Genomic DNA, 69,738 nt, shown 5'->3' with positions numbered 1-69,738 from the left:
TTTTCCTTCTCTAATATGGCGATGAGGAATTGAGGATTAGCACCACTACACTTAGAACAGACTTCTTCTTGTTCTCAATAATTTTGCCTTGCATCCAACACTTATGTGTGTGTGGGGTGGGGTTCCGAAAATCCAGAGCACATATATAATCTTCAAAAAATTAGAAAAATATATGAAAATTTTAATTTACTACCTCCAAGTATAGTCTAAGTCTAAATAACCCCTAAAGACAAAAGATTTACTTAACCCCTGATTTCGCTAAATCGGTTCAAAATATACTTTTCATGCATAGGTAAAACCAGAGATGTTGACATGGGAAGCTAGCAGGCCAGTTTGGCTGATGAGGACCACGTCAGCGGCCCTACATGGCAAGTTTAATTAGCTTTTGATCGCCATCTCCCCTGCCGTGAGTCTGCCACTCTGCCCTTTGATTGCCCGTCGCTAGGTACACCTAGCGCCATTTCTGTCGCTATTCCTAGTTCTGCGCCGCCGGCCAGATCATCCAGGAGAACGATCGATCGAGTACCCACGTTCTGAGATTTTCTGCTATTTGCTTCGTATGCTGTACCTCCAGTCATTTTTACATGACTTCGACAACAAAAATAACCCGCTGGCATGCAAAACTAGCTGTCAGAATCATCGAGACACCGGAGTATTAGTTTACTACCATAATATATTCACATATTCCTTTCTTGAATGAATTATACTATCGAAATTAATAATCAAATCGAAAACTTGTGCTATCAGAAAATTGGAGGTGCGGGATAAATCTTGCTGGGCTAGTTAAACGAGCCAACTATTTACCCAAAGGAAAATTTTATCGAACACCTACCAAGCTTCAACGAATCAGACACATCAAATCTCCGCTCTCCTATGCACTGAGAGGTACTCCGGAGTGCAAAGAATGTGTTTATTCTAAGTCAAACTATCTTAAATTTGATTAAGGTTACAATAAAAAGTATCAATATTTATAATACTAAAATAGGTATGCTACAACAATACATTTTATAACTAATCTAATGAAACTTATTAGACATCAAAATCGTTAATATATTTTTATATAAATTTGGTTAACCATAAGATTATTTGACTTAAGATAAAATTAAAAGGACACTAATGGAGTATGTGTTCGACACTGAGGCCTTGTTTAGTTGCCCAACTTTGAAGATGCAAAATCACTGTTGCGGTAGCGTAGCACACTGTAGCGTTTCGTTTGTATTTGTGAATTATTGTCCAAATATTGACTAATTAGGCTTAAAGATTCGTCTCGCAAAGTACAACAAAATTGTGCAATTAGTTTTTAATTTCGTCTACATTTAGTACTCCATGCATGTACCACAAGTTTGATGTGATGGAGAATCTTCTTTTTGCATAGTGTCAAGCCCCGTTTTCTTCCACTGACTTATTTTTAGCACCCGTCACATCGAATGTTTAGATACTAATTAGTAGTATTAAACGTAGACTATTTACAAAACCCAATACATAAGACGAATCTATTAAGCCTAATTAGTTCATGATTTACACACAATCATGAACTAATTAGGCTTAATAGATTCGCCTCGCCGTTTAGATTCGTCTTATGTATTGGGTTTTGTAAATAGTCTACGTTTAATACTCCTAATTAATATCTAAATATTTGATGTGACACGAGCTAAAAATAAGTAAACGCACCTGGAAGTTTGGGGCTGAAGCGGCTCCTTGTCCACGCTCTGCAGCGAGGTACGGCCACCTGTCGCATGCCGCGTGGAGGTGCAGAGCCTATGCGCTAAGCAGCGAGCAGCGGCGGGACCAGCCAAGTGCCGCGTGAGGGGCCGGCTGCTGGGAGCACAAGGTCTGCGCGGTAGCGGCAGCAGGGCCAGATGCCGCTCATGGTGAGGGGCTACTGGGAGCACAGCAGCGTCCGACGGTCGGCAGCGCATTTGGGCACCGGTGAAGTCAGGAAGTGATGGTGAGGGCATGGGCGAACTTTTGGGGTGTTCTGGACCTGAACTATGTTATGCCACGTGGGCCTACTGACATGTCACGTCTACACAGCAAAACCAGCCTTCAAACCTGCCACGTCATCAAACCCGGCTTCATCCTTGGATATTGATATCTAGAAATCCGAATTATTCATATTGTATCCGCCTAAAATATTAATATGAATATCCGTATTCGTATTCGATTTTAATATGAATGTTAAATGGATATATCCAAATTCGATTTTAATATTTTTCTCTATCTGATTAAAGATTCGTATTCGACAAAAATATGAAATATCCGATGAAGTATCCACGAAGAGTAAAGTACCCCATAAAATCATCTAAAACTTATTTCTAAGACTAATTAGTAATGATAAATGATGTTAACTTTAATATTACTAATAAAGTAATTGTGCATTTCAAGTATTTAAAAGTTATCTATTTGATAATAACTAATTATGTTAGTCTAATATTACTAGTGATATATAGTGAATAATGATAATATTAATTAATTTTAATGTGGCTAATCATATTAATTTTAAATACATTATCCTATTTTATGTAATGAATAAATTATATTTATATGTATTCATGTACTTATTTTCTTATTAATTAATTTATATATTTATGGAATTATTTAAATGATATTCATTTGATATATATTTAATTATTGAAATATTTATTAATAAATATATTATTTTCAATAAGCTATCTATTGTGTGCTATCCTCATAATTTACTCAATGATTTTTTTATCTACTATAAATCCATTGATAAAGCAAATCTATACTCAATATAAAGCTATGTTCCAAATCTACACTCGATATAAAGCTATGTTCCAAGTCGAGTAAGTATCCGAATGTGAATCCGAATTCGAACTATTCATTTTGTATTCGTATCCGAATTCGAATTAAAATATGGTAAACGGTGCTATCTGAATTCGATTTCATGCGTATTCGATCCGAATCTATCCCTACGACTTCAATTGCGTTAAAAAGGTGCGTTTTGAACCGGTAGGATTAACAAAACTTTTTTGTTACTTTAGGGGTTATTTGGACTTAAGAAATATTTGGAGGTAGTAAATTTGACTTTTACATAATCGCCAAATGCCCCGGTCGATCCCAGCACGTAGAACGTGGTCTGTGGACTGTGGTGGATTCCTTTCTCCTGGTCTTCTTGCGCTCAGTCGAATTTTGCTGAATTTTTTTTATTTTTTATTTTAGCATTTTGAAAAATATATAGCCTAAAAAAAATTGCAAATCTATACGTATACCACTGTTCTAATTCAAATGAACTTGGATGGAGATAAACTTTATATGAAAATTGTATATCTCAACAAGTTCTACAACTTTGTAGTCAAACTTTTTCCATTTGGTACCATCTTGGTTGAGATCTATACCAAATGAAAAATGTTTGAACTACAAAGTTATAGATCTCGTCGAGATTTACAATTTTCATATAAAATTTATCTCCATTCGAGTTATATAAATTAGTTATTTTTTGAAAGTGTACTGCTCAGTAGAGGGAAGTTACCGCCGGTTTAACTAGCGATAGATTGCTACAGTGCACTTTCTGCCCTTTCAAACGGTAGTATAGGTATAGATTTGCAATTTTTTTATTAGACCATATATTTTTGCAAAATGTTAAAATAAAAAATATAAAACATCCAATTTTGCTGGACCATGTGTGTTTATGTTGTCTGGGCTTCTTGTTTTTCCTTCCATGGGCTTTATTTATCTTTTGGGCCAATTTATATTTTGTTTTTTCATGCGGACTGTTACTGGGTGGAGTGTGCATTGTGCTGAGTAACAGACCAATAATTAGTTATAGAGTACCAGCTTGTATTAGCGGATTAGCCCGGACGTGCCATTGGCATGTTTTTTTCTTCATTATTGTTTTTGTTTATTTTTCTTTGTTATTTTCACATAATTTTGTCCCTGAAAATTTCAGACTTTTCTCTGTGCCCAAAGACCGTTTTTGTTTGCACAGGAGTGACACAACGCCGCACTCACAGCCCACTTCTGTTCTTCCGCACGCATAAATCTCCCGGCAAACGTACATAACCTCGGACTACATTAACAAACATGATATATATCCTCCATCCTGCGCGGCTGCGCCTGCATAAATCTACCGAAAGTTTGCTCGCAACAACCTTCCACTAGGTTAACGAGACATATATCCCGCCAACAAATAAGCACGAGCTGAACGAGGGTTGAGTGCAACTGTCAAGGCGTCAACTGCAACACTAAATACTCACTACTGGGCGGCTACCTACTCAGCTGGGAGACTCTCTCTGACCCGGCCACTCGACCGACGATCGCCCGGCGGCCATTTCCTCGCAGCTGCAAGCCACGGTTGGTCGCCGCCGCCGATCGGCAGCTTCCACGGGACGTCGGGATCGGACCATACGCTCTACTCTAGGCCCCCTTTTCGCAACTTTTGTGCAGAAATATAATGGCGCACGCAACAGGGTTTTGGGCCTTTTGGGCACCTTCCGTTTTCTCAATCCTGCCGCTGTCAACGAACATACGCAAGCAGTCATCTCTCAAACGACACTCACCGTGTTCGCTTCTCCTCGTGCCACCACCGCAATCAAGCATGGAGCAACGTATGATGAAACAATATTTTAGCAGCGACAGCGACCGGCCGACCGCGTGCCCAACCGACCGAAGGTGCATGCACTGCTGGAAAGTGAATCTTTAATCTCGATTGGTAAGGGTCATATATTCCGAAAATCTAACCGAAATTAACTATTCGAGATAAAAGAGGTTCTTTAGTTCCGGATCATTCACTCGGGATGAAAGGTCCCCTTTAATCTCAGTTGGTGTTACTAACCGCGATTAAAAATTTTCAAAAAAATTAAAAAAAGCCACCCGTGCTGGCCGGCCGCCCGCACCGGAGCTTGGAAGAAAGGGAGAGGAGGAGGGAGAAGAGATAAGGTGGAGAGACCCTGCATGGGAGATAAGAAAGGGAAGGGAGGAGATAAGTGGAGAGAGAGAGGGAGGCGACGAGATTTTGTTCCGGTTGGAAATTCCAATCAGGACAGGTCTTTTGTCCCGGTTGGCAATTATCAACCGGGACAAAAGGTGTAGTGCCGGTTGGAATTTTCAACCAGGACAAGGGGGACGTCGATGTCAGATTTTTTTAGTAGTTACAACTGGAACTAGGGGGGCTTTAGTCCCGTTTGATCTTGGTTAAATCCATTATCCTATTTTATTTTAATGAATAAATTATATTTATATGTATTAATGTACTTATTTTCTTATTAAATAATTTATATATTTATGGAATTATATATTTAAATAATATTAATTTGATATATATTTAATTATTGAAATATTTATTAATAAAAATATTATTCTCAATAAGCTATCTATTGTGTGCTATCCTCATAATTTACTCCTACTTATAGCATGGTTTTTTTATCTACTACAAAACTATCGATAAAATAAAATTGATACTCGATATGACGCTACGTTCCAGGTCGAGTACGAATCCGAATGCAAATCCGAATTCGAACTATTCATTTTGTATTCGTATCCGATATGATTCGTATTCGTATCCGAATTCGAATTAAAATGTGGTAAATAGTGCTATCCGAACTCCATACCTATTCGATCCGAACCCGTTCCTATGTAAGCTCCTTTTGGCTACTTTTGTGCAGAAAAATGGCGCACGCCACAGGGTTCTTCCTTTTTGGTCACCTTTCGTTTTCCCAGTGGGCCAATCCTGCCGCTCGCAACGAACATACGCACGCAGTCATCACTCAACTTGGCCGCTTCTTCTGGAGCCGCCACCGCCATCATGCATGGATCGACGTCGAAACAATATTTTAGCAGCAAGCAACCGCGTGCCGACGAACGGAAGGTCAACATGCATGGATGACGCAGCAGCAGCAGCAGCAGGCCAGCAGCCACCCCCGGTGGCCCATGCTAACTACACTAAACCAATCAAATCGACTAGCTCCGGTCAAACAAAATGCACACACCCAACCCCGGCCCGTCCCAAAGAGAAGTCCGCGAGATTATCGGTCGAGGCAGGCTATAAATATGCGGCACCCAACCAGTCCTCTCTCATCCATCTCCAACGAGCGCCACTGCATAGCAAGTACAGTAGCCAGCATCTTCAGTGATCTCGTAGCAGCTCGGAGTCGTGCAAGGGCGCGCTCATGGCGGCTTCTTGCTTCCCGTTTCCTGGGTGGCTGCTCGCAGCGCACTGCACGCTCCTGCTCGCTTTGTTGTTGGCTGGAGGTGCCCGTGGCCACCCTCCGGCGCTGAGCTCCACGTTCTACGACGCGTCGTGCCCCAACGCCCAAAGCATCGTCCGCCGCGTCATCCAGGACGCGCGCGTCTCCGACCCGCGCATCCCGGCCAGCCTCATCCGCCTCCACTTCCACGACTGCTTCGTTCAGGGCTGCGACGCCTCGCTCCTGCTCGACGACGACCTCCCGGCCATCCAGACCGAGAAGACCGTGCCCGCCAACAACAACTCAGCGCGCGGCTTTCCCGTGGTCGACGACATCAAGCGCGCGCTGGAGCGCGCGTGCCCGGGTGTCGTATCCTGCGCCGACATCCTTGCCCTCGCTGCCGAGATCTCCGTCGAAATCGTAAGCGTCCGGACCAAGAAACTTGCATTGATCAATATGATCATCAGAGCTACCTACTCTAGCTTCTCACATCTCTCCTGACGCCCTGAACTGACGGATTCGTCCACGGAACTTGGCACAGTCTGGAGGACCACGCTGGCGGGTGCTTCTTGGCCGCCGAGACGGCACGACGACCAACGTCCAGAGCGCCAGAAACCTGCCGGGCCCTTTCGACTCCCTGGACAAGCTCCAGCAGAAGTTCAGAAACGTCAACCTCGACGACACTGACCTCGTGGCTCTGCAAGGTATCGTACAGGCTTTCAGCAATATAATTTGTACAATTCAAACCTGTAAAATTTTCATATGGCGTGCACACTGATTTCAAAAAAAAAAAAAAAAACCTACTTCAGGAGCGCACACATTTGGCAAAGTGCAGTGCCAGTTCACGCGGGAGAACTGCACGGCCGGGCAGCCTGTGGGTGCGCTAGAGGACTTGGACCGTGTTACACCCAACGTGTTCGACAACAAGTATTACGGCAACCTCGTGCGCGGCCAAGCTCAACTGCCGTCGGACCAGGTCATGCTGTCGGACCAAGCTGCGCCGGCGACCACCGCACCCATTGTTCACCGATTCGCGAGCAACCAAAAGGATTTCTTCAGGAACTTTGTGGAATCCATGATCAAGATGGGCAACATCAGCCCGTTGACAGGGAGGGATGGAGAGATCAGGAAGAACTGCCGGAGGGTCAATAGCAAAGGCTATTGATGACTCTCGTACAATTTGATCTGGCTTGTGTTAATCATTGTTGTTTTGTCGAAAATGTAAGATGTTACCGTTTCCCCTTCCGGGGAAGCAAATGTGAAAATGTTTTGCACCACTGGTACGTGCGTTTCTAGATTTCTACTCTCTGTTTTTTTTTTTTTGACAAATGTCATGCGTAACCGCAAGTCTCTCTCTCTCAAATTAATTGGTCTCTTCCATATTGTCTAGCTACTCCTACATTGGGTTCCCTTCTTACTGCCTAGTTGTGGAAAGGTTATCATCTTATTGATCGAGTTATACATAGAATCCAAGCATTCAACCATATCTATATATGTAAAATGACTCTCATACAATTTGATCTAGCTTGGGACCATCATTGTTTTTTCGAAAATGTAAGATGTTACAGTTCCCCCTTTCCGGAAAGCAAATGTGAAAAAATGTTTGCACCACTGGTATGTGCGTTTCTAGATTTCTACATTTTTTTTTTGACAAATGTCACGTGTAACCAACTCTCTCTCTCTCTCTCAAATTCATTGGTGTCTTCCATATTATTTACACTGGGTTTCCTGCATAGTTATGGAAAGGCTACTGTCTTATTGAGTTACAGTAGAATCCAAATATCCAAAAAAAGCTGCACACTCCCACACGCTTGACACATTTTCACCCGGCACGAACATCCAATTGCGTCTGATTTCCTGCCTTTCATCACGTGATAAACACAGGCCGTGAGAGTTTTCCCTTGCTGATCCACTAGTTCCACATTCTTTACTTTCCAACTTTTACAATCCATCACGTGAGAAGTCAAAATGTTCTTCCGACGGGCCCTATCCAGTGCCTATATGCCCAGTGCACAGAAAGACATGCGTCGGCGCCAGGGACGGGACCTAGGCTGCCAACGGGTCATGCCGCCCCCCCCCCCCCCCCCCCCCCCACACACACACACACACACAAATCTCAAAAGATTTGAACTACAAATACATAATTTGTGCTAAAAATTGTTAAAGCTTGTACTGTCTGGCCCCTGGTATATAAGTGATCTAACTTGCCATTGGGCGGCCATTGTTTTCGTCATTTTTCTAATTATAGCCTTTCTAATTCATAAAGAACAAAAATATGGACTAAACAATATGAATCCTTGATTCAAGTATGCAACAATAGAAAATGTAGGCTGTAATCTTTCTCAAAGATATTTTCACCGGTAGAGAAACGACCTTTGATCCTCAACAAAAATCTTGGAACCATTTGGACCCAGGACTAAAGAGGTTTTAGTTGCGGGTCTAAATTTCGTAGTCCGTGGAGACCTTTTAGTCCCGGTTTGTAACACCAAAGGGGTCTCCACGGATGACTACAAAACGATAGCATCTCCTACTTAGTTAGATGGGCTGTGTACGTGGGATGGTAAGGAATCTACGCGTGAGGTAAAGGTCGTGGGTTCGAATCCCATGCACCATGCATATTTCGCGTGAAAAATTGTGTGACCTGTGACTTTAATCCCGAGAATTTCTAATACTTTTTTTGCAAAACCCTTTCCCTTTCCGGAAAGCAATAGCAAAGGTTATTGATGACTCTCGTACAATTTGATCCGGCTTGTGTTAATCATTGTTGTGTTTGTCGAAAATGTAAGATGTTACCGTTTCCCTTTCCGGAAAGCAAATGTGAAACATGTTTTACACCGCTGGTGTGGTATGTGCATTTATAGATTTCTACATATCTTTTTTTTAAAAAAAAATTAGCTCGTTCGCTTGGCTGCCGCGTTCGGCTGGCTGGCTGCTGCGGTAGAGAGCTGCTGCGTGCTGCAGCTGCTGCGGCAGAGAGTCGAGCAGCAGCAGCCAGCTGCAAAGCAGCCAGCCGAACGAGCCCAATGTCAATTGTAACCAAATCTCTTTCAGCTCTGTGGGTCTCTTCCATAGCTCTGTGGGTCTCTTCCATATTGTCTACATTGGGTTTCCTGCCTAGTTGTCGTTATTGTCTTATTACGTTATAGTAGAATCCAATTATTCAACTATATCAATATATTTTAAGCTGGTGATATCTTCATAGGCGAAAAGCTACACCCTCCCACACACTTTGACACATTTTCACCCAGCAGAACCTCTTGCGCCCGATTTGCTGCCTTTCATCACATGATCAACACAGGTCGCCGTGAGAGTTTTCCCTTGCTGATCCTCTATTATTTTGTCCACCTTCTTCATTTCTCTCAACTTTTACAATCCATCACTTCAGTAGCCAAAATGTTCTACCGAGGGGCTGTATCCAGTGCGTAAGTGCCTATGTGACCCAGTGCGCAGAACGTGGGCGTCCAATACTAACTTTACAGTTGACCGGTTCTTCCCTTCCGCCCGGTCGATCCACTCGTCCACATGCCTGGTGCCAGTACCCATCCAGCCATTCCTCACCACGTGCCCCTCCCATTCCTCGTCTCCTTCGCCTCTTCCATTTTATTTTTCCTCAAAATCCTCTCCCCTCCTTCCAGATACAGCTGGAGCTGTGGCCAGCCATGGCGGGCGCGCGGGCTCCCATGGCGGGCGAGGGCGCATGTCGTGGCCTGGAGGAGCAGCGGTGCGCAGCCCGGTCCGGAGGGGTGGCGATCGGTCCCCGTGGTGGTGTGTTGCCCGTCCTTGGAGGAGGCGGTGGCCAGCCCCCGGCGAGCGGCTTGATTCCCCCTTCCCCCTTTTTTCTTTTTTTTCTTTTTTCTATTCTCTTTTGTTGATATGCTTCTTCCAAACTTTTTTCTTCTTCTGAATCTTTTATTTCAATTTTTTTTTGCAAATGTTTGTTCCCTATTTTTTTCCAAATTTTTGATGCAAAGTTTTCATAAATTTTTTATGTGTAACTTTTTTCAAATTTTTTGTTTCATAATTTTTCTTCAAAAGTTTTGAATCTTTTCTTTAAATTTTTGCTGAATCTTTTGGTCCACAAACTTTGTATAAAAAAGTTGTGCATTATTCTATCGTGTAAAAGTTTATTCAAAATATTTTTTCTTTTTTTTCTGTCGGTGGATGGATGGTTGGATGCCAGCATGGGTCGTTGCGTCACTACTGTCGGGATCTTCCGAATGGAAGTGTCCATCTGGGTGCCCGTAAATTAGACTGCCCGATGTGGGCGCCCGTTGTTTTTCTTGACATTTTTCCTTCACATTCCTTTGCCATTTTATTAATTATAGCTTTCCTAGTTCAAAAAGAAAAACATTCAACATGGAGTCATGGACTAAACAATATGAATAATTGGATATATATACTTGATGGCAGTATGCAGAAATAGCCAAGGTATACTGTAATAATCTTTCTAAAAGATATTTTGCAAGAGTATCTCGAGAGACATGCACCATTTTTTATAAAGCATCAATTATGGAAAACCTCAAAACCATAGTTTCACAATAACTATGCAACCTAATGCAACAATTTCGGGATGAATACAAAGAGAAGTATAATAATTGTTGCAGCATAACTTAAATATAATAATGATAAAAGCAAACTGGGATATCTTTGAAAGAGAAAAAAAAAATCCAAATTGGGCCATTCTTCAAGCCCACTTGCCACAAACATCCAGTAGTTATTTAAAGCAACTAATTCTGTCCATGGGCCATTTGGGCCGAATGTGCATGTTCAAACCCGACTAGCAGGATGGATTGTGTGGTTATTGGTTTCTTTTTTTTTAAACTAACTTTGATGTTGGTATACATGTGAAAACAATGTTCTGACACCTTTTTTATACCCATGTCAAATTTGCAACACCCCGCCCCCCTCCCCCCCAAGAAAAGGTGTAAATTTCCTCATTAACAGCAACAAAGCTGCTATATTTGTCAACCCATGGTTCTGAGAAAACAGAATACACATTTGGCATCTTTAACTCAAATTGTAGTTTCGATACTTCTATTTACCTTCCAAGGAAATGTATAAGAATATTATATTGCAAAAAATATCTCTAAATTTAGATCTTGTTGGGTGGGCAATGTATCTTTGCATTGGTTGGATTAGAAATGTCTATGACATTTTCCATATCTGTCTTGGATGTCCTCGGTTTTTTATAACTTTTTTCAAACGTCTACTTTTAGCATAATGGGGACACTTAAAAATCATAAACACATCCTAAAGTAGTAAACTCTGTCATTAGTTAGGGACGGAGCTAAAGGGTGGTTTGTGTGGGCCATAGACCATCATAAAAAATTCCAGCCCAAGGCTCATTACATCTTAGTTTCTACTATTTAGATCCACCCATCCTTCTCCTGTTTGCCATTCTAGTTGTCCCTTTCCTCCTCCCGAGTTCAATCTCCCAACCTAACCTTAACAGCGCGACCGCGAGTGTAACACCCAGTGCTAATGACAACTTAAGTATGACCTTAAGAAGCTAATGGTGAAGTTTGGATTAAAGGAAGGTAACTTGAGTCAAAGTCAAATTTGCGCCGAATCTAGCCAAAATTGCAATTTGGAGATTTAAATTCGGAAAAATTTATCAAAAATATGAAGTTGAGGCTTGAGGAAGTTTAGAACTTAAGGGAAGGAAATTGGACATTAAATCAAGTCCCAAACTCCTCAAGAAATGCAATTGAAAATCAAAATCAAGTAAGTACTATTCATTATCCGAAAACAGGAAAATTCAGAAAAACATGATGAGTATCCACTTTGGAAATTGAATTCTGCCCAATTTTTCAAGTAAGTGGACAAAGGCAACTGAACAACAGTGAAGTATGATCCTTGGACATGTTTAGTAGGGTGTTGTTGCTCAGGAATAGTGAAGGAATCAAATTCAAATTAAGGCTCAAAGTCAGCACTCTGACCATTTCAGCCTAATTATTGAACTGCACTTTTCCTAAGTTTGAAAACAGTAGCAAGTGGCTATGTTTGGAGCAAGATTCAGAGAAATGTAGTGCGAGAGGTATAGGTGTTTATGTGCAAAATGGAATCCTTGTTAGTTGTAGAGCACGAATGGTTAGTGGTTGGACTATATGAAATAAGTTTGGGCTATTGAAATTGAGTCCAAAGAAGGGTAAATGACCATACGTTATGACTGTCGAAACTGAATCATTGAAGTTCAGTTAACAGGAGGTTCTGGCAGAAACTTTGAGCTTCAAAATCTCGGTCTTAGATTGCTCATTTCGGTTGGAGGCCAATCTATCAAATGGAGTACTTGGACTACTCTACAAGTTTGCTTAAGGAATATTTGGATCTTTGGATTTGAAATTGACCGATTTTGAGATTTGAATTTTGGGGGCAAGGAAGAGGAAGAAGGAGGAAACGGGCGGAACAGAGGACAGAGCCGTGCCGCCGCCGGCACCTCTGCCCGCCGGCCAGCGCGACAACCCCATCCACGCCACGCACGCCCGTGAGTCGCCGAGGTGGCCTCCATGCACGCGGTGAATGCTTGAATATATACCGCTCCCGCGCTTATCGTTTCACCGGTTGCCGTTCTTTTGCCGCGCAAGCACAAGCTCGAGCGAGAACCACCACCGCCGGCCGAACCTACAGCTCCGCCGCTCTCCTCCGCAATTCCACCCGCCCGGAGCCCCGCCAGCACCTCGCCGACGCCCCACACCACTCCGTTTTCCTAGCTCCCTGTCGGCGAGCCCGAATCGCCGCCGTTCCTGTCCGCTCGACCGCTACCCCTGTCCCTCCGGTGAGCTCCTCTGTGCCACCTTTTCTCTTCGTTCGCGGGGTCTTTAGAGTGTAGCCAGGCCGTGTAGGGGCCGTAGGACGCCTTCGCCGGGTGCTTTGCGCCACCGCCGGACCTCGAGCCGACCAGCCTTCGGCTATGGCGCCGCCGCCCGTGGAGGGCCCGGCTCAGGCCGCCTCCGAGGGGGCCGCCGCCTCCCGCGGGTGCGCCAGGGCCTAGGGGTGCTCCTCGGCCTGGCCCCGTCGCCGGCGAGGCTGCCGCCGGTGAGCCGCCGACCTTGCCCGCCTCGACGCCCTGCTTTGGCGTCGGGCAGGGGAGGTCTGGCTAGTTGGCCCCACGTGCCAGTGAGGAGGGATAGGTTAGGGGCCGGTAGAAAAGGTTTTCCAGGGGAGGTTTCGGATAAGATATAGAGTTTTCAATTTTTAAAATAAATTTAAATAACTGCCAACCCATTTAATTCACTGTAAATGGTATAAGTACCCAAAAATAGTGAAATAAATTTTAATAGGATTGTTTTTATTTCCTTTACACATTAAAATTATTAAACCTTAATTATTTATAGAAACATTTTGGGTATTTATTTAGTGCCTTTAATCAAAGGTATTAAATAAATAATAATTCCAAAATACATAAAATATGAACTAATGCTTTCCTAATTACAAATTAACCATAATCTATAGTGATTAGGAGTTTAAGGTTAGAAAATATTTTTGATGCTTTTCAAAAATAAAATAAAAGGCTTGGTTTTAAAAAGATAAAGATTTAAGTATTTATTTAATACTTTTCCTTAAATATTTAAATAAATGCTTAAGCTTTATAAATAAATAAAATTCTGAATATTATTTTGATTAATTCCAAAAAAATGTTAATCTATAGTTTTGCATTTTCTTTTACATTAGAAATTATTTCAAATGCTTTTCAAAAATAAAAAGAAAAGTCTAAAATGGGTTTAAATAAGGGAGTTTTAAATCGCGAGTTAGACGTTATGGGTAGAGTTTTGTTGGCTTGCAACTTTATCATGAAGTTAAGTTATCTAAGTCACTGTTGGCTTGCAACTTTATCATGAAAGAAGTTCCAGAGTCCTATGCTTAAAAAGTTGCATCTCTGACTCATGCATACGCTTTATCGTAGATACTGAAGCTCCAGAAGCGGAATTTCTGGAAATTTCTGAAGAACCTCCGGAGTTTGAGGAAATTATTGAGTTGATCCCTTGTGAAGCCGGACCGTCGAGCAACGCTAACATTTTTACAGATCAAGGCAAGCCCCGGTGCATCTATGTCTATCTATTTTAGAGTTATTATTTCATGTGTCCAACTATTGGTTATTTATTTATGAATGCATTAAGTCTAGGAGTTGATTGAAACCTTACTTTTATGCACAATCCAACCTTGTTATTAAGGACATCTTTGCCACTTGTTCAATAATTAGTAAGTATCCCATGCTTAGCAAAGCATAGTTGCGCTACCTTTACCATTCCTGAGTACCTATGGTACTCAACAACCTAAAGTAACATTATCATACATATGTATATCAAAGAAATGACCTGTTTTGGAAGATAGTGGACGGAAGCTTGGATGGAATCAAGAAAGGAGTCTTGAGTTCCGTAGTTCCGTCTACTCGTTTAATTTGATTAAGGACCGATCGCTGTTTTAACCTTTGATCAAGTGATATTACCTGGTTGCTTACTGCTATATGGGAACCAGCAAGCCCGGTAGGTTAGTTGGCTCTCTGATCGGAAATATTTCGTACCCGTGCTTGGCGTGCAGTGGAAGGGCAGGGCGTAGCCTGAAACTCACAATGGAGATCGCCAGACGTGGGATTCCATGTGGGGGTGCGGCTCTGGGTTCGAGTAGTCATATTTTCGATTGTTGGGTACATCTAATCAAAAGGTCGTTATGTGCAACCCGATCAGCTGTGCGTAGTTGGTGGTCGGGTATCTCCTGCAGGATGTAAATCGGTCCGGATCGCCGCAATTCTCGGATATGAATGCACTTGATCATCGCTTAAGCATCGTAGTGTAACAAAGAGAAGGGAACTGGCACTTTTGAATAAAGATGTTGTATGACTTAGTTCCATCTGGTTGCTAAAATATTTTTCATCATCTAGACTGATCAGGTAACAAACTCAATCTGAAATAAAAGATAAAACTAAGGTTTCACTTATAGTAAGCTCTTTCTGCAAAAGGTGAGTCAGCCAGTACACCATAAACCTATCATACAGTGTGTCAAAAATATTTATATTGGTTAGACGGGTCAGACTTGCTGAGTACTTCGTACTCAGGGGATCCTTTGTTGTTGTTTTCAGAAACCCAGCAGGGACCCACCGAGGAGGAAGCACCGAAGAACTAGGGTATCTTATGAGTCTCATGATACCCTAGAATAGACTTAGATGTTTAATTACTTACCCCGGACTGTTTCATATTTTAAACTCTTAGCAATAGTTTAACTTGTACTGTTAAGTTTCTTCAATCTATGGTTTGTAATAAATCGTACCTCTGTTATGTATGTAAAAATGTAATGTTTGTTGATGCTATCCCATCGTGGAAGCGATCCTGATGCGTGGAGGTTTTTAAGGAGTTCTGTGAACAGAACCCTTGACGGACTACCGGACTTACAGTGTTTTAAGTGCGTTATGGATAATTGTTGTTCAGATAGCAATTAGGCGCACTTAAGCCAGTTTAAGTTGGACGGTTCCGCCACAGCGAGTCCCTAGCAAAGAGCCACTAACGATGGCGGGGGCGGAGGCCGGTGAGCACTATCAGCAACCGACGCCTATGGTTGGTATGTATCGTCTCCCTCTTTTGCCCCTTGCTAGCTCGCATCTACAGTCTCCTTACCGACTCTCTCCCGTCTCCCAGTTCTATAGGTATTCAAGTTGGCCGCTAGGGCTTGTCAGCCGCCATCCTAGTGGTACAACAGGGATGACTACGGAAGCCGTGATACTCCTGCAAGCCTTCACCCATCAGCCCTCGCACAACTGTAAAGGTATGAAAAATTGATGGTCCGATTTTTGAATTCAGATCAGCATTGAATTTTAGTTCTATTTGAAATTGCCTTTGAATTTGAATTTGATTTTAGGATTTCAGGTCGGTATTGAATTTTAGGATTTCAGTTTGATTTTAGGATTTTTTTTTTCATACGGAATTTTGATTTGATCATATTGTGTTTGATACATTATATACTTATATGATGGTATGTTACATGTATAGTGTTAGATAATTTTTTTGGTTAATTTTGACCACCCTGGCCTAAAACCGGTGCTATGCCGCTGACATTAGCCATTGCCATTCGATCACATCAGCATGTTGAACCGTCAGCCTTACGCCCTTATCTCGCGGCTTCATGGCTCATCCTTTGTGCCTGATCTGCGTCACGTCTTGGGCTCTCTCGGGTGCCATAGCCATAGCTAGTGCCATATAAGTGCATGCTGCATCGTCGTATCGATGATTGTTCGAATTCAACCGTATACTGTTGGATTCAAAAATTTCCCTGTTCATAGGGAGTAGATAATTTACCTTCAAGATGCCGCCCCCCACTTTGAACAATGAACCTCAAGTCTAGTCAAGTGATTCCACGTCTTTGTTCATTGCATCTGCTCTCTGACATGAGTAGTACATGTCATCCCCACCTCTCATGTGAGTTCTGACTGCACCCCTGCCTGGAGTCAAAGACACTATGAGCAGGAAATTATTGAAAACCTCTAGCACCATGTGATGGGCAACTACAAAATAGCGAGGATTGACGATCACTGTACGACGGCAGTAAAATAGAGCAAATCTGTTCGAGCTTCCAACAGACATCTCTGCGATCCACAAATTATAAACTGAGGGTAGAGCTCAATGCTCTCGTAGAATCCACCCGTAATTAACCCTCCTCCACCGTCCACTCATTGCCGCCATATTTAACCAACCCGATGAACCATCACAAAAACAAGCTCTGAATTCATTTATGATTTAACCATAGTACTTAACAAAAGTTACGCAACAAATCCATCACCAGGGGGTGTACTTGTATATATAAAAGTGCATAATTGTGAGCATTTTGCATCGACATCAGAGGCCACGAGCAGAATAAACATTTCTGGCCAAATCTTGGATGCTTCCACAGGGCTCTACCTACTCGATTGTCCATGGCCGTGTCCTGCATGCCGAGCACTTGAGGATCGCCACCGGCTCCACTCAAATCGCGAGCAACTCCCAAATTAGCCACTTCAGGCCTCCATAACCAGATCCGAGCAACAAGGAAGGAGAGAGGCATGGATGGCTACAGCAGCCTCGCGTCGTCCCTTCCGGTGGCGGTGGTGGCGGTGGACGGGCACCACGGGGCGAGGGGGGCGAGGCCATCGATGGAGCTGACCAACACCAAGGAGACCAAGGCGTGGGAGGGGCTGGCCATCGGCGCGGTGACGCTGGCCCGGACCTTCTCCACGGGCTCCCACCGGTTCTGCAGATCCGGCAGCGAGAGGAGGAGCCGGAGCCGGAGCGGCCTGCCGAGCGCGCTGAGGCGGGCCTTCTCCATGCGGCGCTTCCACCCCGCGGGCCCCGGCGGCTGCGGCGCCGGGGACGGGTACTGGAGGATCCACGACATGGACGGGGACAGCGACCGCGGCGATGACACGGTGGAGGAGCACGGCGAGAACGAAGCGGCGGCGGGCGAGGAGGCGGAGAACAAGAAGGCGGAGCAGCAGCGGGACGAAGATGCTGCGAACTCCGCAGTAGCGGAGAAGGAGGATGCCGAGGGGAGGACGACGACGACGACAAAGAAGAAGCGGGGTGGCATCTTGAAGGCGTGCAGGAAGCTCTTCCGGTTGTAAATAGCACCAGACAGTGATTCCCTTCCCTTTTTCGACCTGCTGCTGTGAGGGTACTGGATTCTGCAATGTCGAGCTGCTGCTGTAAGGGTACATGTGTGCCGATGGCCCCGCGAGGTAGCTGATCCTGATGACCTGATCTCGTGGTTGCTGGATATTGCCGTGTTTGTGATCGTTGTCGTTTTAGATCTTCTTGTTGTTGGTTTTGTAATCAGGAACAGAAAACCAAAATGATCATAGATCATACTGAAATCCTGTGAAAGCATGCTCGTGCGACTGCCTGCGTCTGTGTGCTCCATGGCGAGCGAGCAAGCAAGAAGCAGCTTAGACCTTGACGAGGTGGTCTAAGACGCCATCACGGGAGTCAAGCGTGCTAATGGAAGCTCGTGCGCAATCTCAGTGTCGGGCGGGCACCACGGACCCACTACTGTTGGGTTGTCGTTCGTTCGCCGCGAACCTTTTTGGTTTTGATTGGACCGAGACTCCGAGAGGTTCTTCCCTTCGGACTGGCAGCCCAAGTGCGATCTCCCTGAAGACGGGCCCGGATCTCCGTTGTTGGGCTATGCATAGGCGAGGCCGCCCAAAACGAAATTTTTTTTATCACGCCCGATGCGTTTAGCTTCTAAGCTGAATCCAGTTGGAAGGAACTCTGAATTTTTTTTTTCAGATATAAGCGATCGAAGTGATTCTCTGAAATTCTCTGAAATGAACTAGGGATTGGGAGCTGGAAAAAACTAACTTCTTCTGATTTACTTCTTGCATCGAAAATCTTTATCCCTAAAGTTTATCATAGAAAATAAAAAAGAATCACTTTCAGCCATAGAATCACTTCTCTCAGAAAATTAAAGGTGGAGCTCTATCAAATAGGCCTAGTACCAGGCTGCATAGCAATTCCAAAGTTCCAACTCCCGGCGAGCGCATATGATTCCCTTTATAGCGGTCTCCAACTCAGTTGCTAGCTTCCAAACGAAATGCACAGAGTACTTCCTCCATTTAGGGGGTGTTTGGATACGAGGTGTTAAACTTTAACAGTGTCACATCGGATGTTCGGATGCTAATTAGGAGAACTAAACATGAGCTAATTATAAAACTAATTGCAGAACCCTGTGCTAATTCGCGAGACGAATCTATTAAGCCTAATTAATCCATCATTAGCAATTGGTTACTGTAGCACCACATTGTCAAATCATGGACTAATTAGGCTTAATAGATTCGTCTCGTGAATTACACTCCATCTGTGCAATTAGTTTTGTAATTAGCCTATGTTTAATACTCCTAATTAGTATCCAAACATCCGATGTGACAGGTGTTAAACTTTAACACATGGTTGCCAAACAGGCCCTTATTTTTATAAGACGTGATATGACATGGCACGGTCTTCCAAATTACACTTTGACCTCTAATTTATTTTATGTTATTATTTATGGCTATAAACTCATAATCATTGAAGAATATATTTGATTACAAATCTAACCATTTCAAGTTTACATCATAAAAATAAAAAAATATTAGTTAAATTATTGGTCAAAGATAACAACTTTTGAATCTTGATATACGCATACGCCTTATACATATAAAAAGAGGGAGTATCTGCTAGTGAAATTTATCAGTATCTTTTTGTTTTTTGAATTTAGGATGCTGCTGGACATCTCAGATGCACTCGTTGTCGGATTTGGTGACCGGCATTCCACCATGGGGTTACCCAGGTGGTAGATTTATAGGCGGGGGAGATCGTAAGATAAGAATTTGAATAGTAACACATGAGCGCAAGGTTTAGACACGTTCGGTGTTGGTGTTTTAGACCGGCAACTCGCCTAGGGGGGTACCCTAGGTGGTCTTTTATGCGGTAAGGGTCGTCGAGAATCAAGGAATCAATGGTGACGCAAGGAACACGATTTAGACAGGTTCGGGCCGCTAGATCGTGTAATACCCTACATCCTGTGTGTCGGTTTGTATTTGATGAACTGGAGTTGTCCTCGTGTGTTGAGGTATGTCCTTCTGAGGGGGGTCCCTGCCCGCCCTTATATACACGGGAGGGCAGGGTTACAAGTTTGAGTCCTAGTCGGGTACTTTTACAGAGTTCTACTCGGTAATGGCCCGAGTAGTTTTCCATAAACATACTTGACTAGTCCGAGTAGGATACGCCCATCCTTGTTCTGATCTTGTCCGAGTACGTCCCTTGGTGGGCCGTCCAAGGCCTACTCGTGGACCTAGGGTGTATGCCCAACAAGCCCCCGAGTACTTTGTAGTCGTGCGCCACAGTCTTGGGCACTGCGGGCACTATCCGAGTAGCTAGTCATAGAGGTTGCAGACTGAAGTGCTCGAGTACTGTCGCGTGGCTGGAAGGTACTCTTTTTGCTCCTTCGAGTTGTTTCCGTCCCAAGTAATTTTATATGGTAGTGCGATGTCAATCGCACTCCATATGGAGTAGCCCCCGAGCCTTAGGTTGAGTCGAAGAGTCAGGCTTAGGGTCAAACCAGCTTTTGTCCATTTTACCCTTGGAGATCTTGGGAAAAAAGAAAAAACTGACCAACGGGTACAGTACCCGCAGCCCCCGAGCACTTGGGTGATCTCTGTCGTTGAAGTGGTCAGCAGTTCGTTGAAAAGAGTAGCCGTTGAGTGTTAAAGGTGATTAATCTGCAATTAATCTGTCCGTTGCGCAACTGACGCATGGAAACCGGAGTTGGCCGAGATAAAAGTGGAAGGTACCCTTTTGGTTGGTTTTACCCCCTGCAGTAATTAGATCTGTTTTTCTTCCTCCCCTGTGCCTCTGCTCCACGCTTGCACCGTCGCAATTGCCAAGTACTACCGCCGCCATTGCTCTCCTTTGAGAGAGATCCGGGAGTGAGTGCCTTTTGCTGAGGTTGAAATCGGCGGATGCGCACCAAGAAGATGGGCAAGAAACCCGAGAAGATCCAGGGCAAGGCTCCGGCGGCGGGCAAGGTGAAGTCCAAGAAGGGGAAAGAACTGGTGCTGCCGGCGCCGAAGGTGGGGCCGACAAATCAGACTGCGCCGCCGCCGCCTGGAGTGACGTGGCAACATTCGGTGATGAAGGAGGAGGCCGTGCAAGCACTAGTCGATGCCAAGCTTCTACAGCCGAAGTAAATACTCGAGTGGCGCCCAGCTTTTCCAAATGCGTGGCAATTTGAGGAACATCCAGGAGACACAGTGATGCTTGCACACTTTATGGAGAGGGGGTTGGCAGTGCCCACCTCCGATTTCTTCAGAGGTATCCTCGAGTACTATAAGCTTCAACTTGTTCATTTGAACCCCAATGGTGTACTGCATATGTCTATTTTCGAACACCTCTGCGAAGTTTATTTGGGAGTTTCTCCAAGCCTCGAGTTGTTTAGGATGTTGTTCCGCTGTAAGCCGCAGCCTAGTGTCCATAGGACAGAAGTCTTTGGAGGCATCGGGTTCCAACTCAGGAACTCGGGCACATATATTGAGTATAATCTGACTGACTCCCATGGGGAGTGGAAAAAAAGGTGGTTCTACATCGGGAACCATGAACCTCGCTTGCCTGTGGTGACTGGTCACGCGCCCAAGCATGCAGAATACTGGGTGAGCGAACCTGAAGATACTCCCGAGCTGGATCACTTGATGCAGCAAATCACCGAGTTGAAGGCACTCGGGCTAACTGGGATTAATGTGGCGGCCAGCTTTCTGAAGAGAAGAGTTCAGTCGCTTCAAAAACGTGCTTACTCGGGAAGTGAGTACACAGGTCTTAAAGATCCATCGCGTATGTCCGATGACGATATATCCGATGATGATGTAGAGGCGCTGCTGGCCAAGTTTTTAAGGAACTACCAGGGAGTACCAGTAATCCATGCGGCTCTGCGTCAGTATGACGCCTGGTATGAGCCAGAAGTGGTATGTCTTTTGCACCTGACTTGTTCTCTCTTTTGACTTATGTGATATTTGTTGATGATACCGACTTGTTGTTTGTAGTCTCGAGTTCTTGCCGGCTACTTGGCGCAGTCGGAAGAAGAGTTAGGAGCTGTTGCTGAGGAGTCGGAGGACGAGCCTTCTCCTCCTGTCAAGAGATGCAGAGTAGTCCGCAAGATGTCTGCGGCTAAGTCTGCTTCAACACCTGAGAAGTCTCGGGGTACCAAAGTATGTAGTCGTGAACGTATCTGTAGCTGATGAATTTGAACTTGCTATTGATGCGATGAATTTTATCTTGTTCGTAAAGGCTGTAGATACGGCGCTTGGTGATGATGAGGCTATTTCTGAAGAAATAGTCGTGACCGACCCTGAAGTCGGTAATGTATCTATTGACATGGTGCCAGAGAAGGTACCATTAATAGAAACTGGAGTAGCCCCCGAGCTATCCGCGCCGACTCCATCGGCTGCCATGCCGCCCGTTGCTGACCAGGCGGTCCTAGGGTTACCTGCTGAATCAGCGGGTGTTGTAAAGGAAGTGTCGCCAGTACTCGCTACTGGTTCTTTACTGTCCAGTGTGATCGCCAGTGGTAAGTGTTCTGCCCCGGCTGGATTCGTTGATCCGAGTGGATTTGTAGTCTTGACCTTTGCTTTACAGGTCTTGGCGAGAAGACGATGCCGGCGGCTGTTCCTGCGGCGACAATTACTCGGCCACCTGTTGTCGAGAAGAAACGTGTGCGACTTTCGCCACGTTCGACTCGGTGAGCTTACTTTACCTGGTGTATATCTTTAAGTCATTTTGAAGTCGTCTAATGACTTGTCTTGATGCAGGTATACGGAAGAAACTATCCCTGTGGAGGCAGAGGTAGGGTCGGATCCCCCGACTATACTATCTGTTCCTTTTGAGGATTTAATCGTTGAGGAGGTGCCCGGGGTTGACGCCGATCGTCTTGGAGCTACCATGTCGATGCTTCAAGATGTCATCCATTCGGCGGAAGTTCCCGCCGCTGCATCAGGTTCCGGAAGTGATGCCTTATCCGCATCTGCTGGCGGATCATTGGCCGTAGTGAGTGTTGAAAAAACCAAAGAAGCAACTGCTCCAGGTATGTTTCTGCAGTCTTGTTATTGTAGTCATAGCAGGCGGTTGACTGACGATAAATGATGTAGGTGCCATTTTGGGTACAACTCCTCATCTTGCGGAAAGTACTCAAAGACCGGTGGTCACCCTGCCATCCAACTTGGAGTTCCAGAAGGCCACCGATGTTTTCCGGAGCTTCCAGGTAAAATTCCTTGTTGAGTTGTTGCATGACCCGAGTAGTTGTGAGGCTTGAAATTCACCACTCCATACTCGGACTTTTTCAGGAACGAAGTCATCAACTGGAGCAGGAACGTGCCCGACTGACAGAAGCTCTGAGGGTTCATGAAGTTGGGGCAAAGTCTTTTGCCGTGGAATGCACGGATCACGCGGTTCTGCAGCAAAAACTGGAGAGCCGCTACAAGTCCCTGAACAAGAAGTATGAAGGTAAGCATTTTGCCTACTCTGGGTGTGTCCAACAGTAGTTGGCTGTGGTTGAGTTTTTTGTCTTGTAGAGCTCAAGAAGCAAGAGGCAGCTGCAAGGAGCCAAGTTCTCGACTGGAGAAACGCGCACGACCAAGTGGCGGATGAAGCCGAACATCTTCGGGCTGCGCTGACGGAAGCACAGGCTGCTTGCGAACATCAGCGGGACCGAAAGATGCAAAATGGCGTGATGCTTGCCATGGCCATGGTGGCATGCAGAGATCATGCCCAGACCATGGGAAGACTTCAGGGCGAACTCCAGGCGCTAACTGTAGCAGCTGAAGACTTGGTGAATGCCATAGCCCCCGTGGAAGAAGGCGCAGGGCTGCAATCACTAGTCGAGCGATTAAATGCTGCTATGAGTAGAGTGGCGGGACTTTGCAAAACTATTTGCAAACAGGTCCTTGCAGTTGTGAAGTCCTACTATCCGAGGGCAGACTTGGCGGCAGCTGGTGATGGCGTGGCTCGCAACTGCACAGAAGAAGCATATGCGCAGTACCTCGAGGAGGCAGAGCCTATTGCATCGAAGATGTCGGAGTTTGTCTCTTTAGAAGAGCCTTGAGCTTTGTATGTACTCTTGTATTTTTGTCGAGTACTTTGAATGATACTTTTGATAAATGAATACTTGGCCATTGGACTTGTTGCTTGAAGTTTGTTGTCTTGCGAAGAGTAGTTTCACTCCATCTTGTTCGACCCAAAGTGCTGGAGTCGGCTGGGCCTGACCCTCTAGGGGAGGAGCTCCATCTCGCCCGACCCTGAGTCTTGGGGTCGGCTAAGCCTGACCCCTTCGAGGGTGGAAACTCCGCTTCGCCCGACCTCACGGGGAAACCCTGCTTCGCCCGACCCTGAGTCCAGGGGTCGGATGTGCCCGACCCCTGAGCAGGGGGTCGGAGTAGTCCAAGCCCCCGAGATAATTGTGAGAGCGTAGGCCACGCTTGGCTTGTAGTAGTCCCGAGTGTCGAGTAGTCGTAATGCTGCCGAGTACTCGTCTTTTGAGGGACACGGGTGTACTGTACTCCTTTGTCCTTTGTGGATGCACGAATGTACTGTACTCTTTTGTACTTTGTGGAATAAGTACCGTCACGTGGGCAGAGTCAGGAGTTTTCAGACTCATTGATCACAGGTGCATAGTAACTCTTGGGCAGGTGGTAGTTACGGCGTTCGACTATAAATAGAGCCATCTGGTGAGCGAACCAACTCAAGTTCCTGATCAACGATGGACTGCCTTCGGTTGCTTCTATTTGAGTGTAGATAGCCGTCAGAAAGTGCATCGGTGCTAGAAGATTCCTCGTAGATTGAGGCCACCTTCCCTCCACAGACTCCTGCGCTCGTAGGGATAGCCGCGATGCTAGAAGAATCCTCGTAGGAGGCTTCGTCGCACGCCTCATCTTGCAGCTCGTGATCCAGTGGAGTACGCGCTCGAACTCGCGAGTGATTGGTGATGAGTGCCACGGTCTTTATCCCACTCCCTGAGAGGTGGAGGTGTGGCCATAGATTGGATTGGCTCCGCAAGGCTAGCAAAAGAGCAGCCTTGGTTCCCTCTAGGCGCATCGTGCCGGATTCATCATTGCCGCTGTCAAGGCAGTGGCAATGCTGGAGTTCCTGGCATTGCCTTGGGTAGGGTACCTGGGTATGGCTACGTTTTGCGTAGCTTCCTTGCATGTGGGCCCTTCCTCTTGTGGTCGGCAGACTTGAGTGGCCTTGTGATATAGTAAAAGCCTGAGGCTTAAAAGCAGCCCGCCAGTAGGCAGTTGCTTGTAGTCTTCGTGTATTCCGAGTACTTGTACTCATATGTAACCTAATGTATCCTTGTTTCAGTAAAGAAATATTGATACGGAGATTTTGTACCACGGCAGTGATCCTTGTTGAGTTGATAACTCTTGTCAAAGCTGAGGTATCTTGAAGTCAGTAGTCCAGCAGTTAGCTCGAGTAGTCATCATGAGTTATTGCTTTGAAGTGATTAATCAGATGCTGCTATGGGTAATAGCGACAGAGATGTTCTATATTCCAAGAGTTTGGTACTTGTTCTCCTGAAAGCTCTTGGAGTCTGTAAGATCCAGGTCCCGTAACCTTTGATACGATGTAAGGATCTTCCCATGCTGAATTGAGTTTATGCAACCCTGACGTGTCTTGGATACGCTTAAGGACCATATCGCCCGAGTTAAAAGATCTTTCCTTGACGTTGCGGTCGTGGTAACGCCTTAAACCATCAAGGTATTTGGCAGATTGCACTAGTGCTGCCCATCTTGTTTCATCTAGACTATCTATATCTGTTCGCCGTGTTTCTGTTGCCAGTTCTTCGTCGTATTGTTCAACGGATGGTGATTGCCACATGATGTCAGCGGGTAGTATGGCTTCCGAGCCATATACCAGGAAATAGGGTGATAGCCCCGTAGTCTTGCACGGTTGGGTACGGAGGCCCCACAAAGCATTTGGTAACTCTTTGAGCCATTTGCCACCTCTGGTGTTGCCAACATCATGTAGTCTTTTCTTCAGGGCGTCGAGTATCATGCCATTAGCACGCTCGACTTGTCCGTTGGCTCGTGGGTGAGCGACCGAGACATAGCGGATGTCGATGCCGCTGTTTTCGCAATATTCCCAAAAGTCGTGATTATTGAAGTTTGACCCTAGGTCTGTGATAATCCTGTTGGGAAAACCATAGCGGTGTACGATTTCATCCAAGAAGTCGAGGACCCGGTCTGCCTTGGGGCAAGTGACTGGTTTGACCTCGACCATTTGGTGAATTTGTCGATTGCCACGAGTACTCTGTTGAATCCTCCTGGCGCAGTTGGTAACGGACCTATCATGTCGAGCCCCCAGCAGGCAAATGGCCATGTTGGAGGTATTGTGACTAGCTTGTAGGCCGATACATGTTGCTGTTTTGTGAAGAATTGACAACCTTTGTATTTCTGAACTAGTTGTTTGGCATCAGCCAGAGCCATTGGCCAGTAGAAGCCTGCTCTGAAAGCCTTGCCAACTAGTGTCCTCGAAGAGGCGTGGTTGCCAGAGATTCCTCTGTGAATCTCTTCTAGGATTTCTTGGCCATCTTCTCTGGTGACGCACTTCATGAGTACTCCAGATGATGCACCTTTCCTATAGAGCTTGTCTCCGACTAGAACGTAATTTTTTACTCGTCGGGAGGTTTGCTCAGCTTTATTTTTGTCGGATGGTAGCTGGTGATATTTGATGTAGTCGATGAAGGGTGTCCTCCAGTCGACATCTATCATCATGATTTCATGAGAGACGTCAGCAGTCGGGATTGCTAGCAGTGTGACTTGGTCGGATATGGACGACTTGCGCAGTTCGTGTACAAAGATTCCTACTGGAACCTCTGCACGAGTAGAGCCCATTTTGGATAAGACGTCAACGGCAACGTTGTTGTCGCGGACGATGTGATGAAATTCCAAGCTAGAGAACTTGGTTTCTAGTTTGCGGACTTCTTTGCAATAAGCATCCATGTTGTACTTGTTCCGGTCCCACTCTTAATTGATCTGGTTTATAACGACTAGAGAGTCGCCGTACACCAGTAGTCGTTTGATGCCGAGGGAGATTGCGAGGCGAAGGTCGTGTAGCAGTGCTTCGTACTCGGCTTCGTTATTAGATGTTTCCCAGAATATTTGCAGCACGTACTTGAGCTGGTCTCCCCTGGGGGAGATGAGTAATACGCCTGCGCCGGCTCCTTCAAGTTTGAGGGATCCGTCGAAGTACATTACCCAATGTTCTAGTCGTTTGACTGGTGTTGGAACTTGATTTTCAGTCCATTCAGCTATGAAGTCGACCAAAGCCTGGGACTTGATGGCTATCCATGGCTTGAAGTTCAATGTGAGAGCTCCGAGTTGAACTGCCCATTTGGAGATTCTACCCATCGCATCTCTGTTGTGGAGAATTTCGTCGAGCGGGAAGTCGGAGATGACTGTGATGTTGTGCTCTTGAAAGTAATGGCGCAACTTTCGGGAGGTGAGCAAAATAGCGTATAAGAGCTTTTGTATCGGTGAATACCGAGTTTTGGAGTCCGAGAGTACTTTGCTGACGAAGTATACATGTCGTTGGACCTTGTAAGCGTGGCCTGGTTCAAATCGTTCGACTACTATTGCCGTGCTGACAACATGAGTAGTAGCTAAGATGTATAGGAGCAACTCTTCGTTCGGAGAAGGAGCGGTGAGTACAGGAGGCTTTGACAAAAAGTCTTTGAGTTGTGTTAGTGCCTCATCTGCCTCTTCCGTCCATTTGAACTTGTCCTGGCGTTTAAGAAGCTTGAAGAAGGGTAGTCCCCGTTCTCCAAGTCTCGAGATGAACCGGTTGAGAGCGGCCATGCAGCCTGTGAGTTTCTGCACATCCTTAATGCTACCTGGTGCCTGCATGTTTGTGATGGCAGATATTTTTTCTGGGTTGGCCTCAATGCCGCGATGGCTAATGATGAACCCGATAGCTTACCGGAAGTTACTCCAAAGACGCACTTAGTAGGATTGAGTTTCCATTGGAAAGCGCGGAGACTAGAGAAAGTTTCCTCCAAGTCAGCAATGAGTTCCTCCCGGTTTCTTGTTTTGACGACGATGTCGTCGACATAAGCTTGGACATTGCGGTGAAGTTGCCTTTCGAAGCACATCTGTATGGCCCTTTGATAAGTTGGTCCTGCATTTTTTAGTCCAAAGGATATTGTTTTGTAGCAGAAAGCTCCAAAGGGCGTGATGAACGCTGTTTTGGCTTGATCTTCTTCTTTGAGGCTTATCTGGTGATAGCCGGAGTAGCAGTCGAGAAAGCATAGCAAAGCGCACCCAGCGGTGGAGTCAACCACCTGATCGATCTTGGGTAGCCCGAAAGGGTCTTTTGGGTAGTGTTTGTTGAGGTTGGTGTAGTCAACACGCATTCTCCATTCGTTGTTTTTCTTACGAACAAGCACAGAATTGGCGAGCCAGTCAGGATGAAAGATTTCTTTGATGAACCCTGACGCGAGTAGCTTGGCTAACTCTTTTGTTATTGCTTCTCGTCTGTCCTGAGCAAACGTGCGTAGTCGTTGCTGTTTTGGAGTAGCTTTGGGATCGACATTGAGAGAATGCTCAATCAGTTCCTTGGGCACACCTGGCATGTCAGCCGGTTTCCAAGTGGAGGTATCATGGTTGGCCCGAAGGAAGATGACGAGCGCGAATTCCTATTTAGGATCTAGCCCTATTCCAATCAGGGCTGTCTTGGAAGGATCACCTGTCTGGAGGTCAACTGATTTGAAGTCTTGCTCACTGGCGGGTTTCACCTTTGTGGACCCCGACTTATTTTCCAGGATCTCTAGTTCGGTTGGATTGAGCTTCTTTGAAGCTGTGAAAACTTTTTGCATGGGACTTGATGCTTGAGTAGTCGCCGCAATTTCCACGGCTTCAGTGTCACATTCGTATGATCGCCGTAGATGTCCTCGTAGCGTGAGCTCCCCCTTGGGGCCTGGCATTTTGAGTACCAGGTAGACATAATGTGGTATGGCCATGAACTTGGCGAGTGCTGGCCATCCGAGTATAGCATGGTAGGATGTTGTGGCGGATCCACTTCGGATTAGCTTGATTAAAACATGGTTAAGTCGCCTAACACGCGACACTCATGCCTTAGCTGAGTTAACACGAAGTGCCGTCGGATTTCATCCGATTTAACCACTTTAACACGACCGAGTTAGCAAACTCATACGAAGGTGAGCGGTTCCAGAGAATACAACAATTCCACTGAGTTAAACAAATTTGACCGTTTAGCTCAACAATAAAACAAACATCAGAGTTTTACAAGTTCAAAAGCAGCGGAAAGATAAAACAGCGGAGCTAGCGCCGGGGTCGGACGTCCTTGGTGAGGCCAGCCAAGACGTCAGTGATCCCTCTCCTCACTGTCCGAGGAGGGATCCCACTCGACCGTCCAACCCGGAGGGAGTTGGGGCAGCCAAGTGCCAACAGGAGCGGACTCGGGAGCAGCGGGTTCACCTGAAAAAGAAAAACCACAACAAGGCTGAGCTACTAAGCTCAACAAAACTTAACCGACAGGGATTAAAACTACACCACCTCTTCTAGACATGCAAGGCTCTTTGGCTGAGGGGTTTGTTTGCCAAAAGCACTATGTGGATCCTTATTTCAAGGTTTTACCTCAGATTCTAAGTTCATTATCCGGTCTAAGTTAGCAACTTACTCTAAGCAAACAAAGAACCAACCAAAGGGTATATATAACATCATCAAGACCATGTCATCATCAGATTCCTTTCTTAATCAGGGTAGCATAGCGATCAAGTAGTCTCAAGCTGTGAGAGGCAGACAAATCGATTCGAGTTCTTTAACCATGCATGGTGAACCTAACCACACGACATCCGCGCACCACCGAGGGTCGCTTCCTATGTCGGCCTTCCCCATCAATTCCCTAACCCGTGTCGGGCCCATTTCCTTTGGTGCAATGTTCCACAGACCTGGCCTCTGTCGTTCTATGACCACACTTGCCACCACGTGCGGCCACAGGGGAAACTCCATTCCAAGGACTATGGGGTGACCGCTCACGTCTAGGTTCAATCCGGTACTCGGCTTCCTCATCCCATACTAATTATGAGGTTAGTACTTTCAAACACTTGATCACGAACACCACCACTGTCAGGCCTTAACAAGTTCCATAGACAGACGGGGCGATCAGCCGACCACCAAAGAGTTAACCAAAACCCTGCCCTGCCCATCGTCCTTATAGTTGTGACAGAAGGAGAACAACCAACTCCTACAACTCGCGAGTGACAGGAAATCACTCGACTTTTACCGCTTCCTATTTAAGCATAGCAACTACTCGGTCCGACAGCTAGTGTTCAGCTCAAGGGATCTAAGTTATGCATCTACGGTTGCAATCAACTCCTATACGTAAATGCACAAACAAGATGAAGAAGGCATGCGCAAGTTTGGGAAACTGGGGTTCATGCTCCGGGGCTTGCCTTCAAGCGAGGAGGGAGGGAATGGGTCTTCTGCTGGGGCGACTTCGGCTTCTGGAAGCGGTTGCTCAGCTACAGCTTCGTCTTCTGGCGCCGGGTACAGCTCGTAGACGCCGTCGGCAAGATGCAACTCTACACGAATGCAAAATGCAGGGGGTTAGCACTTAGACGATTATTTCAACAGCAACTCTTGCGAGTTCTAGCCCAGAAACTTTGTAGCAAGGCTACGAAAAAAGTGAGAAAGTTCACTTGAGTCTGCGACTTCGAATCTGATGTACTCGGTACGGTAATATTCTTTAGTGCTGAAGGTGACTGGAAGGACAACTTGTCCAAGTGGTATAGCTGCGTTTCCAGGCACGATGCCGTAGAAAGGTGAATCCATTGGGGTAAGCATTTCAGTAACGTCGAGGCACATCTTCCTTAATGTCTTGGCGAAGATAACGTTGAGGCCGCTTCGGCCATCGATGAGTACTTTGGTTAACTTTGATCCTGCCACAACTGGATTCAGGACTAGTGGGAAACGGCCTGGTTCTAAAAATTTTGTCCATTGATCTTTTCTGTTGAAAGAAATTGGAACTTTTGACCATTTTAACGATGTAGGGTCCGTTGGTTTGATGGCCATGATCTCCCTGAGTACGAGTTTGTTGGCTCGCTTGGATGCAGTGCTTGGGATACCGCCGAAAATGACGTTGACGGTTTTTTAAGCTGTCTGGAAGTCACCTTCTTCATCTTCGTCGTTGCGGGCTTTATTCTTACCCTTAACTCTCTTCTTGGTGTACTCTTCAGGGGGTGGTGGTGCGGGTAAGTCTTGCATGACTTGGCGCATGCTGTAGCAGTCTATCGCCGAGTGCTTGCTAGTCGGATGCCATGGGCACTGCTTTTTGAGTAGCTCAGTGAAGGTTGGCCCTTCATCGTTTCTGCGGTGTCCCTTTTTCTCGGAGTTGGTCATGGCGGCAACAGTGTTGTCGGGCTTCCTTTTGCGATTGTGGTTACTCGAATAGGTGTTCCGAGCATCGGTATGCCGAGTTCTATATGGGTCATTGTTGTGGTTGTTGTCGCGTCCGCGGTTACGGTGGGAGCCGAACCGTTCTCGCTCTTTGTCTTCTTCATCCGCCCACTGTTGCACCATGACTTTGAGTTCTTTGACATCAGCTGGTCGTCGGCGACCGAAGTCTTGGTATGTTCGTCGATCATAGAGTCCATTCTGGAAGCACTCAATGATGTCTGTTTCGGAGATATCAACTATGGTAGCCTTCTTTTTGAAGAACCAGCGCAGATAGTCGCGTAAGGTCTCGCCTTCTTTTTGCTTAACTTGACTTAAGTCGATCTTGTTGCCTGGTCTAGCCATGGAGCCGGCGAAGTTGTTGGTGAAAGCCTTTGTCAAGTCTGCCCAAGAGTCAATGGACTTGGGTTTGAGTGACTCAAGCCAGGTCAGTGGTGCGGGTTCCATGCATATGGGGAAATGGATAACTTTGGTGTCATTATTGCCCCCGGCTGCTTGGACGGCTAGCGAGTAACATCGTAGCCATTGAATTGGGTCTTGCTTGCCATCATACTTGGTGATTCCAGTTGGCTTGAACTTATCGGGTAATTTTGTTTTCATTACCCGGTTTGTGAAAGTAGGAAAATGGTTGTAGCTGTCGACTTCCCGTTCGCGCCGACTGTTGAGAATTTCTTGCAAATCACTGAAGTTGGACATTTCATGGTTCTTCCGAGTAGGGCGGATGTTTTTAATCGAGTTGGTGTAGCTGACCTCACCAACATCCTTATGTCGAGCAGGGGCCTTATGCTTGCTTGGACATTGGCTGTGTTACCGAGGTTGGTTGACTGCGTTATCGTTTCATGGGGTGGTGTTATTGTCTGTAGCTCCCCTGCTACCTTCTTGGTGGGATGTGATACGAGGAACACACGTGATTTGTGATTCTTTGTCGAGTAGCTTGTAAGCTTTCTCCGCGAGTTGTGCGATCAGTCCGTTGACGCGCTGCACGAGTTGAGCCGTGGCTGCGTTATCCTTATCCTGAGGCATCAATGTTGTTAAAAGGTTGATTGAGGCGATAGCCGCAAGTGGATTATTGTGCTCCTGAGCTTGGACTGCGTTGAAAGCCCATTCAAGATTTGTGATGGGAATATTTGTAGCTATCAACTGTCGTCGCTCAGCTCGAGTAGCGTTGCGCGCCCTTCTTTGGTTGCGCTACTCGGAGGTTTCATCGTGAGGGGCGTCAGCTGTAGACTCATCTTCGGAGATGTTGTCGATTTGTGCTAATCGCCTGGGGGTTCTGTTTTGGCTAGTACCCGGGTTGTTATTCTGAGTAATAACAAGTATCTCCCTGTCCGGGTAGTAGCTTCCGGACCTTTATGTTGCAATTTCTGTGGAACTTTCCTCGCGGTTGGAAGTGAGTGGAACGCCTTCTTGATATGGTAGGTTGTCTATATGGGCGACGAGGCGCGAGTCGTAGTCACAGTCGAGAAGAGGCGGTCGCAATCCCGGCCAATGGATGAATCTGCCTTGTGATGTCGAAGTTATTACCAATCCTTGGGCTGGACCAGATAATGGTATCTCTGGTGAATAGGACGAGTGGAAGTCGACGTCTTCGTCATGCCCGAGTTCGAATCGGGTTCGAGTAAGAAAACCTTGGTGGACTTTGGTTGCGTTGCGGAGTCCGTGCGGGAACCGCTCTGAAGTCGAAACCGACTTGGACACTGGCTGGGACTAACTAGTCCGAGGCGAGTCCGACCCTGAGTCCTTTGGTCGGCTGAGCCCGACCCTTTGGGGGAGTAGCTCCGCTTCGCCCGACCCCGAGGGGTGAAACTCCACCTCGCCCGACCCCGAGGGGTGAAACTCTGCCTCGTCGAACCCTGAGTCCTAGGGTCGGGTGCGCCCGACCCCTGAGCGGAGGGTTGGAGTAGTCCGAGGCGAAGTCGAATCCGACGTGTAGTCGAACTCGAATTCGTTGACTTTGAAATCTTGGTTTTTTCTGATCAGATTTTCTGGTTTCTTCTCCTGAACGTCGACGATCTGGCGCCGGAATGATCCCGAGCCTTCAGCGACGCAAAGCCATGATCCAAAAATGAAGGTGGCGCCGGCTTTGATGAAGAAGACGGGCCTGATGATGACCTTTGCCATTGAGTTCGTGCTGAGAAACTCGATGAGTCCCCCTACCTGGCGCGCCAGCTGTCGGTGTTTTAGACCGGCAACCCGCCTAGGGGGTACCCTAGGTGGTCTTTTATGCGGTAAGGGTCGTCGAGAATCAAGGAATCAATGGTGACACGAGGAACACGATTTAGATAGGTTCGGGCCGCTAGATCGCGTAATACCCTACGTCCTGTGTGTTGGTTTGTATTTGATGAACTGGAGTTGTCCTCGTGTGTTGAGGTATGTCCTTCTGAGGGGGGTCCCTGCCCGCCCTTATATACATGGGAGGGCAGGGTTACAAGTTTGAGTCCTAGTCGGGTACTTTTACAGAGTTCTACTCGGTAATGGCCCGAGTAGTTTTCCATAAACATACTTGACTAGTCCGAGTAGGATACGCCCATCCTTGTTCTGATCTTGTCCGAGTACGTCCCTTGGTGGGCCGTCCAAGGCCTACTCATGGACCTGGGGTTTATGCCCGACATTCGGGCCTTCGGAGAGTAATACCCTACGTCCTGTGTTCTGGTAGATTGTATTGCTAGTTGCAAGTGTGAAGGGTTAATGTGAGGTGGAATGAGTCGAGGTGAGTTGCATTACCCTCGGGGGCGCCCTTGGCCGCCTCATATAGGCTTACGACCTAGGGGTACCCTTATCCCTCAAGCCCTCGAGCGATGTAGAGTCCAACAGGAACCTGACGGATGCACAACGAAGCTTGTAATGTACTCAACTGAAGGTACGGTGTCGCCATAGTGATGGAGAGGCTGCACATTGCTAAAAAACGGAAGAAAAATTGAAGCTTTCGCAAGCGTATGACCAAATACGCATGGCTATGCGATTACCGAGCTTAGGGATGTCTGGCATCCTGTAGATTGAAGGGAAGCACATGCAGGGCGTCGCAAGACGCACTCCATATGGAGTAGCCCCCGAGCATTAAAGCTATTAAAGTAATTGATCCAATGGTTAAGAATTTGATGTATTGTTTCCGTCGTAAAAGTGATACAAATATAGCGTCTAGCCCCCGAGCGCGAGGACTGGTGGAGCCGCGGAGGCATGCCGACCTGAAATAGGCGCCTAGCCCCCGAGCGCGAGGACTGATGGAGCCACGAAGGCACGCGGACCTGAGATAGGCGCCCAACCCCTGAGCGCGAGGACTGGTGGAGCTACTGAGGTACGCTGACCTGAAATAGGTGCCCATCCCCCGAGCGCGAGAGCTCGTGGAGCCACGGAGGCACGCCGACCTGAAATAGGCACCCAGCCTCCAAGCGCAAAGACTGGCGAAGCCATGTAGGCATGCTGAACTGAGATAGGCGCCCAGCCCTCGAGCACGAGGACTGGCGGAGCCACAAAGGCACACCGAACTGAGATAGGTGCCCAGCCCCCGAGTACGAGGACTGGCGGAGCCACAGAGGCACGCCGAACTGAGATAGGTGCCTTGCCCCCGAGCGTGAGGACTGGCGGAGCCAAGGAGGCTTGCCGACCTAAGATAGGTGCCCAGCCCTCGAGCGTGAGGCTAACGAAGCCACGGAGGCACGCCAACATGAAATAGGTGCCCAGCCCCCGAGCGAGAGGACTGACGAAGCCACGGAGGTACGCCATTAGACTTAACGAAAAACCCGCGAATTCTATCCATCGTGTGTGTCGTAACTAGGGATCCACGGATTTCATTGCTAGGTTTACACCGTCAATACCTTCAAAAGCCGAAGAGGCGCAGTTTCCTTTTCATTTCCACTCCACTTGCCCCCAAGCGCCACCGCCACCAACGCCATAGCCTATGTGGCAGAGAACCCTAGGTCATGCTGCCGCATCCGCAAGCTGCATCTATCGCTTCTCCGCTCGAAGACAGTAGTCACCGCCACCACACCACCATTCCCCGCCGTATGCAAACCAAAAGGCCTACCTACATTTGATCTACACCGCGAGGATTAGAAACCGAAGAAATGACGGCGGAGCAGGCACTGGATCCATCCATCCACTTGATGAAGTCCGTGATGATTGAGGAACAGATTCAGGCCCTCATCGACCATGGCCTACTCGGACCCAATTCCCTCATAGAGTGAAAGGCGACCGCGGGCTAGGAGTTCCCCACTGAGGACAAGACCAAAGCTGTCGTCTTTGTGGCGTTCTTCGAGCGGAGATTCGGGATCCCGATGGGGGAATTCTTCTGCGGGTCGTTGGAGTACTACAAAATTGAGTTAGTGCATCTGAACCCTAACCATACTCAATATCGCCATGTTTATCCATCTGTGTGAAGCATTTCTCAGAATCCCCCTATTTCAATTTGTGGACATATCCGTACCAATTGAAAGTGGTGACGACGAAGGGGAAACCGAGGGTAATCAGCGGCTGTGGATTTTTGCTACGGCTAAAGAGGGTCGCTGAGTATTTCGACCTGCATCTCAAGGATTCAAACAAGGAGGTGTATGAAGCGTCCCCACATAAGTAGAGACTAAATGTGATACAAATATCAGTCCCAGGAGGCTGATAATACATTTATTCGACAGATAATTCAGTTACTGTACAACTCCCGAGGGAGTGGGCGTGAGAGCCACGCAGCGATAAGAAGTAAATAAACAACAGCGCCTAACCAAGCAACTGCCAAAAGACAGCACTCGGGACTACACGGCAGCAGCAGCATCTTGGAAAGGCCAACACCACAGGCAGCGTTGGGTGCGGACACAACCTCTACTCAAGGTCTTCAGCGATGAAGTCAGGGTCTTCCTCTGTAGCAACGAAGTAAGGGTGAGTACAAATGTACTCAACAAGTCCAACCCCATCCACGGAGGGGGATACAAGCAAGTATATGCACAGGATACAACAAGGATAGGCTAGAGTTTATTTGCGATAAAGCTAAATTTTCCACACATGCATAGGTTCGTTTTCAAACAAATTTTTGTGAAGCTTTTCCTTAGTAACCGAACAAGGGGTGGGGTTGATCCTACACAAAGGATCCAAGTTTTTATCGCTATCGGACTCCCCGTCCGCCATAGCGCACGGCACAACTGCCGGACTCTTCCAAAATTCAACCCACCCACACACACACACACACCACCCATGCCCAAGTGCTAGTTATGTGACCAAGCCGTAACTCGTCCAATGCCATGGACACGGCTACCCAGATAGGTTTTAACTCTGCAGAGGTTGTACACTTTTCCCACAAGTAGGGTACCGCAGCACGATCACCTTGGTGCCGGTGCGGATCCTAACAAAGTCATTACCCACCTTAACTAAAACTGGTTAGCCCTCACGGAAGCACCCAAGGGGTTCACGGCTCATCCACGAGACCGTAACCAGGACCTAAGTCACCAAGATCTTATTCCTTTTCCATGGGCTCCCGTTGCTCACCAGCACCCCTGACGGCTAACAGTTCAGCTAGTGGGATTTATGCTAAGCCGTTGCCCATACAATGGTCGAGTGGTTGCACGATGGTGGAATTAGGCAAGATGACACATCAACTCGGTCGTTAACCACGACAAGATGGATATCTCCCGACGTTGCTCATCCACTAAGGTACGAGCACAACACCCTGGCATCCCACACAAGGAATACCCATCCATCCTGTCTCCACATCCTTTTCCCTTGAACCCAGAAAGCCATTTTCCTTTATTTGCACACACACACACACACATTTATTTTCCGAAAACATCAATGTAGTGGTGATGGTATTTAAGTAGTAATTTCCTAAGCATTCTAGCGGTGGCTATCGACCAAATAGAGCAAATCGTATTTAGAGACAACCATAGGATAACAAGGAATGTTCATAACAATCAAGGGATGGCTATCCAACCATGTCTTGCAATGAAATAATATGCATTTTGTAAAACAGGCCAATAGGTTGTGTTTGAAAAACTAGGTATTAAATATGCATCAAAGGGTGAGATTGGACTTGCCGTCTTCGAAGCCTTCCGGGAGCTCCGGCTCGTGCTGCTGGTCCTCGGGCTCAGGCTCGCGGTCAAACTCCTCCTCGGGATCCTCCTCGGGCAATTCGCGATCTACGGCACACACAAACGGACAAACAAATAAATAAAAGAAGATCGGTTTTTAACCGTAAGCTCCGAACAGAAAACGTGAACGGAAAATATGTAGAAAGATTATTTTTGGGAAATTTGGATATGGATCGGCGAAAATATTCTGGAGGATGAAGTGGTGAAATTTGGGATTAATTGGAGGAAGTTTGGCGCATGAAATGACGGGTTAAACATGAATTAGGGGCTTAAACGGAGGTTTAGGATTGATTTATAATAAACTAGGGACCTATTTGTAAATTCTTTTGGAGGTGGAGGGGCTTATCCGCGAATAGGTTTATGAGAGTGGTGGAAGGACTGTTTCGCGAATAACAGATTCCTTGGGGTTAGATCGGAAAGGAGGGGTTTCTTCTTCCCTTCTCTCTGTACCGGAACAGAGGAGATAGGAGGGAGGGGCGACCGGCCTTGGGCGGCAGCCCAGGCTCGCCGGCGGCGAGGAGAGGCAGTGGGAGAGGCTACAGTAGGCCGTGGGGGCTCCATTTTGCCCGATACCTTGGAGCTTCGGATAGGGAAGGGGCGGCTGGCGGTGGTTCGGTGGAGGCGGCGACGGTTGGCGCTCGGGCGGCGGAGGTACTGGTGGCGGCGGCGCTTGGCGAGTGGTGTAGGTTGGGGTGGCGAGCTGGGCGGTGGTGGAGCGGCAAGGGAGGCCGGGCGAGCGGCTCTTTTTATAGGCCGGCGAGGGGCGGCCGGCGGTGGGGGACCGGGCGGCCGGCGGTGTGCGGCGTGGGGGTGGGGGCCGGGCAGGCCGGGCCGGCGGTAGGGGCTCGGGCGCCGGAGGAGGGCGTCGCGAGGAGGGCAGCACGGCAACGGTGGCGTGCGGCGGGCAGCACCGGAAGAGAGGTAGGGGCCGGCGGGGGGCGGCGTGGAACGGGGACGGAGGTGGGGCCGGCGCAGGAGGGGCGCGGGAGGGGTCGGCGGGGTCGGGCGGCGCAGAGCGGGGCCGGAGGCGGGGTCAGCGAGGTCGGCCGGCGCGGAGCAGGGCCGAAGGCGGGGTCGGCGGGTTCGGCCGGGCGGCGTGGTGCCAGGGAGATGTGGGCGCCGGGGGAGTAAATGCGTCGGTGGGGGGGCGTCCAAGGAAATGGCGCCAGGAACTGGGAGGAGTGGCGCCAGGAAGAAGAAGGGAGGAGGAGAGAGGAGGAGGAGGAGGAAGAAGAAAAAGAAAGAGAAGGAAGAGGAAAAAGAAAGAAAGAGGGAGGAAATAGAGAAACAAAGAGGGGGAACCGGCGGCGATTGCGGCACGCGGTCGGAGCACGCGCGCGGCGGTCTGACGACGGCACGCGGCGAGATTTACAGGCACGGGTAAAGATGATGGCTGTCGGCTTAGGTGCCGGAACGGCGAAATCGCCGGGAAAGTTTTTGATATCCGGGAGCTCAGCGGTAAAAAGATTTTAAAGATAATTTTTAACGGGTGATGTTACAGTGTAAATCAAGAACAAGCATTTCCCTAAGGCGTACTCCTTCGTGAGGCCGGACGACCTGGTAAGATCTTGGTTTCATCAATCAGCTTTCCTTCTTTGAGTTTGCTTCTTCTCTAACTGTTCCCTTTGATTGACCAGAGCTGTGAATTTGAGTTTTTTGTCCAGCATTGCTTCCACGAGGGGCCGACCCACAACAGCCCAAGATCCACCCTACCGCTGATGTTGAGCAGCCGCCTCCTGCCCTGGATTGGGAGTCGGACTCATCCTTTGGCATCTCTGACGAGGACGTGCCGGTCCAAGGCAGCGGGACGGAGGCTGGAAGTGCCTCTCCTATTGGGTGGTGGATGCGCCAAGCCATTCTCAAGGTGATGGAGTCCAAGGCGCTAGAGGTGGAGAAGCTGGAGGTGGAGAAGAAGAAGCGAAAGAAGAGGGGTGCCACGAAGCCGAAGGCACCTATTGTGGTGGCAGCATCCCCTGCGGAGACCTCATCCAGGGTGCCAAGCAACAACTCCGAATCACCCAACCTGGCTGCCAAGAAGAAGAAGGCTGAGCTACTTGAGACGACCGTTGTCGATGTGGAGAAGCTCAAGGAGCGGCTAAAGATGGAGATCTGTGGGGGGAAGCGAAAGGAGCCAACCTTGCCGCCGCCAGCTCCTCTTCACCCAAAGTTTCGAGCGAAGAAGAGTACACTGTGAGTGTATTCGTGGCATCACTTATTGTTGAAAGTTTGTTTGTATGCTGCTTCACCCTTTATCTGTTCTACACCGATCGAGCAGGAAAGCGGTGACGGAGGATGAGGCAAGCCTGTAGGAGGCTAGCTTTGGGACCCAGGTGGGAGGTTAGGTTCTTGATGTAGGCTTGGGCTTTGCATCTTCTACATCTACCCAGACCGGACATGCCGCCGACTTGGTGGTAGAGCCGGAGAGGCCCAAACAAAAAGTCTCTGTCGTGCCTAGATGCTGCTGGGGGTGCCGTCATCTCCGTACCCAGGGCCACGGATGCCAGTGCCATGGAGCAAATGGAGGAGACCCCTAGGGAGGCGCCGATTGATGCCGAGATGGCAGGCTATGACACCGACATCAATACCCACGTGGATGATGATCGCACCACGCTGGCGCGAGTTGTGGCGGAAGACAAGAAAGACCTTGCCGTCCTGAAGGAAGCCTCGGTCAAGGTCAAGGAGGTTTTATACATAAGTTGGCTGACCTATCTTGATGTTGACTTTCATCCCTGTCTTCCATCTTTGAAATGTTGGAGCAACTTTTGTATAGAATCTGGACGAGCGCGCGCACAAGAGGGCTGGCGCCATCCACCGTGCCGAGGAATATCACCTCAAGGCTAAGCGCCTAGAGGCCAAGCTCAACAGGGTCAAGGAGGCTACCGCGGAGCAGCTCCGATGTAAGGCTCGGGAGCTGGAGGAGCAGAATCGCCGATTGGTCGGCCGATTCTATACAGGCGCGCACCCGACGGCTCATTTTCTTTAAAGAAGATATCTTCAGCTTCTGTTTCAATTGACCAGTGGAGATATCTTCGATGGACAAAGCCTGGAAACCAATAATTGGAAATGAAGTATAAGGATGGCGATTATCTATCGGCCTTCCGCTGCAACTGCGCATCGGGGGGAGATGACTTCCAGACTGTAGAAGAAAAGAAAGTCAGTGGTAATCTTGCAGTGCAAAGGAATTAAGTTAAAATCGGCTAAAAAGGGGTAGTACCGCTGCATTTGGATCAATGGTTGCGGGATCCAGGTGTGACGACCGACCCCTAATCTCCCAAGTTAATCTTAATAGGAGCCCTTGATCACCGTCATCTGTCTTGCTTTACCGCGCCTGAGTGCTCAGCCTTCAGCCCGATCCCGACCCCTGAGACCCGACCCCTCCCCGCTTCGCTCCGATCCCGACCCCGGCAAGCTCAGCCCACCGTCGGAACCTTCTAAGCCTTCCTCAAACGTCCGTTCTATCCGCCCGGAGGACCGCGAGATCTTTTCCCCCAGATCCTCCGCGACAGGCGCACTCGAGTTGCATGCCCGCTTCAGAGTCTCCCTGCCGCGTGGCTCGTTTTCTCTGACGCCGCCGCTCAGTTTTGTCTCTGGCTAGCGACCGAGTGGATTCTCGCGCCCCCTTCCCCAATGGCAGCGGAAACCCCTCTGCAACCTTTCTGCAGAACCTCGCCTCCCGCGCCCATCATCACGCCGCCAGATCCCAGCCCAGAGCCCGATGTCGCCTGTCTTTTCCGTCACTTCGACCACAGTCGCGCCGCCTGGTCCCCGCTACACGACGATTCCTCCATCGCCAACCCCGACCACGGCAGCGACAGCTCCTTTCCCCGCCCTGTCAGAAGCCGCCCGACAATCTGTTGCTCCGCGCTCGCCCGCGCACCCACGGCTGCCTGTCTTCTCACCTGTGCGCCCTCGATTCCAGCGCCGTTAAACCGGTCGCTTCTATCAAATCTTCCGCACGGCGACGCCCGCCTTCCGCCAAATCTCAACCACCGGCATAACCGCTCCTGCACCGCCCTGACGGCAGAGCCCAATGACCACTGGCGTCACCCCCGGAGTCCTGCACCACCGCCCTCTTTGCTCAATCGCCGCCCCGGCAGAGCACTCCATTGCTTCTCCCCAGCCTTCACGCCGCTCCCTTTCTCTCTCTCCCGCGCCGCTTCCTTTCTCCGTTCCAGCAGCTATAAAAGGAATGCACCAGCCGCCGGAGTTCCCTCCGCCATTGTTGCCTTCAGCCTTTCTCTCGCTCCCTGCTCAAGCTCCTAGCGCCACACACCCAGTTCTGGAGGAGCTCTTCTCTCAGCTTCTCCCTCAGTTTTCTCCAAGTCACCCAGCCGCTTGCTCCTCCGTGCTGCGAAAAGCTCTCTTGTGATCTGCAAGAAGCACTGCCGCCGCCGTAGCATTTCCGGTCTTAGCCGTTGTTCAAAGCTTTAGTCCCTTCGCCCAAGTCTGCCTCTTCCTGACCCCAAGCTTTCCTTTCAGGAAGAAGGTGAGTTGCCGGCCCCAGTCCGCTTCGCCCGACCCCTCCTATCCGCCCGACCCTAGTTCCGTCTCGCCCGACCCTATCTGTTCCGCCGATCCTTATCCGCCTCACCCGAGGGTTCGGCTGTGATCTTTTTCTTCAATCCGAGGGTGTATGTGTAAAATCTAGGAACCCTTCAGCGCTTGCGTCTGAGGATTCCTAGTATACCACATCCTCTAGTTCAAGGATCAGATCATAAGTTCCTTTCCGACCCTTGCCTCTTGATCATCACCAGCTCTCTTGAACCTCCCTACCCTCCTGCTCCTTGTCGCAAGTTTCTGGGCTCAGGTGAGCCAGTGTTGCTGTTGAAATAACCATCTATGCTAACTTTTGCATTGCATTCGTGTAGAGCTGCACCTCGCCGACGGCTTCTACGAGCTACACCCGGCGCCAGAAGACGAAGCTGTAGCTGAGCCCCTGCCCGCTGAAGCCGAAGTCGCCCCCGAAGTCGAGCAGTTTCCTTCCTCTTTGCTCGAAGGCAAGCCCCGGTTGCATGAAAACCCTGCGTGTTTTACCAAACTTGCGCATGCCTTCCGTAACATGCTTGTGCATTTACGTATAGGAGTTGTTTGAAACCCTAGATGCATGATTTAGTTATCCCCATGATCTGAGCACTAGCTGTTGGACCGAGTAGCTGCCTTGCTTAACTAGAAGACGGTAAAAGCCGAGTGATTTCCTGTCACTCGCGAGTTGTAGGAGTTGCATGTCTACCCTTTCTGTTATAACCATAAGGACGATGGACGGGGCAGGGTGTTGGTAACTCTTTGGTGGACGGATGGTTGCCCCGTCTGTCTATGAAAACTTGCTAAGGCCCGACAGTGGTAGTGTTCGTGATCAAGTGTTTGAAAGTACTAGCCTCATACTTAGTATGGGATGAGGAAGCCTAGTACCGGATTGAACCTAGACGTGAGCGGTCGCCCCATTGTTCTTGGAACGGAGTTCCCCTGCTGGTTGTCGCACGTGGTGGCAAGCGTGGTCACAGGACGGCAGAGGCCGGGTCTGTGGAACCTTGCACCAAAGGAAATGGGCCCGACACGGGTTAGGGGATTGATGGGGAAGGCCGACACAGGAAGCGACCTCCGGGTGCGTGGATGTCGTGAGGCTAGGTTCACCATGCATGGTTAAAGAACTCGAATCGATTCGTCTGCCTCTCACAGTTTGAGATTGCTTGATCGCTATGTCACCCTGAGTAAAGGAGGAATTTGATGATGACATGTTTGTTGATATATTTACACATCTTGTTTCGCTCTATGATTGCTTCGAATAGGTTGCAAACCTAGACTGGTAAATGAACCTAGAACCGGAGCTAAAACTGGAAAATAGGGTTTTACTTAGTGCTTTTGGCAAACAAACCCCTCAGCCAAAAAGCCCTGCATGTCTAGAAGGAGGAGTAGTTTTACTCCTATCGGTTAAGTCTTGTTGAGCTTAGTAGCTCAACCTTGTTGTGGCTCCTGTTTTTCAGGTGAAGTTGCTGCTCCCGACCCTTCCCTAGCTGGCGCTTGGCCGCCCCAGCTCTCGCCAGGCTGGACGGTTGAGTGGGATCCCTCCTCGGATGGCGAGGAGAGGAATCAGTGATGTCCCGGTTGGCCTCACCAGGGACGTCCGACCCCGACGATTGCTTCCGCTAGCGGTTTTACCTTTTGTTATTTTTTTCCTTGGAACCTTGTAAAAACTCTGATGTTGGTTTTTGTGGCCGAACCAAAGGGTTAAATCGTTTAACTCAGTGGACTCGTTGTATTCTTTGGAACCACTCACCTTCATGTGGGTTTGCTAAACTCGATCCTGTTCAAGTGGTTAATCGGATGAAATCCGACGGCACTTCGTGTCAACTTGGCTTAGGCATGGGTGTCGCATGTTAGGCGACTTAACCCTGTCTAATCAAGCTAATCCGAAGTGGATCCGCCACACCAGGTCGTTGCAGTATGTTGCGGGGGACACGTAGAAGAGGTGTTGTTTCCATTCGCCCCACCATAGCTTGAATTGTTGGACTGCAAAGGAGGCCACCACCCAGTTGGCCAAGTCAATGGTGTTGGAATCTGGTGCCAAACTGCATAGCCGATTATATTCAAACCCCGTGGTAAGCTCATCCCGAAACTTCACGCGGCCGGTAAAATAAATCCCAATTGGCAATTGTCCAAGGCCAAATTGTCATGCTGCCACTGATGGGTTGTAAAACTCATATGTCAGGGAGTCTTTCCTCAAAAAGGAGTTCGCAGGCAGAATCCCAGGCTTGATCAAGATATCCATAAGCTCATTGTCAAAAGAATTGGTGGTTGAATTGAAATAGGCGGGGTTTTCAAAAAGTGGCTTAGTTCTTTGATATGGATACCAGCTTATGGTTTCTTCACTGAAGCCAGCATAGAAGCACCTGAAGTACTCAGCGGTCTTGGTGGGAGTGAATTTACTGCCAGGGAGCGCCGACGTCGCTTCGCCAAAAGAAGTGCAACGCTGGCGAACTGTTGGATTTTCCCTTGACTCGATATTGGGAAATGTTTGGGTTTCAATTCATCCCCGAGAAACTTTGATCATGTATAGATTGAACCAGAGGGTAATGAACCACCAAGGGCCACTGGGGTTTCCAATCGGCTCTCCAGTCGACAACTTTACAGCAATTTGGTGCAGCATATGGTAGGCCGATCCCAACAAGTGCTTTCCTAGAGGAACATTGGAACCCCTCACTAATGCTTCGGCCAAAGCTTGTGTGTTCAACGAAGGGCTGACTGCTCGGCCACAGAAGAAATGTTTTTCTAGCCACATTATCAGAAAGGATGTGTGCTCTCTGTCGCTGATGGTTCCGGTCTTCATATTCCTAACGATATAGCCTTTCCATCCGCCGATTCCTTTCGTTTCCAGGCGATGGGTGGGCTTGATCTGGAAGTCGAAGGGCCTGTCGGGCGAAGAAATGTCAAGGTCGGTCAACATCAGGACGTCGGCTAGAGTCGGAGTCATGGGCCCATGGCCAAAGAGGAATGCGTTGAGGGCGTCAGACCAGAAATAGGATGTCGCCATAACTAGGGGCTCGTTCTTCTCCATCTGAGATAAAGACAAGTTTATGCAATGGCCGATTTTCTGTTCATCCCACAGAACCCTCTTAGAATCAGCCATCCTTTGGAACCATTCCTTCCAACCAGGGGTCTCGTTCGGCCAAGATCTAAATGCGCCCGTCCACTAATCTAGATCCATGGGTGGTTGCTTGAAAGGAATTCTGTGGGTTTCCAAATTGATGAAGTCGGTTGGATCTGGGTTTCCCATAGGGCCAAGACCGATGAGACCAGGTACGTCTGAGAAAGGGATGGTAATTCGTTGTCTAATCGCTTAAGGAAGATGAAAAAGGGAAAACTAAGAATAGATCTAAAAGACGCATGAGCAGTAAAAAGTAAAAGGTAAAGCTTTATATGTTTACCTCTGGGATGAAGCTCATTGTCGCTGATGGAGCCATCATTGTTGAGAATGAAGCGGGGTGAGGATGAGAGAAAGATCGCTGGAAGGATGCAATCGGGAGGCGAAAGGGCGCTGGAATGTGATGGAAGATGACTTGCTGGGGAAAGGGAAAATTCTGAGCTCGTGGAGAAGAAGCGGCGGAGAATGCTTGTATTTAAGGATGGTTCGAGAGAAATGGTAAAGGCGGGATTTTTACCGCCGTCTACACGAATTTCGGAGGAGCGGTTGCCTCAGGCGTCCAGTTTGAAAAGATTGCAATCATCAGGTAAAAGACTGCAAAACAGAAAAGAGTTTTTGCCGTGCTTGTCTCGGAGAGAAAGTTAATATTAAAAAGAATTTCGAAGCAAAAGTTATGTTTTACTCCGAAACTTGGGGGCATGTGTTGACGCCGGATTTTGACACGTATTTTGAATCGGCGTCAAAGAAGGAAAAGATTGGCCCATGCGGCAAGCTAAAAGTTACAGTTGGGAATCGACCAATTAAAGCTACAGTGTTTCGGTCGATTGGCAAAAGGAGTCAGCAAGGATTGGCCGATTGGGAGCTGGAGCGGCTTGGCCAGTATGGGCCTAGAGTGAGCCGGAGAAAAGATTAGCTAAAGAAGAAGGTTGGTCCGTGGGATATGACAACCAACTCCGATATGAGTTGTGTTTGTAAATATTTATTGTTATTTAAAATTAGAGATAAATTCTAGTCGGTTAGGAAATCAGTTGTAACAGGCTATAAATAGTCACCTCTAGAGGTTTGTAAAGGACACATCAATCAATACAACAAATCTACTTATTCCTCGCACTTTACTTTCAAGTCGACGACTTTGCCAAAAACCTTTTCTTTTCACGAGTTCGTACGGGTTGGCAGGACTGCATCGACACGATCTCCGGCCGATTTGTAAGTTCTGTTTATTGAGTAATATCTAAGGTTTAACTTCGTGCGCATCGCTGTTGTTTCGTTTAGATTTATTCACCAGTTATCGATATTAACTAGAATTATAGATTTTATCTATTGCTCTAGTTTTATCACCAGTTATCCAGCTTGAGATTCGAACTGTCGGCTTCATTACTGTTATTCTTATTTATTGTCATATAGTCGATTAGATCTGTTTCAAGTGTTGTATTTGTAGCGTTGTTTAAATTGCTCTAGTAGTTTCTTTTCAATCACTACGTAACCATCGGGTGCTATAGCCGATCATCTCTACATTAAATCGATCGATTCGCTGATACGCTTTTCATGACAGATCGGAACCTTAGCCGATCGAAACCCCTGGAATTTAATACTTTTCTTTTCTTTTCAATCAACAGGTCAGATTGACTGGCACACCGCGTGAACCGCACCAGGGCAATAACCCGAACAGGAGTTAAGCAGATTCTTCCGGATCGTGTGTCCGACGCTGAGGGTCATCGGCCGATTTTTAACGCCAACACAAGCAAAAGAGAAAATTTCTAAATAAAAATATTAATTTTTTTAATAAAAAATCAAAATATAATCATGTTTGATCTTCTTTTATTCCATTAATTGTAAATAACATCATGGTAAAAATGGATTTAGAAACGGATATACGGTTTAGAAGGAAATTGCTTTCAAAATTTGGAAACTACACTATTGTTTACGTATGGTCCATTGCCTTTTCATTTGCTCAGACACCTCCAGCCGATCGTGGCTTTGCACGTGGTCAGAGAAAAGGAGCGGAGGCCACAATTTCGAGCTCCGTCTGCCTAGTTCATTTTCTGGACTGGCTCCTTGGCCAGAGACCTGTATGGAGGCGTTTGGCAGGGCTTCAGCAGGAGGCGGAGCTGGAGCTGCTCGCGAAGCTCTGCCAAAAGCGGCCTTACCCTGATCTCTTTTGGTTTAAAAAGTCCTTTTATGTTTGTATGGTTTGTAAAGTCTTATGAAAATATATAAAATATATATTTTATTTTTGACCCATTGCATATGAAGATGAGTTAATTTATGCGGAGTATGTAAGGGAATAATCGATAGCATTGGGACGAACAAGCCGTGTGTGTAATATTTAATTAGAGCATCGTTTTCTTTGCTTTCGTTCTTTTTTTTTGTTTTTTTGCAAATGGCGATAGCCAAACCAGATTCATACCTTTTTAAACTATGGCATGACAACATATCTATATCTACGCTGTCTCCAAACAGATATAAAAAATATTTTCCTTCATTTTAGTTCATTTGAAACTGAATATAATATCGTACGTAAGATCACTCTATTCGTCTCGTAGAAATCCACTATGATTCTATGAACAATGTGTGAAGCCGAGACCCACGCCCAGAGCCACACAAGCCATAGAAGTGGCGCCCAACCGGCAAGCAAACGGCCAGAGCATCAAATTTCCTAGAATACATTATTACCTTTTATTTTCGTTTTTTCTAAGACCGGTGCAGTGCAAGGGCATCGTTGACGATGGCAAACCAGGACGCAGCTGGCCCCCGGAGTGAGGAGTCGTCGTCAAGTGCCATGAAACAAACGATCGTTGACAACTTCTTCCCTCCAGTGCCGAGTGCCGAGCAGTCGACCACGCTTGCGGGGAACACGCCCGCGCGCCGCGGGTGGACGCACGCGTCCCAGCCGCCGAGATCGAGCCCCTCCCTGCCTGATTCCCAGCTCAGGAAGGACGCCGACGAAGCGTAGCGTCAGCGCCCTCTTCCACAGGACGTCGACACGATCAACTCACTGTCACAGCCGCGCGGGCAGTCCAGAAGAAAACGCGCTGCGGAAATATCTAGCAGCACCTGGATCATCTTACGCACTAAAATTCATATCACATCGAATATTCGAAGGCTAATTAGAAGGACTAAATATGAGCTAATTATAAAACTAATTACACAGATGGAGACTAATTCACGAGACGAATCTATTAAACCTAATTAATCCATCATTAGCACATATTTATTGTTGCATTACATTGTCAAATCACGAACTAATGCTTAATAGATTCGTCTCGCAAATTAATTTTTATATATGCAATTAGTTTTATAATTAGTCTATATTTAATACTCCTAGTTAGTACCTAAACATTCGATGTGACGGGAATTTTAGAAGATTCTAAAAAAAACCGAACACCCCCGTCATGTAAATTTAAATTCTACTTGACGGCTGTATCGTGCACAGAACGCTTGTACGCCGTGACAGGCAAGCAGGCACCAATCGACGCGGGATACGTCGCCGCGGCGCCGTCCGCCAAAGCGAGAGCGCGCGGCGGGCACGCGTTCGCAGCGCTCCGGCCTGGACGGCAGCGCCAAAGGGCTCCCGCCGGGCGCGTCAGACTCGTCGCCCGACTCCCAAGTCCCACCCAAGCGGACGACGCGACGCAAGTCACGCAACGCAACCCCACCAAGCAAGACGCCCGCGAATATTCGCGGCACCCCGACCGACCGGGCGCGTCCGCGGCCCGGTCCCGGGCGCCGCCTCCTTATTTTACAACCCGGCTCGCGGGCGCGAGGGGACGCGGGCGGCGGCGAGCGAGCGAGTTCCAGTCCTCCTCTTCCGCGCGCACGGAGGAGACTAGCGGCTCACGCCCGCAAGCGCCCCACACGGCCACACCCCGCCCCGCCAGGCCACCACGCCCCCGAGAATAGGCGAGCGGCTGCTGGCCCACGAATCCAGGAGCCCCGGCCTGCGCGGCGCGTCCGTCGGCCCTCCCTAAATCCGGCCACGCCCGCCGGGGTGGAGAGAGAGAGGCGACGGTTGATCAGTCAGTTCTAGGTTTCCTCGGGGGTCGCCTTCCCCTTCGCTTCCCCCTCGTTGTTGCCGGTTTGTTCGGCTCGATCTGGTCGGCGGATCAGTCGGTTTTCATCACCAGAGGAATAAAGTTAACTTCCCTCGGCGGCCGTTCGCCCGTCGCCCGTATCGCCGCCGCCGCCGCCTCTGTTGGTTGGAGTCCGACCTCCCTCCCGTCCCCTTTGGTGAGTCCTGCTCGCTTTCCTCGCTGCTGCTGCTTCCTCCTCCTCCCGATTCGATTTGCTTCGCTCATCCCACCGATCTGCCGGTGCGATTGTTTGTTGTTTGCTCATCTGGATTTTTCCTCGCCTGGCAGTTTCGGTTTCCGAATCTTCTAGGCCATCGTCAGCCCGGCGGTTTCTCGAACTCCATCCCGTCCGATAACAGGTTGGTTGGCGCATTCTGATTCCTTGCTCTCGAGAAGAAAAAAATGAAGTTTTTTTTTTGTTCTGGTGCTCGCTGTGGGGATAATGCTGGCAGGGGAGGCCATAACTTGCTAGGCTGGCATCTCATGGCGTGTCGCTCAACTAACGGGCGGACGCGATTGATTGCCCCGCCAGCCCAGTTGGATTTGTGGGGTGCGTTTTCGTTTCCGCACGCTTGATGGCGAAGTGGTTGTTGCTTTCGGAATCTCTTTTCGTAGTCACTGAGAAATATTGCTTCTTTGACATTTCTATTGGTGTTCGTTCATCTCGCGTTTGCTTGGTCACGCCTGTTCCCAAGATGTGGGTTCATACTCAGTCAAAATAAAATCGAATTTTTTTTTCTGGTGCTGGGTACTCTGAGCATGTTGCTTTTAGGATTCGTTCTCGAGGGTGATTTGGTGCTGCGGTTCTTTCGCAGGTCTTCGTTATCACTTCGTTTGCGTGCCTCCGGCGAGCGAGGATTGGTTGAAACCGGACCATGGCTGAGATAGAAGACGCGGTTGGTGCGCCGCCAACGGCGACGACGACGGAGTCCGAGGGCACCACCACAGACGACGAGCATCTTTCGCCGACCTGCGCCTGCGGCGGCGGGGGCGGAGGTCTCGGTGGAGGTGGAGGCCGCATCAAGATCCTCTGCAGCTTTGGCGGCCGCATCGTGCCCCGCCCGCACGACGGCGTGCTCAAGTACGTCGGCGGGGAGACCCGCGTTCTCGCTGTGCCCCGATCCATCCCCTTCCGCGGTACGTTCTTGATCAGTGCGCATTGATAGTTGATACTTTGATGTCGTCGGTGCTCAGATCTTCAATTCATTTTCCGCCCCGCCGTGTGCAGAGATGAAGAAGAAGGTGGAGGAGATGTTCAAGACGGAAGTAGCGGCCATCAAGTACCAGCTCCTCTCCGTCGCCGAGGACCTCGACGTGCTTGTCTCCGTCACCTGCGACGAGGACCTGGCCCACATGCTGGACGAGTACGACCGCCTCGAGGCCAAGCGCTCGCCGACCGCGTCCCCGCGCTTCCGCGTCTACGTCTTCGCGCCGCAGCCCGCCGCGCCCGCCTCCACCCGCTACGCCGGCCTATCGCGCCTCCACCCGCACCACCATCACCAGCAGCAGCACCACCACCACCACCACTTCCAGCCGGAGCGCTACGTCGCCACCGTGCCGGCCTCGCCCGACGGGAGCCCGCCGTTCCCGTCCCAGCCGCACGGCGCCGTCTCCGCAGGCAACTCCCCCCGCGCCAACGCCGTGGGCGCCGAGCCGCCCGCCGCCTTCGGGCAAGGGATGCAGCGCGTCCGGAGCACGCCGAACCTCGGCACCCTGGACGCGGCGGCGCAGTGCCTTCACCAGCACGCGGCGGACGGCGGCGGCGTGCCGGGATACGTGAGCAGCTCGCCGAGGCACGCCGGCCTGCTGCAGAACAGCTTCCACCACTACCAGCACCAGTACGCGGCGGCGCCGGTGGCCGTGCCACACCATGCCGGGCGGTACGACGCGCGCGGGTACGTCCGGGTGGGCAACTACCTGGCGCCGGTGGCGCCTCCTGCCCGGCCTGTCTCGAGGGGAGGACTGGCGCCGCACAGCGAGATGGTCACGCCGAAGAAGTCTGCCATTGTTTGGGATTGATGCGGCCGTCGGTACGCCGGAGCCCGGAGGGGAGCCTGGTATAACGAATCCTTTTCTTTCATCAGTACGAGGGGGCAATGAGTGGACTGATACGAGTGTTCTTGAGATGTAAATAGACGGTCGGATGGATGGCACGCGGCCTTCTTTTAGCTGTTGCGACAGTGTCCAATGTCCATGCGGATTGCTGAACAGGTTTGTGCGTTACTTCGGGGGTGCAGCACGTCACATCGGACTCTAATCACGAGGACTAAACATGATCTAATTAAAAACTAATTATGGAGACTAATTCGTGTGACGAATCTATTAAGCCTAATTATTTCATTATTAGCACATGTTTAAGGCTTAATAGATTCGTCTCGCATAATTAGTTTATGTTTAATACACTTAATTAGTATCTAGACATTCAATATGATTGGAACTTTAGAAGGGAGTAAACAACTAACTTCAACGCTGCCCGAAGCAGGATTGCGTTGACAGTCAAATCAAAATATTCAGGTAGCCAAGGAAAACTAAGCCATGACCTTCCTCCTTCACAAAAGCTAGGCGAGACTTTGACATTCAGGGTGCGTTTGGTTTACATCCTAGCTACACCGCGCCAAATATTGTCTACGGCCAATGTTGAGCAGTTCGTCGGGGTTGGGAACGGCAGCGGAAGGAGCCAAATATTATCCACGGCCAATGTTGAGCGGTTCGTCGGGGTTGGGAATGGCAGCGGAAGGAGGGAAGGCGGGAGCTGCCGAAGAAGAAGCACCCTTGGAGAAGTAGTCCCGTAGGCGTTGCCGTGGCCGTCCATGGTGGAGCCGGCGGAGGCATGGGGAGGAGCGGGGGGCGGTGACGGCATAGGGAAACAAAGGGGGCGGATCTGGCGTAGGGAAGAGAGGGAGCGGATCCAGCGAAGGCGTGGGGCGGAGCGGGAGCGGTGGTGGCGGATCCGGGAGGAGCAGTGGGCTCATGGTAGTGGAGGCGTCAGGAGGAGCGGGGGAGGTGGCGGCGTATGGAGCGGATCTGGCGGAGGCGTGGGGCGGAGCTGGGGTGGTGGCGGCGTAGGGAGGGGTGGGGGCGGAGGTGTGGGGAGGACCGGGGGTGGCGGCGGGAGTAGTGGGTGCGGCGGTGGGGAAGGCAGTGGGTGTGATGGCGGTAAGGAATGGAATGGGAGAGAGGCAGAAACGGATCGGGACGGGTGGGTTGGGTGGGGGTGCGGCGAGGGGAGGTAGTCCCGGACGGGGTATTAATGAGGGGTACTCCCTCTTTTTAGTCCTCATAAGCAACCCTTAGAACTAAAGGGCTAAACTTTAGGGACTAAGATTTAGCAACTTTTAGTCACCCCATTTGCCCATTTAGAGATTAAAAGTTTAGCATGGCCTTAGTTTATGGCCAAATCAAAAATTGGCTATGACACAATTATGAGCATGACATGTGGGTCCTGCATCTAATGATCATTGATCATTAGTTCGTCAAAACATAGTTAATATGGATCTAGAATTATAGATTTAATTATGAGGAACATTCCTGTGCAATCAGTTTTTAAATATGATTTCGTATTTAGGAGATATCGTTGATTGAAGCTGGTAACTGAAATGAGCAAAATATTTATTGCAACGAATCACGTGCTGCCATGTCATGAAACAAATGCCCATGCAGCCAAGCCAATTTGGGGCGCCCGATTTGGCCGCCCGAGAAACAGCTGGAATCCAAGGCTACGACCAAAGTTTTTTGGACATGCCAAACTTTGACACTAAACCAAGCGCCGGCCAAAATAGCTGGTCACGGCCAATATTTGCCGTTTCCGAGTCATGATAGATAAAGTAATCTGACACTGACATTCAGAGTTGCCCCCCATTGTAAAAATAAATGCTTCAGATTGGCAAAGTAAATGCTAAACAAGTGATGGATCCTTGATTCACCATGGTTTGCTCAGTCAAATTATCAAAGGAAATGCTAAGCAGTGCCGTACGAAGAGCAAGAGCGCTTCTCCACATGATCACAAGTGGAGAATGAATGTTTTCATTTTGGAGGGCGGTAGGCGTTGTCGGAGGGCCGTTTTTTCCTTTTATTTTCTAAGGATGAAGGGTCATGTTGCTAGCCTTTTAGAAATGATCTTACGAACAGGGGCACAGACCAAGGATGAGCAGGGGGAGGGGGCTTAGGCCCCCTTATGGTAGGCACACTCTAAAGTCTAAAGATACACATAATATTTTATCACATAAATCAATGAAAAATGAAAATTTGCCTCCTTTAATAACTTGTTTTTACTGACTGACTTCCTGATGTACCAATATACTTGCTCGAATAAAATATTGATATTATGATGTCGCTTTCCACTTGCCTAACTTAGATCAAATTTAGTGGCTATTAAGAACTGGCCTTGGCTGAGCCAGAACATTTCGAGGAAGGCATGCACACACGCTGCACGTCGTCGCGCTACATCAGTAGATGATCCGTTGTTGTCTTCTTGATTTGGTTCTGCATATCCCGTTGGGTTTATCTTTTTCTTGTTTAGGACCTCTTCGTGTAGAGGATGTACATGACGGTTCTTCTGAAAATACGATGAACCAGCATCTATATTCTATTCGTGTAGAGTAAGCACACCGTAGTGTTATAACTGATGTTGTGCTCCTCTTGTGATACTAAGCCAAAAAGGTTCCGTAGCATGTCATGAGCACCGAGCAAAGGGACAGTTGAGCAGTTCAAGCGGTGAAGCGAACCGCTCTATCTTTGGACAAAGATAGAAGGCAGAAGGTCGTGAAGGTGGCCTTTGTTGTCCGCACATCTGGTCGGAGGACCATCCTGGGCTTTCACGAGCATAAGCTAGCGCCTATCCTGGGACCTGGGGTGATCATGGTGTTAAACAAGGGCATCTATGCGTTATGTAGACTGCTTTTCATGCCACGACACATCGGTTAACTCGATGGGAGCTGAAGAGAAGGCAAATCCCAGAGTCATTGACCATTGTTGGTGCAGCCATTAATTCGGCATCTGATAGTATCACCATTTCTCCAAAGGAATAATAAAACATACTCATTACAATTCGTTTGGCAGGACCAAGAGTTAGGCAATCGCGAATTGGAGAAGTCATTCCACATGAGAGAGTTGTAGGCTTGTAGCAGTATTGCGATTGGGCTCAATCCCTTGCAATTTTGCAAAGCAAAACAGGACGATCTTCTGAAGTTCTGATTCCACAAGCACATGCTCGCATCATGCCACAAGCCCACAACCACCACCTGTGCCTAGTATACGTGGTGAGGACGTATACGCAATTCTGAATTCTCAGACAGCGCCGCTTGGTTTCCGAGAGTTCCAGAAAATTCTAGATGGAAATAAACAAAAGAAACACTTTCAAAAAGAAAGCTGGCGCTCATCATGTATGTGGTGGATCGATCGTCGGAGATCAGATGGCGGCGGCGCTCCAGACGGCACCGTCGCCCTCGCCGCAGGCGCTGTGGATGGCCCTCATCCTGTCCACCGACTTGCAGATGCCGCTGCACGACCAGTCGAAGGACGCCGCGCACACGTTCCCAGCCTGCTTCTTCCACTCGCAGTCTGCACACACACGCCGGAGAGCATGGATCAAGAGCCAAAACCAACAGCGCCACCGCAGCAGCACGGTAAAATTAAGATCAGGTGGTCAGGAAGCCATCGTACCTGGCGGCGTGGCGCAGCAGAGGCTGCGGTCGTCGACGTGCTCGACCTCCAGCCCGAGGAGCCACGCGCCGAGCGACACGTCCTCGTTCGCGAACCGGTGCAGGATCGGCCTGCGCGTCGTTTTCGCCGTGCAAGCGTAAGCGTGTGCGCGCGAACGGAATGATGCTGATGACATATGAACTCGACGGAGACGCTTACTGGTTGATGGAGATGTAGGATGCGAGGTCCCTGAAGACGGCGTAGATCTGTCCCGTCGCGTGGCGGAAGTACTTGTTCCCCTCGTCGCCGAACTTCCAGTACTCCGGCTCGTGGTACTTGACGCCCCTGCAGCCGTGCATGGCAGCCATTTCGCCGTCGGAAGTGAATCATCACGATGTACGGAGAGCCAGTCAAAGAACATCACGGGTTCGTCATCTCATCGTGTGCTTACTTCTGCGACAGGACGGGGCCGGACTTCATGCACCCGACGTAGACCCTTGGCCTGGCCCGGTACTTGGCGAGCCTGGTCGCCAGCATCCCAAGGTTGACATGCACGTCGTCGTCGACCTTGACGTAGAACTCGGCGTCCCAGGTGGCGACGGCGGTGGCGAAGTAGGCCCGCGTCTTGGCCGACAGCTCGTGGTACCCCTCCACGTGGTCGAGCCGCAGGAAGTCCCCCGTCGCGGCGGCCTCGACGTTGACGGCGCGGTCCAGTGCGCCGCCGGGGGTCGCGCTGTGCCCGATCACGAAGCGGACCACGACACCCTTCTCCTTCTCCAGCCGCCGCAGCTTGTCGCCACGGGGCACCCAGGTGTCCCGCAGCGAGTCGCGCCGCTTCTTGCTGCTGAAGGCCGTGTTGATGCCGACCACCACCAACGCCTTGGGGAGGCCCCGGGACGGCGCCGACACGCCCAGGCCGCCGTTCTGCTTGGCGCGCTCCACCGCCAGCTCCATCTCCAGCGACGACACCGACTTGTCCAGGGACCTGGTCAGGAACTCAGGATCCATCCAATGCACGGCAGCAACATTGATTCCAAGTGGAAAAATAAGGCTGCGGGACGACTCACTGTATCGCTTGGTGCGTTCTTGTCACCTCCTTCATGATGTCGTTCGGCCTGCTCTCTTCCAGCTTCTGAAAGGGGAAATATTTTTAAAACATTTCGTGTATAGCGTATTGTGTGTGTGGAACCATGGTTTCTTCATACTTACACGCCTGCTTTGGTCGCAGTCGTCGGCGAAGAGAGGGATCCCGGAGCCGTGACTGGTGGAGGTCTCGCCCGACGGCGGCGTCAGCAGCGCCATCCGGCCGTTGAGCAGCAGCCCCACGAAGAAGCTCGTGGCGCACAGCATGACGACGGCCTTCCCCGACATCGGCCTCGCCCGGGGCGCCTTCTTCTCCGGCTGCGGCTGCCTCTCAGTCTGCGCCTGCAATGCAATGCCGGCACGAACAGTAGGAGATCACCATTGGAGAACACATAGGAACGCTCAAAATCTCAGGGCAGCTCCAGTCACGCGCTACATACCATCGTCGCGGTGCGAGCACGACGCTTACAGGTGTTCTAAAGCTCAGAAGTGGTGAGCGCGCGGCAGATCCGAGCACCTGGTGAAACCAAGCGAGGAGACGGGGCAGGGAAATGCGCGCGGTGCTCTCGGATCATCGCGCGCGGAACACGCCGGCTACCTGTCATCTGATCCCGGCACTGCGAAGCGGTTCAGTTGGCATTTGGCAAGGCCCCTTTGGCGTGAGGAGGCTCGGCGCTCATGCTGACAGCATGAGCTTAGCTAGTAGTTAGGATGCCACGATTAATACCTGGCCTCCGGCTCCGGGGTTCAGGAGTTGCTCTCAGGAGAGGATCACTGTCATGACTCAAGATCAATGATTCGTCCGGGAACCCATGTGTGCTCCGGTGCTAACCGGTAAACGCTCGCTTCTGCTGTGAGACAGTGTACGAGAGTAAACTGGACAAGCGATTGAGCATTTCCTGATTATCCAATCTACGCGGGTGAAACAGAATCCGAAGAAGAATAGAATCGAAGCCTGCTGAGACGACAGCCCACTACTGGGATAACATCACAATATACACTTTTGAAAGTGGTTTACATAGCGTGTCAGACAGACACAGCTGACTGTAATGGAAAATGAACTAGTTTATACCTAATATTAAAGCAAGTAATGTTTCTGATAAGTTTTTTCAGCCGTCGTGGTAATTTTGCAAAAAAGTCCCTCGATTTTTTGGTAATCAACCTGCAGTCTAAATGCTGAACAGATGGAGGGCTCGGGTGGAAAAAGTAGAGAAGGGAGGGGTTAAAGGGGATAAAGGTTCTCCTTCCTTCAAAACAGAGGCAACGGAGGGGATTGGGCACCCCGGCGGCCGCAGCGGGCCCGGTGCCGCGCCGTGGAGGTCGGCGGGCCCCTCAACCGAGCTCCGGCGGCACTCCTCTTCCATCTCCGACAGCCCCCTCTCTGCCTCTATCTTCTGGGTGGCGCGGCGGTGGGCATCCTTGCGGGACCGGCAGCGGACACCCGCAGATCCAGCGACCACCCTCCACACTCCGACGACACCCATCTCTGCCCCCCTCCTCTCCTCCCGGCGGCACATCTTGTCAACGGCGGCGCAATAGGAGGTCAGCGGTGCTTCTACTGCTGAGGCCAGGCAACGCAACAGGGAAGGGGCGCGGGGAGGGGGGCTTTTCTCCTTCGGCGGCGCCCCTCCTGACTGGCGAGCACGAGCGCAGGGAAGGAGCGGCGCGAGGACAGGCCCCTCTTCTCCTTCAGCTCCTCGCTGGCGAGCACGAGCGTAGGGAAGGGGCGGCGGTGGTCAGCCCCCTCCGACTCCTGGTCCGCCCAGTGCTGTCAGGCGGAAGAGGCCAGGGTACATCAACGGGCCGAGAGACAACCCGGCCAACACTAGCGAGCTCTCCATGTCTCCGGCGGCCGGGGCGGTGAAGCAGAGGCGAGGTCGGTCGATTCGTGGAGTTGCCGGCGGAAGAGACTGTGGTAGATCAGCGGGCCGAGAGATGATCCGGCCAACGCCAGCGAGCTCTCCATGTCGCCGGCGGCCGGAACGGAGAAACGGAGGTGGTGGAGCTTCATCCGGTGGCATGCCTCCACACCGCACTGCCCGCCGCGCGCCCTCGAGAACCTGGTGTAGCGGTACAGCACGACAATCTCCTTGCTTCCTTCGTCCCCGTCAGCGGCCTCCACCGTGGCGACACGCATGAAGGGCGACGGCGGCAAACCGGGCCGGCCCAAGAAAACTCTTCGTTCGGCACAGCGTTGCCGGTTTGGTCGCTAAACTTGATGTTCAACTCTTGTAATTGTTGATCAACCGTGGCTCCTCCTCCTCCACGTCAATGAAATATGGGAATTACATTTTCTCTTTTACCAGATGGAGGAGAAGCAAAAGTTGTTGTGTTATGTGTACAGAGAACCTGAAGTTTTGGGAAAGGAATTTTAAACATGTGCTTTGGTATTACAATGGCAGGCTGCAGGCATGTGGTCTTATGAAATATTATAAATTCTGAACCTCTAGCAATTCAATATACCATTTCATAAGGTTCTAAAATACTTTTTTTTCATAAGTTCCTAGCAGCAATCAGATCACAGTGAACCTAACTGAAGCTTGGCCTGCTGCATGTTGGCGAGAAGGCAAACATAATACTAACTACTGGGTATCTTGTCTTTCAGCTTTTCAACCGTGCTAGAACAAAACAAGTGTAACTGAAGTAGATGCTGCTACTCTTCTGGACATCCAAGGGTGCCTTCTTCCATGATGGTCATAAATTTGGTCGGAGCTGCAGTACAATACCTCCGGTGCTAATGCAGGGTAGCGTGTCAAAATGTTCCATTCCTCTCACTGTTACTACCAATGGATAGTTTTGAAGTGCTTTGTCAGGCACTGATAATGAGAGTTGAGGAAAACAAACCGATTGATCATCAGGAACTTAACCATATTCCGTTCATGGGAAGAAAAGAAAGGAGCTTCATTTTGCCCATGATTCAGCCACCCAACTCAGATTCACTCAACTCAAATGGACAGGGAAAAGATCATACATTGTCCAAATTTAGTCATGAAGGATAAAAACAAAACGTGTAGAAACTACCCTAGCAAAGGTGTTAGTGTTAGAAGATTATACACGAGGCACGCACAAAAAGCTTGGCAGCATCCAAATACTCTTTTGGCAGCCATACAACATGTGTATTCCATTGATCAAACACAAGGAAAAGGAACACTTTACATCAACCAACTATAGAGATTCAACCATATGGCCTATTCAGCTGGACTTATAAGCCGACTGAAAAGCTAAAACGACTGATTTGTTGTAAGAGAAAAACACCGTTCGGTGACTGATAAACTACAGTTATTCAGCTGGACTTATAAGCCGACTGAAAAGCTAAAACGACTGATTTGTTGTAAGAGAAAAACACTGTTCGGTAACTGATAAACTACAAGAAGCTTTTTGGTCCAAGTATAACAGGCGCACTGCAAGGTATACCAAAATTCAACGCAGTCGATGAAGTGCTCCCCGGCGCCGGCGTTGCCAACGCACGTGCCTAAGGTCTCACTCAGCTCACTGGCGGCAAACTGGTCTCAGATCATTGCCAACAAACTGTGGTGGGCGGTACCAGAGAGTGGTACCTCCGGCCTTTAAATTGCAGATAATAGAGCAGCCTCAGAGCAAAATTCGGAATCACGCAACGATTGTTCAATTCTGCAGTATGCGAGAACCAAAAAATTACAGCCTGCGGACCCATCGCAGGAGGAGACCTCACAGCAGGTGGAGGTCAACACGACCGTACAAATGAACTGACTGGATGCAAGGGTATTGTTGCATCATAAAGTAGTACCATTACGGCATAGAATTGGGCAACTGTCATTCTTGAATCTCGAATTGATCTCATAGGCTGACCCTGTATAACAAATCTTCAAATCATTAGGAAATGTAATAGCCTGCAATCTGGAGCTCCAACGGGACAAATTTCCTTTCAAATTCCTGTAGTCAAGATCACGACCACAGGCATGGAGCTCCCAAATACAGCCTGCTGAGAAATGAGTATCATCTGACCCATCTTGATCAACAGTACAGGGCCACCAGCAAGATTCACGATTCAGAGGATAACAGTACCATTGGGAAAAAAAATGCAATAGCTAAATAATTCACCAGTGAAGTGAGAATCCAGCAGTAACAACTTCCATGCTACTGAACTTGGAAGTGACAACAGATCAACTTGCAAATGCGGGACCAAAGCAGCCATGTATGATGTAACAGAGAAGGTATAACTTGATTACTCGAAAGCCTGTTGTGGAACAATGAAAGCCTGTTGCTGCCACAGACAGACAGCTCAAGCAAACAAGTCATATATAAACCAAATATTCATATAAACGAACAACATAATGAGGGCAGGTTTCCCCTTTCCTTTAACAACATTTCCCCTTCAGATGTCCAACATAATACAGATTCGATAGGGATGATAAACAAAATCCACCAAATACTCATATCTCAAACACAAACACGCTCCTATAACATGAGAAACAGCTAACGACATTTAATGTAAACAGCAATTGCAAAGTTTTGCCACCCATTCATGTAACTAGACATGGTAATTCTAGTACAATCATATTAGTGGAGCCTTGATCACTAGGGCACGAGAGGAGCCTAACCAGCAGACACAACTCCCACAACAATGTAGAACAACCCAAAAGATAAGCATATGCCCTACCACCATAAACCATATTCACAGGCATCAAATGGTGAGTACAGAGATAACTTTACAGATGGCTGAGACAACAGATAATGGCTTCGGCGGTCTACTCTGTCAGAATATCAAGTTACAGTCACTGGAGCTCACATGCTAGTAGGACGGGTATGGAACTGGTTCCCTGGTAGCTCGACGGCTAACATCATTCATAACAGAGCCAAATACACGTCTACTATACTCATACGTACCGTTGCTTAGTCCTCTACTCGGTAACCCACTTGATGGCGCTGGTAAAAAAGGGAATTATAAGCTTTTAACACAAAATTCAACATCAAATGTCTCACGTTCCATAAACACCAAAAATACAATTGCTCACCTTGAGAATGTGAGTCATATGAATGATTTGGTGAGATACCATACCCTGCAATCCTGCCATTCACGACTGTATGCTGTGACGAAGGAGTATCACTAGACCGCATAAGTTGAGGAGGCTTTGGTGCTGGTATAGGGTTTAACCTAGGAGTTACAGGCATATTGCCATTTGAGGAGGGTTTGTCAACCTTGTCTTGCCCAGAGATCTGTCAAAAAATGCAACAATTTCAGAGCTTAGACTTTTGCCAATACTCATAAATATAGTAAGAGCAAGGACCTGAACCAGTAAAGTACAGTATCATATTCAGTTGGACAAAGGTTTAGTTCCAACACAAGTTAATGTTCAGTGCATAAAAGATATATACCATGGAAAAAAATAACGTTCAACTAGGCAAAAGCATAAAATGGGAGAGCAAAAAGAAACGCACCGCAAATCTAAGTGTTTTATTATGTAGCCGAACAAGGCCAGAAAATAGCTTAACAGCATACTGGGCAATCTCCTCTGTTTCATACTCAGCAAAAGCATAACCCTTTGGTCGACTAGTTTCCTTGTCGCGAGGTATGTGTAGGTCTACAACTCGACCTACCTGAATAAGAATCTCATACAGGACCCTCTCAGGAACCCTGTCATCCAAGTTACCTATTTAAGAAAAATACAATTCAAGAGAGTAAGCTATTAGGTCAGACAATAAAAAAACATAAAGTAAGAGTAACAAAATAACCAAGGTAAAGCAGTACCAACACTGCAAAGCAGGCAACAACCATGTAGGATATCAGGTTATGCATAACATAGACATGAAGCTATGCATAACATCACAAAAAGGAGTTCATAGGAAAACAATGGAGCAACTAACAAGCAAACAGATTGCGAAAACCTACTAGTCAAACAAAGAACAAAACAAATGAGGCTGATGGCTAGGCAATTTTTTTTTAATATTCCTTACTTCAAAGGGACTGAAGGATCAAGATCTCATTGTAACTGATTACTAAAACTAGTTATGCCCAACAACTCAAGAATGAAATGCATCATGATAGCATGACCAGCATCGCCGCAAGCAACTGATGCCAAATTTCCAGTGACGTGCAACTAGAAATGTTTGCTTACAAGTAAGAGAAAGTTCATTCGTCTTTTTCATCGGGAAATTCACAAAGAGAAGCTCACGTAATTAAGCCAGACAATAAAATCTAAATCCTGTTTGGGGGCAAAGCTCTTGCTACATGTGGATCCTAAGCGCGCAACCACCTATCTAATAATATAAGAATCGGGAAGGGCAGCCCGAAACCCAAGCAACAGATTACCCTAGTAAACCACCCATTTCATTCAATTAAACCCCCAAATTACAAGGTGAAACCCATGGGTTACCCTACCAATCAGCAACAGCTCAGCCTAACAGGCAAGAGGAACTACAGCTACTACTCGAATCAAACCAAAGAAAGACCAGAGAGGAGCAAGTACGAAACGGCCCCAATTTGGGGTCGGGAGTAACAGCGACCGCCGCCAGCCACCGGTCCGCGAGAGGATAAGCGTGTGGACAGCGACCCCGCGAAGGTTAGACCGCTAATCGCCGCAAATCCACACCTAATCGCGGGAAATTTTGAGGAGGAGGAAAAATTTGAGGGGAGCTGAAACTCCGCGGGAGTCGCCGCGCCGGGTGACTCGGTCCTCGAACGGCAGGGGGGCGCCGGGAATGGAGGGGGAGGGGAGATCTCACCTATGAAGACGGTGCATCCCGGGTTCCTCGCCATGGGCGCCGGATCTGGGAGGAGGAGGCGGAGGCCGAAAGACAGCGGGAAGGAAGACGCGTTGACGCCGCGGCGAATGCGAGGACTGCGGGCGGGGGAAGGCAAGCGAAGCGAGCAACCGAAGCGACTGGCAGGCGAGGCTAGCGCACGGGAAGGTTGGTAGAGCCGTAGAGGGGGCGGACTGTTCGGTGTGAATGTGTGTGATCTGCCTGCGCGGTGGGACTATTTGTGGAGGCGGCTCGGCTGCCGACGCCGTGACGGCTGAGGACTCGTAGCCCCGTGCCCCCGTGTGGCTGATGGTTGGGACCGGGCTCTTGTGGGCCCCGGTGGCAGAGGGAGGTGTTCCCAGAGGGTTCTGACCTTTTGTGGTTGCGTGAGAGAAGAGTACGGATTGAGTTTGTCTTTCGTAGTACCTAATTTGGGTTCCTCTACTCCCAAAATGCACACATAGCTACATGATCTAAGTATAAGCATTGATATGCGTCCAAACGACCCTAGACCTGACCTGCAAGCTAATGTGGCACGCCACGCTAGACTACACGTGCCCAGAAGCCGAGCATTTTTTCACATACTCCCCTCCAATACATACACACGTATACATATGGTCCTCCAGATTGGAGATTCCATCTCCAGCCTTGATCCTTTTCCCATCCCCATCGCTGCCGGAGGCAGCCAGGCGCACGTCGGCTGACCATCGGAGCTGGCAATCCCACCGTCGCCGAGCCGCGCTGCAATCGCGCTCGCCGCCGTGGCGCTCGTGCTGGTTGTGGCTGCGACACGAGTGGCCGGCCAGACGGTAGTGGCGGTGGATCCGGGTGGCTGGGCAGGATGGCGCCCACCGCTCGCGGCATCGTGGCATGCGCGGTGGCGTGGCGGGCACGGCGCACGGCTGCGCGGCGAGGAGGGAGCTGTGGGGCGACGGTTACAGCAGCAACAAGACGCGATGAGCATGGGGTGGGTGTTGTGCTCCCAAATCACCCATTGCAGCAGCAACAACAAATCGCACAGCTCTATTCTTGTCTAGCTCTGTTCTTATAGCAGCAGTAGCAGCAGATAGCTTGCAAGGGAAATCTCTGGGGATAGCCGAGTAGAGGAAGCACAAAGCAAGAGATGTTGATAGAAAGCACCAAGCAAGATTGACATGTTCATGCGGGGAGGAAATAGGAAGCAGACAAGAACAAAGAGGGAACAAAGAGGGAACAGGAAGCACCAAGCAAGATTGACATGTTGATAGAATTGCTAGGATAATTGTTGTGTCGGTGAAATGTTTGTTAGGTTTGTGTAGTGTAAATGATCGACCAGTATTATTTGAGATTTCATAAATGGTAATGGATATGAATTCACAGAAATTGACATGCATAGCATTTTCATATTCCAAATCCAAGTACTGACAGTGGTAGCATCCAACATTGTTTTGGTGATAACCTATTACATATCACTTCAAAAGAGCAAAAGAGTTCAAATTAATTCAACACAGATGGTTTTTCCTTCTTTGTAGCTTCTCCATTCTTCTTTGCAGGTACAGCCTTCCTCTTCCTTATAACAACTTTGCCTTGTTTTGTTGCAGTTGTCAAAAGCGCAGGCCTCTCAACTGGTATGTTAGAGCTGATGAAGGTAGAGTCTGGAAGTGGGCGTGGAGGCTGAAAGGAAGATGTCGATTGTGATCCCTGGTGACATTGAGTTGTCATTGTAGAACTAAACAACACAATTGACATTACCATCCAATTTTAAGCAAGACATGGCCAGTAGCTTACCTGTTCCATCATTTGGAGAAGCATGGTGGAGCTACGCTGTGACATCATATGGGAATATACTAGTGATGAGAAATGTTATGACATCATGATAGAACTTGAAATAGGAGCATAAAGTACAGTGAAGGAGGTAATACCTATTTCGGGACTGGAGGTACCATTTGTGGTTCTTGATTTTCAGGTTCTGCATCCTCATGTTCTTGATGTTCAACCTCATCAGGTATATAATCCTCAGGCCGAATGCCCATCTTCTTAATAGAGCATCCTTTAGCATTGTGGTTATCCTGTTTACAATAGCTGCATGTGATTATCACTCCATGTTTGGACAATTTAGGACCATTCGTTCCCTGGATTTCACATGGTGGCTTCCTCCTACACCTTGGTGACCTTCCTATTTTCTTCTCTTAAACGGTAGCTCTGACTATAGGGCCATCTATATGTAACCAGGTGCTCTTATCTCTGCATGGCATGATGTTACCTTCATATGCCTTGTTGAAAGCTTCTAGGGAGTATCACGCATGGACTATATTCTCTGGAGTAATCCTCTCATGCCTTAAGCAAGAGATGGCATGTTGACATGGAACACCTGTCAGATTCCACTTCCTGCATTCACATTCTTTGGTATTGATATTGACTACATACTAAAAATCTCTCTCAAGTATTTGGAAAAACCCCTGACCAGCAGGCAATGCATAACAAACATTAGCAAATTCAGCATTTTTGGCTACTTTCTTCCTTATCTTTGAACATATATTGCTTACAAACTGCTTAGCCAACTCTTTTTGCTTGTTGTAGTATCTTGTCATGAGCTGTTGCTTGATCCTTTCAAACATACTCAGGATTGGCATTTCCCTTCCTTCCAAAATATACTTGTTGAATACTTCACAATTATTATTCAGCAATATGTCAGACTTGGGAAATTCATAAAAGTATGCCCTTACCCATGTGTTTGTAGGCATTCTCTGCAGCCAATTATATGCATCTTCATTTAATATCTTCATCTTGCCCATATGATACTCTCACTTGGCTACTGTACAAGCCCTTGCACAAGTTCACAGCTGGTTCTTTAAGATCTCACTTTAAAGCCTACATCCTTGAAATTGGAGTAGAGATGTCTAACACAAAATCTATGTTCCGACTCAGGAAAAACCTCCTGAACTGCAGGAATCAAACCCTAAAAATGCACAAGAAGTACAAGAATTAAACATTGCTATGTGTGAACTTAGTTTAAATAGGAGAATAAATATAATGAAAATATGTACCTTCTACTTGTCAGTCATGATAGTCCAGGGAAATGTGTAGCCAATGTCCAAATCTTGCTTCAGAGTCTCCAAAAGCCACTTCCATGAAGCCTTTGATTCAACCTCAACAACAGCTAAAGCAATTGGGTATATGCAATCATTAGGACCAATGGCCACTGCAGTAAGAATCAGTCCTCCAAATTTGGTCTTAATGTGGCAGCCATCAAGACATATCAATGGCCTGCAGCCAGAAAGGAATCCTCTTTTGCAAGGATCCAGTGACATGTAACAGGTAGAAAAATGACCATTTGATAGGTTCAGAAAGAATGAGGTGCCTCGATTACTTCTCCTGAGCTCTTGTGCATAATCCCAAAGCTAGTTATATTGCTCACTGTCATCTCTAAAAATCGTCTTCATAGCTATTCTTCTAGCTCTGGCCAACTTGCTTCTTGAAGGAGTCAAATTCCAATCTTTCTATACCGTTCTTGCAAAGTTTGAGATACTCATCTTATCATTGGCTCTAAATGAATCCAAGTACTTGTCAGCTAGCCAATTTGTAGTACACCTCTTGAGAACCCACTCATTTTGACAATTGTGTCCTCCAACATATATCTTGATTGTAATTGCCTTGACTCTACTGTCATATGATGCATAGAGTGCCCAAGGACAACCATCTGCACAGTGAGCCCTGATCCTCTTCCTCTCATTCCTTGGTATTTTTTATCTCAACTCTCTTCATACTATACTCTATAATAGCATATCTCAGTTTCTCCATTGTCTCAAAAACCATTCCTACCTTGAAAATAGGGTTAATTAAGTCTTCTTGCCTGAAAGAACTTTAACTTTATGTTGACTTGTGCATCTCTGTCTTCATTAGGTAATAGCAATTCCTCCTCCTCATCATCAGTAGATAACTCTTCTATCATAGCAGCTCCATTCACCTTCAGCCTACTTCCCTTAGCCTTCTTCACCTTTCCAGTACTCTTGGCACTACCTATTCCTTCATCCATCACATCCTTATCCACGTGATCCACAAATAGATCATCATCATCATCATCAAGTTCATTTTCACTGTCCCAGAAATCTGAATCTTCATTGTCACTGCCAGATTCTCCAACTGAATTACTTCTCTACTCCTTCACTGGACTTAGATTCTTATAAAAGTCTGGTAGCTTCTCTCCATCTTTCTTCTCCCTATACTGCACCTTGACAGCGCTCACCACCTTTGGAAGCTGTGCAATTGGGTTTGATACGATAGCTTCCCAAGGAGCACTAATAACAGTATCATCATGATCAAAATAGACAACTAGGTTCTTAATCCTACCCACAACTGAACACATGGCATTGGTGTCTGCATCACCATGTGTGGCTCTCAAGCCATCAGCCAATTCTTTCCCTAGTAGCAGTCAATAATACTTCAAATTTGATGTCTTTGGGTATTGTAGCTCCATGAGCATGTCATCTAGCCACAATGTCGGCCAAGTATCAACTTCACAGTGATCATACCAACTAACTTTTCCAACTACATAACTCCTCAAATGCCCAAAACCAACAAAGAATCCACCATGGTGAACCTGTACTGTGAAGTCATCAGGCTTGTCACCTATGATCAAGAACAAACCAATGGAAACAACAAATTAGACTAAAATTAAACTTGCATTTGATACCAACAAAACCTCAACAAAACCCCAACAGAACCCTAAATCCCACTGAGATTACCCTAATTTGGATAATTCCAACCCCAAAACTCAAATTTTCTACCATCCACATGCACTAATCCTACCAATACATCACCGATTCTATGAGTCTGAGTTAGATTCTCACCATACGACGGCGCATGGTTGACCTTCCTTCGCAATGTCGGAGCCATCATCGGCTGCCACCGCGGTGGATAGCTACGACACCACCGTTGTGCTTCGCCTTCGTCCCTTGTCGTACCACGGACTGGTACAATTCGCCGGCAACTGCCTCCGTCCCGATTTCCTTGGTGGCAACGAAATCGAAGACAGAGAGAGGTGGAGGAGAGGTGACGCGAATGGTGGCAGTGCAAGGAGGATGGGGGCTGGGGAGGGGGGTTCTGTAAAAAACACTCCACTTGGGTCCAGCGTGGAATGCCACATCAGCTCGCGGGTCCGATCCAGGGCCCATTTGGACGCGTGTCGACACCTAGGTCTAGATTCTATAGCTATGTCTGCATTTTGCGAGTAGCGGGACCTCGATGACACTCGGTGGCAAGTTGATGTACCGCTAGTGAATTTTACTCTAGCGTGGAGATAGCTCATCGAGTTTTTTAATTGATAAACAATGCAAAAACAAAGCGGCTAGCGCTTCCTTCCGCACCTAGCTTGCACGTTTCCCAAGCTCAGCTCTCTCACAACACACCAGTTGGCTCAAGCGAAGCTGCCCTATTCTCATCTCTCTCTTCTGGCTCAGCATCAGTAGCTGGCTTATGTTGTTGGCGATGGCCTGACGCACCGGTGGCTGGCTGCGGGCTACGTCAAATCACACGAACCAATATTATATACTATGTGGGTTCAATTTGTACCATGGGTACATGGTCCTAATAGGTACTCGAGATCCGGATCCGGTACTGTCCCTCTTGACATTATGTCACATTGGTATACGTACTTTATGTCCCATTGTATGAAATATTCCCTCCGTCCTAGTATAAGTGTACTAATAAGATTTGAAGTGCAAATTAGAGTAATAGCAAATGACATTACTACCCCTATTAAAAGGATACAGGCAGCCTAAACATGCAACAGTGTACAATTTGAATAAGAAAACATGAAAGACAAACATACTTCAGAATAGACCACATTTTTGGAATGTCCTAGACTAGCACACCATTACAGAGAGAAGGTGGAGGATGGCTAATACTCCATGTTGGGTGTTTCAGATTCTATTTTTTTTTACAAATGGACCCACATGTATAGACGCACAACAGGCAGGAATGTTGGACAGATGAGCATCTATTGATATTGATCGTTTAATTTGGGATTTTGTTAATCTTACAATTGCACTTAAACTGGGACAGCGGGAGTACGTATCCTATTTTCAATTGGTACCTGTCCCAGCGATCAAAGCAGGACATGTACAGAATCCTTGCACAGTAAATATTAGGTACGTAATCTTCTTTGATTTCAAATTCATTGAAACCACCAGCTCTCTCTCACCTCCATCCATCTCTCTCCTCTTAGATCTAGATATGAGGCAGCGTCGCTGGTAAAAAAAAAAGAGCAGTGCGGTGGGGCCGACCGATACCGTGCGGCACGACAGGCCCCGACGAGTGTGGTGTGGGGCTATGGCAGGCCCGACCATCAGCGGTGTGACGTGGCGGGTCTGAGCGGTAGCGGTGCCCTGAGGCAGTAGAATTTATAGTTAGGACATGGGCAATACTTACAGCATATGACTAGATAGGTACATCCGATGTACAAAATGGGATATTACTGCTGAAATTATTTCACCATGGTTAACACACATGTATAACACATGCACATGCAGTGATAAACTGGTACTCAGGGTGCACATATATTTTACTTTCATTATCATGATGTTTCATGATTTAATAATTTATAATTAGAGCATGTGCAGTACCCATAGTGTTCATGCAAAAATAGTAGGGTGCATCTGCTATACTTAACTTAATAATGAGGTAGATCAAGGAAAAAAATGAAAACTTATGTACAAGATTATTGAATTATCATGTGAAAAGGGCAACTTTTAAAATTTAAACCTCGTGTACAGTCCATATAGTGCATCACATGTGCGAGTGGGCAAAGAAGTAAAAAAAAGTACCACATAAAAAAACACCTTTACATCTCATTGGTACGTCCCTAGATACAAAAAAAAAAAGAAAAGAAAATACGCATGAAATAATCACTAAAGATAAGATCATTGTCAGTGTTTTATACCCGGCAACCTACCGAGGGGTATCCTGAGATAGTAGATTGGTTGGTGGGAGATCGCCGGACCTGGAACTTGAATGTAAAAGCGAGGATACAAGACACAGATTTAGACAGGTTCGGGCTGCCAGAGTAACGTAATACCCTACGTCATATTTGGGGTGTTGTATATTGCGCCATGCGCTTGGGTGTTATTTGGTGTTGAAGATTTGGTTCTCTGTTGTGGTTTTGCCGATCTAGGTACCCCTGCCCTCCTTTATATATTCCAAGGGACGGGATTACTAGTCGGTTACGAGGTAGGAATCATAGTAGAATTACAGGGTGTGAGTCCTAGTAGGGTTATAGGGAAATCCTAGTAGGAGTCTGCTTTCTTCCTTCCTTGCGGGTACTGGGGATCTATCCCCAACAAGCCCCCGATCGCTTCATAGTCGAATGTAGCAGTCTTCGAGTACTTTTTAGATCCTCGCCAAGTAGTTTTGGTGCTCTTCGAGTACTTTGTCTGGCTGAATC

General features: G+C 48.2%; 5 protein-coding genes and 2 pseudogenes across 8 annotated transcripts; 3 read left to right on the top strand and 4 right to left on the bottom strand.

Annotated features, from left to right (window-relative positions):
- Positions 1-6,027: 6,027 nt before the first annotated feature.
- On the top strand, positions 6,028-7,423 carry LOC117850082 (peroxidase 2). Its single transcript, XM_034731868.2, has 3 exons — positions 6,028-6,566; positions 6,688-6,850; positions 6,956-7,423. Exons 1-3 carry the CDS (start codon positions 6,129-6,131, stop codon positions 7,309-7,311), a joined length of 957 nt encoding a protein of 318 aa, XP_034587759.1. The 5' UTR covers positions 6,028-6,128; the 3' UTR covers positions 7,312-7,423.
- A 9,259-nt stretch (positions 7,424-16,682) lies between these two features.
- LOC117847712 (uncharacterized) lies at positions 16,683-17,966 on the top strand. The gene has a single exon (XM_034728976.2). The coding sequence runs from the start codon at positions 17,173-17,175 to the stop codon at positions 17,728-17,730; it is 558 nt and encodes a 185-aa protein (XP_034584867.1). The 5' UTR covers positions 16,683-17,172; the 3' UTR covers positions 17,731-17,966.
- Positions 17,967-48,452: 30,486 nt separating this feature from the next.
- On the top strand, positions 48,453-51,098 carry LOC117851048 (uncharacterized). 3 transcript variants are annotated; one of them, XM_034732951.2, is made up of 4 exons: positions 48,456-49,032; positions 49,164-49,234; positions 49,691-50,012; positions 50,104-51,098. In XM_034732951.2, the coding sequence occupies exons 3-4, from the start codon at positions 49,751-49,753 to the stop codon at positions 50,892-50,894; spliced, it is 1,053 nt and encodes a 350-aa protein (XP_034588842.1). In that variant the 5' UTR covers positions 48,456-49,032; positions 49,164-49,234; positions 49,691-49,750; the 3' UTR covers positions 50,895-51,098. The 3 variants fall into 3 exon arrangements, with proteins under 3 accessions (XP_034588843.1, XP_034588842.1, XP_034588844.1); XM_034732952.2 differs by lacking the exon at positions 49,164-49,234 and having other exon boundaries at positions 48,453-49,032; XM_034732953.2 differs by lacking the exons at positions 48,456-49,032; positions 49,164-49,234 and adding an exon at positions 49,241-49,572.
- Positions 51,099-53,942: 2,844 nt separating this feature from the next.
- On the bottom strand, positions 53,943-56,404 carry LOC117849601 (probable beta-1,3-galactosyltransferase 8). Its single transcript, XM_034731207.2, has 7 exons — positions 56,039-56,404; positions 55,725-55,940; positions 55,583-55,647; positions 54,967-55,500; positions 54,735-54,860; positions 54,537-54,646; positions 53,943-54,434 (listed from the first exon to the last, which is right to left on the bottom strand). Exons 1-7 carry the CDS (start codon positions 56,039-56,041, stop codon positions 54,283-54,285), a joined length of 1,206 nt encoding a protein of 401 aa, XP_034587098.1. The 5' UTR covers positions 56,042-56,404; the 3' UTR covers positions 53,943-54,282.
- A 2,796-nt stretch (positions 56,405-59,200) lies between these two features.
- Positions 59,201-62,538, bottom strand: LOC117849602 (uncharacterized). Of its 2 annotated transcripts, none has more exons than XM_034731210.2 (4): positions 62,301-62,538; positions 61,176-61,228; positions 60,593-60,794; positions 59,201-60,503 (listed from the first exon to the last, which is right to left on the bottom strand). In XM_034731210.2, the coding sequence occupies exons 1-4, from the start codon at positions 62,332-62,334 to the stop codon at positions 60,370-60,372; spliced, it is 423 nt and encodes a 140-aa protein (XP_034587101.1). In that variant the 5' UTR covers positions 62,335-62,538; the 3' UTR covers positions 59,201-60,369. The 2 variants fall into 2 exon arrangements, with proteins under 2 accessions (XP_034587101.1, XP_034587100.1); XM_034731209.2 differs by having other exon boundaries at positions 61,017-61,228; positions 62,301-62,537.
- A 1,681-nt stretch (positions 62,539-64,219) lies between these two features.
- On the bottom strand, positions 64,220-65,092 carry LOC140222104 (uncharacterized; annotated as a pseudogene).
- Positions 65,093-65,347: 255 nt separating this feature from the next.
- On the bottom strand, positions 65,348-67,193 carry LOC140222179 (uncharacterized; annotated as a pseudogene).
- Positions 67,194-69,738: the final 2,545 nt, after the last annotated feature.

This window comes from Setaria viridis, chromosome 3 (genome assembly GCF_005286985.2).
Source record: "Setaria viridis chromosome 3, Setaria_viridis_v4.0, whole genome shotgun sequence".
In the NCBI taxonomy this organism is placed as follows: Eukaryota; Viridiplantae; Streptophyta; class Magnoliopsida; order Poales; family Poaceae; genus Setaria; species Setaria viridis.
The sequence above is the reverse complement of the archived record's forward strand: the minus strand, read 5'-3'. Positions and strand labels throughout refer to the sequence as shown.

Bases quoted from the DNA above. Each gene is read 5' to 3' on its own strand.
- LOC117850082 (XM_034731868.2), top strand. From the start codon at position 6,129: ATGGCGGCTTCTTGCTTCCCGTTTCCTGGGTGGCTGCTCGCAGCGCAC. The intron at 6,567-6,687 runs GTAAGCGTCCGG...AACTTGGCACAG, and splicing joins CCGAGATCTCCGTCGAAATC to TCTGGAGGACCACGCTGGCG. The intron at 6,851-6,955 runs GTATCGTACAGG...AACCTACTTCAG, and splicing joins TGACCTCGTGGCTCTGCAAG to GAGCGCACACATTTGGCAAA.
- LOC117847712 (XM_034728976.2), top strand. From the start codon at position 17,173: ATGGATGGCTACAGCAGCCTCGCGTCGTCCCTTCCGGTGGCGGTGGTG.
- LOC117851048 (XM_034732952.2), top strand. From the start codon at position 49,751: ATGGCTGAGATAGAAGACGCGGTTGGTGCGCCGCCAACGGCGACGACG. The intron at 50,013-50,103 runs GTACGTTCTTGA...CGCCGTGTGCAG, and splicing joins CCGATCCATCCCCTTCCGCG to AGATGAAGAAGAAGGTGGAG.
- LOC117849601 (XM_034731207.2), bottom strand. The intron at 54,861-54,966 runs GTAAGCACACGA...GCACGGCTGCAG, and splicing joins GGCCCCGTCCTGTCGCAGAA to GGGCGTCAAGTACCACGAGC. The intron at 54,647-54,734 runs GTAAGCGTCTCC...AACGACGCGCAG, and splicing joins TCCTACATCTCCATCAACCA to GCCGATCCTGCACCGGTTCG.
- LOC117849602 (XM_034731209.2), bottom strand. From the start codon at position 62,334: ATGGCGAGGAACCCGGGATGCACCGTCTTCATAG. The intron at 61,229-62,300 runs GTGAGATCTCCC...TTTCTTAAATAG, and splicing joins GGGATGCACCGTCTTCATAG to GTAACTTGGATGACAGGGTT. The intron at 60,504-60,592 runs GTGAGCAATTGT...CTTTTTTACCAG, and splicing joins ATATGACTCACATTCTCAAG to CGCCATCAAGTGGGTTACCG.